The sequence below is a fragment of the Electrona antarctica genome, assembly GCF_951216825.1.
Source record: "Electrona antarctica genome assembly, chromosome: 15".
In the NCBI taxonomy this organism is placed as follows: domain Eukaryota; kingdom Metazoa; phylum Chordata; class Actinopteri; order Myctophiformes; family Myctophidae; genus Electrona; species Electrona antarctica.
The window spans coordinates 24810643-24876421 of NC_136796.1; the positions used below are offsets into that span (position 1 = coordinate 24810643).

A 65779-nucleotide genomic window follows, 5' to 3' on the forward strand; every position below is an offset into this window, starting at 1 on the left:
CAGTCAGCTAGTCTTCCTGGGGTCCACACAAAACATATTACAAAAACTACAAGATGAATTGCATTAATTCACAGTTACATCAATATAAAACACAATTCAATTGCATTAAAATCACAATTATAAAACAGATTAAAACATAAACACTGGTACAGAATAATTTAGCCTAAAGTAGTTCTCTCAACTGTATGAGAATGAGAATGGGACTGGTAGAAACACTAAAACAAGACCCTTTTACACAATCTGTTCAGGAATGTTGTGCTGCTATTCTGCCTTACTGTTCTAAGGCAGTGGTTCCACAATTAGGGGTCAAGACCCCCAAAATGATTTTGGTGGGTGGGTCCCCAGATGATTAACTTTAATGTGCAATGTTGTTTTCTCACTTAACAGTAAACAAACCAACATACAGTATAATTCAGTAAACAGTAAGTGTATAGCGGGTATCTGCGCATTTTAAGACCTTTTTAATACTTAATACTCATAGTAAGAAAGAGGCAAACATTGTGAAAATATAACAAGCTGTAAAATGTATCTGTAGATCTGAGATGTAGTGGAGTAGAAGTAAAAATATTGGAAATTGGAAATACTCAAGTAAAGTACAAATACCTCAAAATTGTACTCAATTACAGTAAATAAATGTACTTAATAACTTTCCACCACTGAAGGTACGGACATGGATTAGGGGCTTTGTTGCAGCAGAGGTAGTCGCAGCTAGGACCAAATCCATCATGTCTGTATACAAAAGGCACAGCTAGCAGGGCGGACTGGGATAGCTGTGTGGCTTCCTTCCACCAAGGTGTGCACACCTTTCTGACTTCAACCACTTCTCTTTAGTTTCTCCTCCAGTATGTTTCTGATCGCATAGACAACATATGTATTTATTTCACATTCTGACTCAAACCCCTTGTCATTAACATTCATTTTATTTATTGTCCGGGTAGCTCAGTCGGTAGAGGTCACGCCTTTGGACCACAAGTTCATGGGTATGAGTAGCACGACATGGGTGTGGCAAGTCGTGCGGGAAGTAATGGGAGCTGATGGTAGGTGTGGCGCTGCACCTCAGCCATCCATCTAGCGCAGTGATTCTAGTGTACCACTGGTGGTACTTGAGCCCCCCTCTGGTGGTACGCAGAGGAGTCGCCCAAAAAAAGAAGAAAAATCACACCTGTGTGAAGTGAGTGGTGCAACTTCGTGTGGGGGTCCCCGGGGGTCCCCGGAAGTTCCAGACCCACAGGACCACGACCAGTGTGCCGGCCCGGTTCCGGCAAGCCACCCCACGTCCGAAACGGTAGAGAAATGAGAGATGAAAGAGTTACCATGTGGGGGTCTCCGGGGGTCCCCGGGGAGTCCTCGGGGGGGTCCCCGGAACATCCAGAGCCCCAGGAACGCACCCAGGGGGCCGGGCCAAATCCGGCGAGCCACCCTACGTCCGAAACGGTTGAGAAATGACAGAGATACCGTGTGGGGGTCCCTCTACCCTGTACTGTACTGTACTGTACTGTACTGTACTGTACTGTACTGTACTGTACTGTACTGTACTGTACTGTACTGTACTGTACTGTACTGGCACACCCGAAATCATCATATATACAGTTAATATGTGTGTGTGTATTTGTGTGCCATGCTGTTTTCGTGCTCAGACCCAGGCACCCACCCAGCCACCCACCTAGCCACCCAGCCACACACATAGCTCCGTAAGGGAGTGGTTGCACCACTCAAAAAGATGAAGTGGAATGAAATATTTATATTACTACAGGTAGTTCTTCTGACCAAGCAATTGGTTGAAATCAGTTGTGCTGATTTAGACTGAGTTTCATCAGAGCAGCAGCATTATTGGCTTAATGGAACAAAAATAATAATCTAAGAATAAATTAAATTTCCCTCCTGTGTTAACTGTGCATAGCTGAATAAGATGGGGCAGGTCTACGCTTCTGTATTTTAACATCAGTTATGGTTGTACTTGGAGAGACAGATATTTTCTGAGGTGGTACTTGGTATAAAAAGGTTGAGAATGAGAACCACTGCTCTAGCTCTAGCGCATTGTAGCGGGGACAGACTCCCGCATGTTACTGGCTGATACCGACAATAAGCCACTCCTGACCTATGCCTTTTATGCCTTTATTGGAAAATGAGAGATGGGCAGTGACATGCAGTAAAGGCAATCGGGATCGGGACTTACCAGTGTGATGCACTGTCATTGGAGCCTAGGTACCCGGAACCCTGGTCCGGGCCGACTTGCTATTAAAGACAATGGACAAATCCAAAGTCTTCCAATCCAAAGACTTTAGCATGCTTATTTGGAAAATAGCCTAGTCGCTTGGTGAGAGAAAATGCATCAATACCTGAGCTTCTGTGACTGCCGTCTCGGCCTGTCTGCTACTGCCATTTTGTATCTATATTTGTGATGTAAATGTGTAGGCAGGTTATAATTGTAAAATTGAAGAATTTGAAGAAATTGAAGAATCTACTTAAGGACATCAGCAGCTGACATCTTAAGCAGCATAACACTAGATGCTGATGAGTTGTGTTATATATATGTAAAGCCAGAATGCCGGCATGCCATGTAAAAGCACACACACAAGGGTGGCTTTATTTGGTTCTGGAGTCTAAAAACCCTGCTAGCAGCCCCTAGAGGCCAAGTTGCTCCTTACACCTATCCAGATCAAAGTGGTTTGAACTTTGAACCGGCTGATATTGACATCCTTAGTCCCCTGTGCTGGCTCACAAGTGGTGCTAAAGATTAAGAATAATAATAATAAATCAAAAAATGATTATTGGAGCAAGAATTGTAAACAACAGCAAAAGCTTTAAAGTGAAATAGAATTAAATAATAAAAAGGCTACAAAGGGTAGTGCTAGAGGCCTTGGGGTCAACTAAAGTCAGTAGGGTTCATCCTGCAATCTAGCACCCTGCCTATTAAATTATGTGTACAAAGTTTACATTTTGGCCTGGGGGTGTTCCTAGGGAAAAGGTCATGGGGTCACTCAAATGGTCACGGTTCATCCTCCTGGGAACGTGGATGCACTCAGCAAGTTTCATGGCAGTGCATCTAGCAGTTTTATAGATATGTTGTTAGGGACTAAAACTAAAGTGTGCTGGATAGATGAAGTGTCACATGGCGAACGTGGAGCTATAGCTATAGAGTCTTAAAAATAAAACAAACTGTGCTTGTTGCTCCTATACTGGATAGGAGCAACAAGCACAGTTTGTGTGACCTACAATCAATGCAACTGCGCATCAAGCTGTATTTAAAATTGCATAAGCTTAATCCAGTAATATATGCACTGAACCAGGGGCCAAGAGAGTGAGAGAGAGGGAGGGGAGGGGAGGGGGTGTAGTGTAGTGTAGTGTAGTGTCTGGGAAGTGTATTTGTGGAAGCAGTGCATGGTGCCAATAGGAAAAGGAAAAGAGAGTTCCTCCAGTGATAGGCAGCAGAGCAGACTGTTAACGCATACACACTGAGCTCTATATAGACTGACACCGTTCCACACATACCTCTCTGACCCCCTCTCTCTCTCTCTCTCTCTCTCCCCCTCTCTCTCTCTCTCTCTCTCTCTTTCACTCTTTCACTCTGTCGCTCTCTGCTCTCACTGGTGTCTTGCTTTCTCCCTGGGTTGCACACTCTGTTAACTTTTTACCCTTACCGTTCCACACATACCTCTCTGACACCCCCCAGCGCACGCTCTCTCTCTCTCTCTCTCTCTCTCTCTCTCTCTCTCTCTCTATCTCTCTCTCACACACACACACACTCTTTCTCACTTGCTGTCCATGTCTTTACTCCCCATTTCCTATAATCTCCTATCCCCCTCTCTCTCTCTCTCCCTCTCCCTCTCTCTTTCTCTGGCTTGCAAACTCACACTTCTCCACTCACTCATTTTCCCCATCGTCTGTGCACTCTGCCTCTCAGGTTTCCCTTACTCATGTTCCTCTTTCTTTTTTTTCTCTATCCCTCTCTCTCACTCTGTCTCTCTCTCCCTCTCTCCCCCCTCTCTCCCTCCCTGTCTCTCGCTCTCTCTTGCTCTCTCTCCATTATAGTCTTGGCGCTGAGCCGGAAATAGGTCAAATATAACTCACATTCCTCTCTGGGCTCTCTTCCTCAAGGATTGAATGTAGCCTCTCTCTCTCTCCCTCTCTCTCTCTCTCTCTCTCTCTCTCTCTCTCTCTACTGTTGTTCTCCATCTACTTGTCTCTCTGCCTCATTCTCATCTCTGTCAACTCTCAAACTCCATACTCTCTCTCTACTAACTCTTTCAACTATAAGTTTCTAGGTCTCTCTCTCTCTCTCTCTCTCTCTCTCTCTCTCTCTCTCTCTCTCTCTCTCACACACACACACACACACACACACACACCACTCCTCTTTCCCCCAGACGAGGAGTTCATTTACACCCAATTAAATGCTCACATGGCCCTTCCTTCAAGTTTCGACTGCTTTCCAGACTGAGGAAGCTTATTGTTCGTCCTCTTTTCATGTGCTTTATTACTTGGAAACAGTCATGAACACACTATAGGGAGTCGGCACGGACCCATATATGTATGGACAAAATAATTTAAAACGTTTATACAGAGTAATCTTTTAATCAATTAAAAACTATTCCAACATTTAAAAAAATACAAGCTTGTAGATCTGCTACTTTCACTAGTTTGGGTCCCGGTCACGTTTTTCTTTTGGGTCTTGACCTAAAAGGTTTGGGAACTACGGTGTTTCGCAACTGGTGGGTCAAGACCCCAACACCTGCTATAGAGGTATAGAATGGATCTTGGACAACAACAACTTTTAATAAAGGAATATTGTGTTATTTAATGTCCTGACATCATAGTCTGTCCAACACTTGGTCCAGTTAAAAAAATGCTGTTTTATATAGGCAGTCACAGGTATATATTACTGATAATAATCATGTTAATAAAGTATTCATTTTAATTAATCAAAAATATATGCATGCAAGTTAATTAAAAATATATTTCTTGTTTCTTGTTTGGTTCCTTGTATTTGGGACTGTAGTAAGCAGATGGGGGTCCGGTTGGATCGTGCTCCCGAAATTCAAATGAGTCTGAAATGTCCTCACTGACCTCCCATAGTCTAATAAGAATAACACACTCATTTAATGAGTTCTCTCACCCCTCTTTCTTTCCTCCATACATTTTTTTGTTTTCGTTTTCAAACGCCGACCCTCCTCTCCTCTCTGCCCCCCCCCCTGCCCATTTCTTCCATAGCCTTAGTTATCCCCTTTCCTCCATTTCTGTCCTCTCTCCTCCCTGGCACAAGAGCGTGTTAATCCCATTAAACATGTGTGAATACCAGCTGGAAGATACAGAGGGAGGGAGGGAGAGGGGCAGAGAAAGAAAGAGAGGAACAGTGAGTACTTGTGTGAGCGTGAATAACTGTATAGTAAGACCATGTTCACTCTAAAGGGCCTCTAATGTAATGTAATGTAAAGCAATGTACTGTAACTGGTGAAGCAAAAGCTTTATACATGGGATATTGTATTATATCGCCCCTGGCCCAGATGGTATAATCAGTTTGAATGTGAAATATTTAAAAGTTGTTTTATTGTCGAACATTTCCTAAACAAATATAGCAACAGAATCCTGAGTGTTGATTATTATTTCTTACACATTCAGAGTGAAATGAACAGTTTTTCTTTACAGTATTATTGAGCATCCGGATTGTCTCCTTGCAGGGACGTGCAGAGAGTGTTAGAGAGGCAGGGGCTGAAATCCCATAAGAGGGCACTTTGGGACAAAAAAAATTGAAAATAGCGCGTTGTGCTGTGTTGCGTTGAGAGCTTGTAGATCAGCTATTTTCGGGGCGCAACCCAGCACTCTTTAGCTAGTGGAGATGCGGTGTACGACATGGATTTCTAAACGAAATTGTTCAACGCAAAATGCTGTGTTCAAGTTCAGGAGACTGAATTCTGCTTCCGGTATGGCATGGAAAGGAGGGGCATGTGCATTTCTTTAACCATAGTAAATGCTGCATTCGTGGTCTGGAAAGGGCAGTTTTTCAGATGAGTAAAAGGGCAGGGGCTTAAGCCCCCTTTGATGTCTATGTGTGCACGTCCCTGTCTCCTTGGAGCTGTGGAGAGAGTTGATATGTTTGTGGAGGCGGCGTCCTCCTCCTCGCCTCCTCCTCGCCTCCTCATCAGGCTAGACCAGGGTTTCCCAAACAGTGGGTCAGGACTGGTTTACGCTGGTGCATTTTAATGGGTCACGAGTAAATAGCTACCCCCTTTTCAATGTTTTTAAGAATCACAAGAAGCAGAAATAAAATTAAATAAAAAGAAAAACATACATTTTTTTCCTAAACGATTAGAAAAATGTGACTGACTAAACAATTATAGAATTACATTTTAAAAAATCCACAACTTTAAGCAGATCTACAAGCTCACAACGCATCACAGCATGCTGTGAGCTGGTAGATCAGCTATTTTCACTATTAAATACGGCTGAAGTAGATTCATTATGTATTTTTGTAACAGTTGGTCTCCCAGGGAGACACACATTTTCTTTCTTTTTTTATCTCAAGCTAAGAAGACAGCAGACAGATCCAATGTGGGTTCTGAAGAGTTCAAGCGCCAAGAAAATAAACAAGCCTTTTGATCACAAAGAGCCCATTCACTCTGTCTCTTCTGTCTTTGCCTCCTCTCCCTCCCCCCTCTTCTCCTCCTCTCCTCTCCCTCCCCCCTCTTCCCCTCCTCTCCTCTCCCTCCCCCCTTCTCCTCCTCTCCTCCCCCCCCCTTCTCTCCCTCTCCCCTCTTCTCCTCCTCCTCCCTCCCCCCTCTTCTCCTCCTCTCCTCTCCTGACCCTTCTTTTTAAATCCTTTTTCTTCCTGAAATCCTCTCTCTCTCTCTCTCTCATATATATCACTCTCTCCCTCCCTCCCTAGCCTCCATTTCCATGCTCTTTTCCTCATCATGTCTGTCTGTCTGTGTCCGTCTGTCCGTCAGTGCTGTTTGAACATCCAACAACGCGCACGTGCGTGTGTGTGTCTTTGAGTCAGTTTTTTATGCATACAGATGTTCTGGTGTGAAGAGGCCTCTCCCACTACAATTCAGAGACTTTGCATGCACGCGCGTGCGTGCGTGCGTGCGTGCGTGCGTATCTGCCGAGTATCTGCTGGGCGAAATACAACAATGCTCAAACACAGCAGCAAGATTTGTGAGCTGCTGTGATAGGAGAAGGATATCAAATGGAACATGGTGCGCGCGTGCGTGCGTGCGTGCGTGCGTGCGTGCGTGCGTGCGTGCGTGCGTGCGTGCGTGCGTGCGTGTGTGTGTGTGCGTTCACCCGGGGTGTGGCTCTGTTTACTATTTTCCATCACAGGCCATTTTAAAATCATTGCAGATTTCCTCAGCAACAACATTCTTGTCTAATTAGAACCAAATAAAACCCACAAATGCTTTATTGTAGCAGGTCCTTTGGGACGATAATCTCCGCAAAATAAAGTCACATTTTCAGGAACTAATCAAAAGAAAATGGTTGATGGTTGACGACCATTCATTTTACATCTCCTTCCACATAAATGGGGATTTTGCTTTTCATTTGGAAACAAGTCAGTCATACTTATTTCTCAAAAATGAGTAATACTACAAATGTAAAACAAACTGGCGGGTAGAAGATGTCCTGATTGTTAAATAACATTTAATCATCTCTATATTTTAGAGCTGATAACAAATCAACAGCTTTAACGATTGAATCGCTATTCACATTCTGACAGCATACATATTCAATATCTACACATTTTTCAGGTATTTAGAAAATTATTTATTTCCAAAAGAATCACCAAGCTTTTTGAGCTTCTACCACTTTAAGGTGATATTGAATGTTGTTGTTGTTTTTTACGTTATGTTTATGAATAGAATACATAGGGCCCCAATGGAAACAGGGCTACAAGGACTTTTTTGGTGTTAACATTTATACCAAGTGTTTGACTGTACTCTGTTGCTGTTTGTATTTCTGTCTAATAAATCAATCAATCAAGAATCAACAACTAACTTTCTCAATTCAGCCAAAGAGAGGGTAATTGCACTCACAATGTCCATATTAATCAGTTGTGGTGTCCTATTGTGTTACAAGCCTTATCAGCAAGTTCTGTTATTCGCCCTCATGTTATTTATGACTTCCACTGATCAAAAGTTATAGTCCTACAAGACCTACATCATTCACCGGTCGATGATGAATCGCTCAAATGATTTACTGCTCCTGTTTACTGAGTGGGGTCATTAGCACCATGGTAATGAACTGCCAGTGAGTCTTGTGATCAATTAGTCTCAATCACCCCGCCATTTCACACCTATGCAGCCAGAGGCTCCCCTGCTAAGCCTTTGTTCATATTCTTTTCACATGCAGCAGGCGACCTCATCTCCCAACATCGCTGACATGGGTTCAGCTCCAGTGTCCTGGACATTGTGGGCTCGGGGCTCCTTTGTCGTTCTCATCAGTAAACTGTTATATTATCCAGTGGAGCTTTTTCATCTGTTGCAGCTGTGTACGGTCACCGGAAAAAGGAAACTATGGAAGAGGATACGGAAATAGTGGAAGCTCCAGAACAGTTGTGAGTGTGATAGAAACATGCCAATGAATGTGAAAGTGCAGGTCTGATGCGGAACGGAACGTGGCAGGGCCTGGCCGAAAGTATAAATAGCATATATCAACTTGGAAATATGTAATGATTTATTCAATTGTTGGGCCCACTTCTACAGACAGACAGACAGACAGACAGACAGACAGACAGACAGACAGACAGACAGACAGACAGACAGACAGACAGTAGCGCAAAATGGTGTGATTTAGATGGTGTGATTTAGTCAATAATGATTCACTCATCTATTGTGGTAGGGATATACTGATATGTTTGTGACACCACAATGTGCTTTATCGGGAGACAACAGGATGAAACTGTTGAAGTACAACTCATCTGACAAAATCTTATAACTATACTTAATCATTGTGCGTGCATATCTTTCTCTTTATCACATGGCTGTACGTACAGTATGGCCAGATCATGCAGAATGGCCACATCTCAGCCTTGCTTGGCCCACCAGAACGGACACTGAAAACATTTAAAAAAAATAGTAGAGTATAGGCTATTTGTATTTGTGGTATTTTTTGTGTGTGCTAGTATAGACAGGAAAAAGTAGTCTAATGTGGTCTAGAAGGGCCTGGGCCGTGGCTCAGCGGTCCAGGCACCTTGGCTGGTAATCCAGTCTGGCAGTGTGCTGCGGGTTCGACTCCCGATCCCGACGGCCCTTACTGCATGTCATCCCCCCATCTCTCTCCCCATTTCCTGTCAGCCTACTGTCTGTCCCTCCATAAAAAATATAAAATAAAGGCGAAAGCCACAAAAAGTGGTCTAGAAGGTTTGGTGGCACTGGTTAACACTGTGTAGCGGCGTAGGATGATGACATTAAAGCAGACAAAAGGAGGTGGGTATGTGTGTGTGTGTGTGTGTGTGTGTGTGTGTGTGTGTGTGTGTGTGTGTGCACGCTTTTGACACTGTTGTGCCACTCAGCCACAGGTGTGCAGTGTGACTGTGACAGTGGCATGAAATACATCATCCTGCTGGCTGGCCTTCACTTCCCACACGCTGCCACTCAACAAAGATGAGGAGGCAACTGGAGATGGAGGAGAGAGCACGATGCTGGAGAGAGAAACAGAGAGAGAGACCACGACAGAAGAGATGAGAAGTGGGTGGCAGAAGAACACGACAGAAGTGACAAGAGTGACCAACGTGACAAGGAAATTGAAGGAATGAATGGTTAGGTAGGTGGGAAGAAATAAAGAAAACAAGAAGAGGAAGAAAGAATGAAAGCAAAACAAATTATTGCAAACAATCAACATGCACGCACGCCACGCACACATGCATTGCACACACACACACACACACACACACACACACACACACACACACACTTTTCAGAGGTAATGCAAGTTCTGAAGTGTGTAAATTATGTTCAAGTGTGTAAGGGCTATAATAATATGCCAATGAATAAACTAAACACTTGTTGGTTCATAATGTCCTCTAGCTCTTGGAAATTATAGGCCACCTAATCCATCCACCACAACCCCTGCACTGTGATTTAAAAATGTAAAAGCACCTGTCTGATGATTGCCTTCACACTACACACACACACACACAGTCGTGAACAGATATAACGTGCAATGCATGGATGGATGCCGGCTTTCTAGTTGTTATTGCAGTTGCACACTGCTGCATTTACCAGTAAACAGGATACCTCGATCGGCAGCAACGAGACGAGTCTCCTCGGCAACGACGGTGACGCGCCAACCGGAGCCGAGCGACAAAGTGGGCGCTCTCCTCTCGCTCCCTGTCCGGGCGGGTTGGTTGGCGTGGGCGGCCCCGTGTGGCAGAGGAGAGAGAGAAACACGACACCCCGACAGAGCGAGCGAGAGAGATGAAGGGGGGGTTGGTTGGTTGAGAATACGAAGTGAGTGGAAAAAGAAAAGTCTGTGCCGGAGAGAGAGAGAGAAGTGGGGGAGAGGAAAGAAGTGTGAATCAGTGTTTTCTCCATTTTGGGTTGATACTTTTTTTATTTATTTCTGTGGTGCGCTTTTGTTGTGACTGTCGGTGAGGGATGAGGTGGTGGAAGAAGAGTTGTTGTAACAAACGTCTCGAAATAGTATAGTAGTAGATCTGTGTGTATGCTGCATGCAGTTGCAGCGGCGGTGCATTCCCCCACTCTCTCTCTCTCCCTCTACTCTGTCTATCGGCACGATTCTTTCTCTCTGCAGACACTTCTCACTCAAAGTTAGAGCTGCGCCATTCAATCAACACATCCTGGCGAGTGGGGTTTTCCCCCCCTGAGTCCAGCAGCGCAACTTTTTCCTTCAGCCTCGTCCGTAACAACAATAATATATGCTATATTTTTTGTTTTTATTTTTCAGGGCAAAAAGTTGTCGCGAGAAAGTTCGCGACGTGTACGTACGCAATTAGCGCAACTCTCCCCCGTGAGAACGTAACCAGCGGGGTGGGTGGTGGTGGGAGGAGGAGGAGGAGGGGGGTTGAAGTGAACAACTTTAGCATAAAGCTCGCGCTGCTACAACCAACGAACGTTACGGCGAGGTTTGGAGGTTTTTTAAAGCCGCTCGGGACGAGCAACACCGGAGCATTGAGCAAAAGGAGTGGGTGTCCAACACTCTGCTAACCAGGCTAGCAGAACACAAGACCTGCGGCCGCAATGAAAACCCCGGGAGATTCGGGTAAGAAACTTTTACACACCGTTTTGTTATGTTTTGTTGTTTTTATGTACACACAACTTGAAACAGTGTATGTGTGTGTAGCTTCCTAAGCTAACACGGTTAGCCTCGCTAACTACCCCCCCCCCCCCCCTCATCTCCGCTGCCCTAGAGAAAGTGTGACAAATTATGGCGCTGGAATGGATTCATCTCTAAACTCTCTTGTCATTGTTTCAGCAAAACGTGCAAAAGTTAGCATCACTTATAGCCCCGTTTGTTTTGTTTCGTCTCCTTTCAACTGTGCGAACAACAACAGGGAGGTTTTTAACGGGCGGTGTATAACTTTATGTTGTACTTGTAGAAAGCAGTTAGCAGGAGGAGATGGGGTTTAGCTCCGTAGATTAACTCGAACGGGGAAACATTCCACACGGCGCAACGTTCTGTGTTTATAAAGTTCCACGGCGAGTTGTTACAATGTAGCACTAAAGACACAAGCGTGGTTTATATTGTTTCACAGTTAAACGATACATTGTTACGCGGTGTCAGTCGACAACTTTAGAGATGTGGGTCAACGTTCAAAACGGTCTTTATCATCTTTTGCCTAGTAGTAGCTCACGCAGAATAGGATTCGGTCTATTTACTGGAACGAAGCAAGCAGCTCCGTGTGTAGCATTCACATCCTATGTTTTATTTGGACCTTTTAAAACGGCATTTAAAATTATCTGCAGCCCACGACTTGATATAGCTAGTTTGTCGTGACTTTAGGGTTTAGATGCTCGTTAAAGCCAGGGCATGCACCATCTAGTTATTCTAGTATGTTGTCTCAATGTTTGAGTGGTCAGCACTGCAGTCAGCTAGGGACTGCAATGTTCCAAGTTCCAACACCTTGGAACCCGACATTTGAGAGGGGAATACCACGCGACAGCACAACTTGGATACAATCTATACAATTTAAGTATAGTAGTATACACTTTATAACCATGGCAATGCTTAAAAAGGTGACCCACTTAGTGATCCTATGGTTATTAAACATTAGTTTTTATTATGGTTTTTGGTCTATCAAATTGATGTGTATCCTCACAGACTAATATTCAGGTAATATGAGTATGTATTAGTTTGGAATATATGTTTACGGTTTTGAAGATTGTGGGGTGTGTAACCCCTTGATATTAGGCCTAAACAGCCTGCTACAGGACCTGGGTGATCCTGTCTTTGGACCTTAAACCACACATTGTATCAGACACAATTGGGTGTACTATACATTCAGACATATTAGATTTGGGGCTATGTTGTATCTTCCAGTTATCTGGTGGGAAAACGTGCTGTTTGGGGTACATTTTCTTAGTGTGTGTGTGTGTGCGTGTGCGTGTACTGGTTTTCCACAATCACTCAATTGTCCAGGTTAGCAAAGTGAACTTAATTTGGTTTTAAAAGTAGGTGGTGTTTTTTATTCTTTGTTTCAGGAAACTGCGGTCCCATTTGTTGGTGTATTTACAATGTTTTGCTTTTGTTTATATAGTCAATTGAGAGCTACCTATGGCCCTTTGTAGGGGTTTCTTATGTTATCAATGATTAACATTAAACACAAAAGGGAGACGTGGTTTTCTGTCCCCAACATTGTGTGGCATTGTGTTGTGACCCTGCTAAACATTAGCATAACATCATACATCATTGATGCCAAATGCCCACAGCATATGGTTAATTTACGCTTATTGAGAAGAACAACAAACTGTATTCCTCAGGTGGGTGGAAAGAAACCAAACTATTTTTAACATTTTTAACTATGTCACAACTCATAGGCAAGCTGTGTGAATGTGGCATTATTTTAGTTTGACATTTTGGGACCACCCATCCCCATCATACTATCAAGAGAATCTACCTGGAATCCCAAGCCCCTAAAGACAACCCACTGTGTAGTGTGTGTGTATATAGCCTAATGTTTTTGTTCGTTTTTTTTCTCCTAGTCGTGTTGAGTAACTCACAGTAAATCTAAGATGTGTAAAACCTGACATGGCTGTAAGCAATGAGCATCCATTTGGGTAATATTTTACACTCAACCTTGGCATATATCTAAAGACACACATGGGTTCCACAGTCCCTCGGTTGACATCTGATGGTATATATATCCTACTTGCATAGCTCCATTCAGTATAGCGCCACACAGGTCTTTTGTCCTTCTGTTTCCCGTGGTCATGCCGTCAGCCTATGGCCCGTTATATATGTGGGTCAGCCTCCACTCTCTTCCTACCAGGAAGTCAGCCGTCTGGCCCCACCAGCTCCAATTTTCCACTTGTGTTACTCCTTGTATCAACAACATGCCACATGTGAGACGTCACAGCTGTACGTGGACCAGCCAGAGGGCCGAGCCATGCTTTGCTGCTACAAAGTGTATTTGTATGTATGTGTATATGGATTAAATGAAGCTGTACATGAGCCATTAGAGATGGTGTCAGGTCTGTAGGGTAGGCCAGGGCAGGCCAGGCTTGCTGTTTTGACCATATGTGCTTTGGCGTGAGTGTATGCGTGCCGCACATGCGTATGTTTCCTCGTGTGTGTGTGTGTGTGTGCGCGTGTGTGTGTGTGTGTGTGTGTGTGTGTGCCCATATGTCCGTCACTGTGCTGCTATACCTGACATTGATGTGGTTGGCCCTGTGTTCACAACAAAGTGACTGTTTGACTTTTACCAGCGTAACCAAATTGCCCTTGAGGAAATCCATTTGGTTGCAGGTTGTTGAGTCAGCCCATTGTAATTACAGGAAGAAAAACAAGACATCTTTCATGCAAATCTGCGTAGATGTAATAATAATGCAGGCAAGACTAAAAAGCTCTACGCCATGCTAGGGAAAATATAACTCATTTCAAGGAACAATAGGCATTGTTTGTCCTTGAGAAAACAAACAGTGTTCCTCAGAGACTGACCAATATGCAGTAGGGTTGCCACCAACATCATAGGGAGGGAGCAGGATTGCACTACAAGTTGAGGCTGAGATGATTGTTTAAAAATTTTGGAAGCCACTTAGGTGACGGATGCACAGGAATGTGTCTTTTTTTTCTTTCTGTTCTGACCTTTTCATTTGGATTTCTGGAACCACACACACAGCTGCTGTTTGAGATTTGCTGTTTGAGATTTGTGTGTGAAACTAAAAAGTCAAATCACATCCGTGAAAAAGTTCAATATGAAAAACAATTGGAACAGGAAGAAACTAAAGACCCAATCATACAAATGCAATGTGGAAGGGGGTCTTTTCGAGTAGAGAAAAGACAAGTGTGATGTTTACTTGAAGTATGTTTTGCTTTGGTATTTTTTATTACTGAGTGGCATTCCATTTGATGATGCATTTGTTTTAATCTGATTTATACCAAGCTTATTATAGTAACTAAAACTAAGTTAACTCAAACTTACTAGTCTTTACAAAAAGGACGATTGTCTCAATATACATTAAACTAGTATTTTGGTTGGACATGACGTCTAGCAGTGCCAGTTTTAACTGAATACATCTTTTAGTTTATTTTTTTTAAATTATACAATACACCTCTGAATCCCTGACAATGCGTATTTATTACCTAATTACAAAACACAAAACTGGCTATTTTCGGCACTTACAATGAATCGGGTTTAAGTGTGAATGAGGTCATTGCCAGAATACTCCATTTGTTCTCTGTAAACTTTCCTTTGACAAATAGTTTTTAATGTAGAGGGGTACAGAAAATGACAAAAGATGAATGTTGACCATTCCCTGGTGTCTGCAAACAACCAAATTGCATAACAGGACAACATGACAGAACAATGAATATAAAAGTGCACAGGTGATTCCTTTCCCTCTCTCATACACGCCTATGCAGCTTATTTACATTGACCCAACCACATTCCTAATAACTGATGGTCCCAGGCTAGGAAAGCAAGGTGTGGAAAAAGTACCACTGGCCGCTATTGCTGTGACGTCAACAGTTCTCTGGTGTGTCGTCTAGCTTTTCTTCTGTCATCAGGACACTGACCCCACCACCTGAACTAAGGCCCCAGCCTCTGTTTTTCATGTGGTCCCTCAATGCTACGGAAGGCCTCTTTTCCTGCATGTGTGTGTGTGTACACACTATGTTATTCGTAATCCATTTAGCGCAGTGATAGAGTAGAGAAAACACAGTCAGAGCAGGGCCATGCTGGGCAAAACATAAACCGTGGGTGTATTAGAAAGCGCTGTAGGAAATGGTATTTTTTTCCCTTCTCTTTGCAAGTCTGGTTCATCCAGTGCATAGTTTGAAAAAGGATAAACCTCCACAAGCTCATAAATTGGGATGTGACCGTTATTACAGGGGCCAAACTTCCCTTTACATCCAGTGTTTTCATCTCTTGCATTGCTTTTTGTGCTTCTAAGGCAAGCTTAAACGTACAGATATACAAATGACATATGTGTTGCTTGCCAAGAATAGAGACTCGTGGTGTGGGGCTGTGTAACGCATGAATCAGGGGCTCCCAATCTTTTTTTACTTTCTCATATGACCCCATGTAGACATTGGGAAATTACTGTAACTGCATAACTTTAAACATAGACGATTGACCGTATTTGATATTGACCGTATCATGAAATGTTTTGAGAAGAAGCTTCTCTTTTACAATCCTAATCAGGTGCACTTTCTTGCTAGCCATGATATCCATTCAAGGATTTTGTCCTTCTGACATGCATATACAGTTAGGGATTTGGAGAACTGTTCTCCTTGTCCATTTTGTACCGTATATCCTGTGTTGCTTGTGAACATATGTGCAGAGAGTAGACCATACATTAGGCAAGCAAACAATACTTAAAGCTTAACATTGTGTAGTTGGTCATTTCACATCACATGCAGGGTATGGAAAAGGTCTGTGGAGCCTGTGTAGAGTAAAGACTAGGTGTTCCACAGGGATCCGCCTGTGTAATTTTAGTTTTGAGGAATTCAGTTTTATAGCTCCCAGAGAGAAGTGTGGGCTAGGTTTCGACAAAATGCAGGCTTCCTCTGGAGCCGTTATTTGTGGCTTTAGAGAACATTGAAAATCCACAATGTCTTTGTTTGAGTGCCTGCCTCTGTTGGCTTGAACCTGTGAGAGCTTATGATTGTGTGCATCCTATTTTCGGGATCAATGGAGTTTCAGGATCACTACTTCTCTGACACGCATGCACCCAAGAGTCAGAGCCAGGCTCTGTGGCAGTGGACCCCCAGTACAGTAGACGGACGGGCCAAGTGGAACCAACTACTCGCCTCACTGAGCTGATAAGGAAGGCTTTTCAGGGGGGTAACTATCTTTGGAATACCTGACAGGATGCTGAGGTTCCGGCATAACCCCTTTTACTTGGCTAGGTTGTCATTTTATAAAGAATATCGACTAACTTTATACTGTTAACGTTTGCTTTACCCACACGGTTAATGTTTTATAGTTGTATGTATGTGTAAGGGAGGAAGTGAAAGAAGAGCTATGCAGCTGTAGTCTCATCAAAGACTTGGCCATGAGGAATTTGAAACTTTTATAGTTCATTGGAAAGAGACGGACTCATTTACCATATGAGCTCTTCAGAAAGAGTCTGTGAGAAAGGATGATGGTTGTCCAGTATATTGCCCTATACTTTAGCGTTTTGGTTGGGGGGAAAAAACCTGGATTTGTGTTGCTGTGCCTGTTTTTTGTGGATTAACCTAAACTAGGAAGGGTGTGGAGTCAGCAGAGCTTCCAAGTCAATGATTGACATAAGTGTGGGCCTCGCATTGAATTGCAGCTGCACAGTGTAGGAAAGTCTGGCAGAGACCTCCTCTGTTTTGGATGTTGGGAGAACTAGTGCCAACTCTAAAAGATTTTAAGTGTCTTTGCTTGTGCCCTTGTGGAGGGCGGAGGTGCTGGAAGAGCCCAGGTTTTGGTTGTTTTAAGTTGACTGGGTGTAGTGATCAGGAGAGGTGCTGACCTCAGCCAAGGCAGCATGTCTGGGGTTGTCAGCTATTTGTAGACAGACTCTAGAGGGGTTGACTGGGGAAGCAGGTAGGGTGTCAATTTTGGCTGTTATAAAATCATCCAGTGAGTGGTGGTGGTGAAATGTACAGTACACTTCCACACTTCTGGCTGTTTGAGAAGCTGAGGCGGTTAACTTCCCCACAGGGCTTTACACGGGATTTACCATTGGCTTTGTAAAAGTCCCATTGACTTTGAACACATTTGAAAATGACATTTCCTTTCCAGTCATTATGAATTAAGTCTCAATCTAGAATTGCATTATTGTTGATAATCCTGCATATTTTGTTGGGAGTATTATTAATATTCATGGAGGTTTTGGGAAAAACAAAACGATTTCCATCGTTTTAGTTAACTACATTCAGAGTGAAATTAATTTGAATTCCAAGTGAAATTAAAATGTATTAAGTTTAGTGCGGAATTGTTCAATCGTGAAAATAACTTCATTGCTGCAGTTTTTCACTAACCTTTGAAGAATCACCCGGTCGTGAAGGTACCTCCATTTCGCGAGCGTCCCCCTTAACCCATTCAGGCCTGACGTCGAAATTTTAAAAAAAAAGTTTTCTAAATCATGACAATTTTCGGAAAGATTTGAGGCACATTTTAACGATTTTTCAAAAATAGCAGACCTACAAGTTCATAGCGCGCCACTCGGTGGCGCGCTATGAGCTTGTAGATCTGCTATTTTTCAATAGCTAAATTATAACATAATGTTTAAAACACCAAAAGGGGTTCCCGCCCAAAATGGGTTAATGGTTAATGTGGTTAAACGCTAACGTGACATGGATGTGTTCCAGGTCTCAATGGATTAAAATAACATGGTCCATGGTCCAACATGGTCTTTTCCTAGTGGCGGGTAATATTCCACAAGTGCCATCGATAACAACAGAGAAACACAGCGACCCGTAGTGCGCCGCCATTGCCGATATGGTTTCATTGAGACTCTTTATTTCCCAGCAGCCCTGAGAAGCGAGCGGCAGTGGTTTTGTTCCGGTCATGTGATCCAAACTTGTGACGTATATCCCATGTGTTCGCGGAAAACGTCTTAAAAGTTATCAAAATTGGCGAATAAAACTAAAGTCCGGTTCGGCAGGGTAAGGGGTCTTTATCAATCAAAGTACGGGAAAGTCAGGTTCAGCAGTCAAACTGTTTTAATCGCAGGACCAGTTGAAACAAGTTAATTGTTTGGCTCAGCACTGCTACGTTCGGTGCAATATATCAGAAAAGGTTTACCTCAAGTGCCCAGAAAACAAACCAGCACAGAGTTAAAGGTGGAGGGAAAGGCCGACCTGCAGGTTGCTGTGGTCGTGCTGTCTGGGGCCAGCATGGAAAGTGAGAGACACAGCACAGCCTGGCTTTGTGGTTGTTTGGACTGGGTCTAACCAAGCCAGGGGTTTCCTGTATGTTTGGACTGGGTCTAACCAAGCCAGGGGTTTCCTGTATGTGTACTCTTGCATGGCCTACCTGTTTTTTATTTTTTTCCCCCTTTTGGTCAGACCACCAAATTGAAAATGTGAAATATCCAAGCCCTAAGAAAGGCCTTACAGATGTTTTCAAACCTACATGGTCTAGTAGCCTTAGGTTTGCTTTGCTTTTCTATATTATATTTATATTTTTAATATTATCCCCATTAAGAACACATTCCGCTTGCAATATTACCAGCTAAGCACCCATTTAAAAACTAGGATAACCCCAATACAAGGCTGCATGATTGTGGCGAAAACATTAATCCTGCTTAATTGAATGACCGTTACTGAAAAATAGTTACTAAAAATAGAAATGTGTAATTGTGAAGTGCCACATAAACTTTATCTTGAGATTGACTTCATCCAACTAGCAGTTTATTAGCCATTTTCCACATATTCATCTGTCAGTCTACCACCACCTGCACATCATCCCATACAACAGTGTTTTTAAAGATAACTAGTGACATTTGTCTATTCTAAATGGTACATTTTATTTTATTCTTATGAATGGCCATCCCAATTCTGGTGGTGTTAATGCATCTCGTGAATCAGTATCGGATTGTATGTAAAAAGACAAAATCCAAGTAGTATTGTCATGAGAATTGGTGAGCCGTCGACTGTCCCGTCCATTAATCATTCACAGGCTTGATCCCTGTGGTAGCCCCACACCCACTAGCAACCCTAAAGTTTACACTACAGCATATTAGCAGTGGAACTGCTACTTGCTCATTCATTCTGTGTGAGTGTTGATTGTTGAGTGTTCAATTGTTGAACAATGAGCCAAAAATGTCATGCGTAATGTTTTCTCTGTGATAAGTTGGCACACCTAATACTCAATATGCCTGTAGCGATTGTCTTGTTTGGATCCCAGAGACAGAAGGAGGTAGACAAAGAATCAGACATGGACGAACGGGACAGAACACAGGAGGAAGACACAACGAGGGAGACGGAATAAGAAATGACATTCAGACAGACAGAGAGAGACATTGGAGTAGACACAGAGTGTGCAGGGTGTCTGGGGTTGGCTTGTTTGGTCTGTAACTCTGTACCAGCCATAGATCCAGTGGGAACCCTGTGGTTAGCTTCCCCCAATCTCCTCTCTCCTCCAATGGTTGTTACAACTCGCCCTAGGTCTCTGTGGCTGTCTGTATGTGTGTGGTGTGTCTGTGACGTGTGTGTACCCGGGCGAGTGTTTATCTGTCTGAGCGGGACTGTGTATTAGAGAAACAACTATTTTGTGTTCGAAAGAGAGGACAAGTGTATAAGAGTGGATTTGTGATCAAGTTTTTGTGTGATTTCACTTAAAAATAAAAATATAATGATCCACATGGCACGGGAACGGTGTGGCTCCAAGTGGAACTGGATTTGTTGTGGCCAGCCTGTGCCATCTGACTATTTGGGCAAGGTTTCAGCCTGATCACAACCCCTGGAAATGTAATTGAATATTTCCAAGTATGAAACGTGAAAAGTATGTACTTCTGTGGCCTACTGGCAGTGTGCACAGGGAATTTGGCACTCATCGGTCCTGCATTTTGCAAGATTGGTGGCAGACGGACAGACCAACCCTCTCATAGACGGCTATTCTCCTGCAGACACTCAGTAAAAATGAATGTTTGTGTTAGCAGTGTGTTGTTGGTGAGATTTCGATCTGACTGTTTGATCTATCTCTCACTCACACACACACACCGACCAAGTCTCCTTTTCTCATAGACTCACCTGGCTGCATCTCTTCCACACAGACAGCAGTTCAGTAGACAGACTCCAAATGGATGCACTCTGTCTCACTCACACACACACACACACACACACGCGCGCATACCGCCTGTCTCTCTTTCACACGGTCAGACAGAATGTGCACCCTTTCTCACACGTTTACACGCACAACTCGCACAACATTGACGGGTCACAGCAGATTTCTCACCTGGACAGATCAAAGCTAGACTGCGGGAAGTGAGCACAGAAGGAGTAGTTGGACAAGGGTGGTTGCCTGTCACGCGTTGGCCGCACTGTTTCACCAAAAATTCACCCGCGTCTGGTAAGTTGGTTCCCTGTGTGGCTCTGCTGCCTGCCAGGGGGCTGTCTAATTCCTAAAGGGGAGGTGCGGACCGGTGCGGTGGAGAAGGCATGGGGACTGTTGCACGGAAAAGTGTGACCCCTACATTAAACTGTCCCTCCCAACATGCATTTCACTTGTGACGTGTTCTGCGGGATGATGGCAGGGCCAGGAGTTGTTTTAGACGAAAATGAAGTAAATTAACATAGTGGCAGCAATTATTTGGCGCTTGTAAGCATTTCAAATTGAAGCGAGAGCACAGGGCTGTCTGACGATAGGTGCGTGTAGACTTGCCGTGCGCCGCGGCGTGTGGAGATGGGCCCCTTGTGTTTTACAGACAGACTTTACATGAATTATTAGATAAGATTATTTGATAAGATACTACCAGTAAGACACCCGAGGGCGTGAAGTGAGAAGCAGGCACGATCCGCCTGGGTGACAGCAGACTGCTGGTCGAGCGCTGGCGCTTTGGCATTGGGTGGTCAGATCAACATATGGAATGAATTCTGGAGTGTGTCTTGAGTGTACAGGGTTTGATGAGGTCAGATCAACATGGAATGTCAGAACAGGTCAGCTCCATATATGGAGATCTAAGGGTGGCAGCTGGGGCAGTGTCTTGAGTGTACAGGGTTTGATGAGGGCCCAGGTAGAGCTGGGCCTTAATTTTCGGCCCTGTTGAGAACTCTAGTTTTAGCCGGCTGCCGGGCGTGGCTGCACTAATAACTTTGGGGCATGCCTATCTAGAGTTGGACAGGTATCAGTCAAAAGGGAGACATCAAAGAGGAAGGATCAACATAATGGAATGTCAGAATAGGTCCGCTCCATATATGGAGATCTAAGGGTTTGAGGTCAGATGTAGAGTTGCTGGCCAATATTGATGACATCAGGGATCTTCATATATGGGCATTCCCATATATGGGCTTAATATTGATGACATCAGGGATCTCCATCCCGCGCCATGCTAAAACAGATGCAGATCCGGTGGCAGCCAAGCACCACCACTTTTGTCCACCAGGGGGCATGTTAACAAACATTTTGTTAATTGGACAGTTTTGTCTCGGTTGCATCACATATGGTCACTGTCACTATATCCGATGAGTACACACACTCGCACCGTCTCATCTCATCTGATGCTCTCTTGACCCAAGCGTAACATGCTTTCTCTCTCATCCCCAGGCTATCTCAACCGGTATTATGCATGCATACAAGAGCTTTTCCAGTGACTCTTACGCCAACATTGTTTTTAGGAAGCAGTTTATGTAAGCACTGTCATGACTCATGACGGTACCAGTAAACGCATGCGTTTTCATTCACACTTGCAAGGCGGGGGAGCATTAAATGTAATCTGACAAAACTATGGAGAGCTGAGAGCTGACATTGATGGTGTACAAAAAACAGCATTCGAAATGGGCGCATATTACCCGCTTTACATGCAAATTATGGTAAAGGAGTTTTATTCTCCCAAACCCATACCCTTTCTTCTATAATTGGTTCCTGTTACTGTCTTCTTTTTCCTTGTTAGTTGTTAGGAGTGTGTTGATTTGTCAGCCCCTGGCCTTAGGAGTGTGTTGATTTGTCAGGCCCTGGCCAAGTCTGATAAATTACTTCACAAGAGAGGCTATAAATTGTTTCACTGATAACAATGGCACCATTTGACCAGGTCAACACCGGAGATGGGTCATAAAGTTAGTCTGGCCTCTCTCACTCCACTCTTTCTCGCCTCCTCCTCCCTCGTTTTTCCAAACTACTCCCCTAGTACCCTACGCGAGCTCCCGAGAGTCTCTGCAGTCTTTACAGCCCGAGACTACATCACAGCTGGGGGGATTTAGCAAACAGTGACCACACACAAGCTCACATACCAGGCATGTGATTTTTACAGTAATTTAAGGACACATTTAAGTAATCCATTTGACCATTTCTAATGGGAGATTGTATTCCTGCGTGCTGCATTTCTGATCACACAATGTTTGAGTTTGGTTTCTGTCGCTCACTCAATCACTCATCTCCTCCATTCTATCCCCTAGACACACACACACGCACACACAATGTGAGAGGCCCTGGAGCCCACACACTCATGTAAATGGCCGATGCCTGCGTTGCATTAACACACACACTCTTGTAATTCCCCCTCTAAAGCTATTGAGGAGCATGCTCATTTTGGGGTTGCCATCTCCCTGCGGTGACGCCAGCGTGCCCCTGTCTTTAATGTTTTTACACAGAGAGAGAGAGAGAGAGCCACTCAGTCTAGAGACTAGAGAATCTTACTTTAATGTAATAGACTGGAGGATTAAGAAGCATGGGGGGGCTGCCAATAAGGAAAGACTGACTAAGACGTGACACATGTAGAAAGTCCCCCGTTTCACAAGTTTTCAGCATTAGTATGCTATGCACAGACCGTGGTGGAAGGCCTGGAACCGTTAATCACTTTGTCATGTTGAAGAAATTACGCTTGTTGGCCATTCTTTGGAGCAAAGTGTAGGAAAATGATCTGAAAGTATCCTATAAAATGTAAACGAAATTACAAATAAATGTTGATCCTATTGGACTTCATTGTAGGAGGTTCTGTCCTGCTTTTTCTCAGAAGGCAGTGATTCGTTTTTTTTTCTACTAACCCTGTATCAGTTGAAATAGAGTCAACTAGGCATGGCTGAAACCAAATCAGGTTTCTTCAATGAATGGAGCTATCAAGAAGGTAAACGTGGGCAGCTCATCTAATCGCCATGGCAGTGTACTGACATTTGTTCACAGAGGAACGTGGTGAAACCAGATCCAGCCAGCCAGCCAGCCAGTAGCTTTTGACATTTCTACAACAACCATCCCAATACAGCGGAGTGGTAGCACTGGTGGAACCAAATCTCTTAACTCCCCCCGGCAAAAGGGGGGGAAAAAACAGCAAATGACGCTGAGAGTTGGCCTCAAGTCTTCCTCGTGTGTCTTGGCCAAGCTGGTTTCTCTGTAAGGGAAGAACAATCCAATTGTTGATCGTTAAGAGGTCTCCAAATCCCTGTCAGACATGAGCATCTCATCCACACAGTGCCGTTGCTCGACTCTGATTGAGAGACCATCTCCTAGCTGGAAACGCAGCAGCTGTAGTGCTAATTTAATGTTTTAAAATTAAATATTTAGAAGATTATTCTCTAGAGATGTGATTTTAGAATAACACACTGCATTCATGTCTCGTAACATATATATATATATATATATATATATATATATATATATAGTGGCAGTGAAATATAGACTTTATGTTTGCCTTGATGCCACGTGGCAGCCACAGTGGGCGCCCCGCACTTCACACAAGTGTGATTTTTCTGGCAGTTTTCTGCAACCAGTGCTAATAGACGTTGGAGACCGTTTGTCTGCGTGGAAAGATGCTGAGAGGAGAGCCGCCTTAGCGCAGGGCGGCGGAGACGAGGCCAGGGGGACCCAGATGAAAAGTGATTGGCAGGAATCACTAGACTGACTCACTCATCTAGGGCCACGGATTTTGAGCCGTGGGCTCCTATTCTGAGCTGTGTGTGTGTGTGTGTGTGTGTGTGTGGGGCACATGGCTTAATCTAACAGTTGAAGTCGACAGGCTGGACCCTGTGTGTGTGGTGTGACTGTGCACTTGTGTGCGCGTGTTATTGGAGGAAAATGAAAGTAGTCTGGCGGCCAGACCACAACACAGAAGCCAGATTTAAAAGAAGAAATTTATCATCTCTCTTTTTTTTCTCTCTCTCTCCCTCTGAACTCCCCTCTCCTCTGCCATTTCCACCGCCACAACTTTGTTTCTCACCCCAGTTCCACAACAGCCTGTCTGTGCCTCTTTATGTCTGACTGGTTGACTCACTATTCAGTATAATCATGTTGTTCATGCATTCTTTATTAGCCTGAAGCCTGTTTCTGGTTAGCTCATTTACTATTCAATACAATTAACACATTGTCTGTGCATTCTTCAGGCTGCACATCATTTCTGATTCTGAATGTTTGGTTTTGTTAACCACTTAAGCCCTATACATGAATACAGCAAAAATAGCCTAAATACAAGCTCTGTTATGGATCAGCTATTTTTTATTTAAAAAATATATATATTTTGGAAATAAATATTTCAAAGCTGTCCGCCTCTAATCACATGCCAAAAATGGGAACGCCTTTGTTGAAAGTGGGAGGGATTTGTAGACATGATGCCATATCTGCGTGTGTGCATAGTATACACACTAATGCTGTTAATTTAATTTCACATTTTCTCTTGCCGCAATGCATCGCTAATGTTCCAGCTATGAGGGGCAGGCCATGGGCTCAGAGAACACAGAGGAAATACTACTAAGGGTGATAAATCTGTATTAGCAAATATATGATCCCACATTCCATGGTGTTAATGAGAGCAGCCTGGCTTATGATTTAACTGCCTTTGCTGCTGATATGGCTCAGTCTGTGGTTGGCTGGCTTCAGTCTGTTGGGCGTCAGCCTCAGTACCTATTACCTGCAGCAGAATGAACAGACAACTTATTCTGAAGACTGCGTGTTGCTGTGCAACAAATATGCTAGGCTTGGCTGGCTGAATCAATACTGCTTCAACACACTTCCGAAATGAAACATCCTGCTCGTGCTTTACCTCACTCTCACTTCTATGCCTTCTCCCTTTTGTCCTCTTTGTTCTCTTTTGCTTTTAAGTTTTTATCTTGTAATCCCCTTTTTTCTGCTTATGACCTCCATGGTGTGTACGCATGTTCTGCCTTTGTCTTTCACTCTCTCACTCACGTATTCATACATGAACCATACTGTCTATAGGAAGTAAGCCTGACTTGTTGAGTCAGTCAGTCAGTCAGGTAGCCAGCAGCTCATTATAGCTGGATGTTTTACAGGCTTGTCATTTTCTGGGGGGGAAGGCATGTTCAGGCCAGTTTCAGAAACACCTCAGTCTGTGTGAGAGCATGTGTGCGCGTGTGCTTGCATAGTTTCTCTCTGGGAAATATAGGTCACAATATGCCTCAAACTGACTGGGTTGCATTTTAGGTGTGTTGATGTTTATGATAATTACTGGTGTCTTTTAAGCCATTTTTGTGTTTTTACACAACGTAGCCACCAATTTTGTTTGTCCTACCTATTTTCTTCGTTTGAACCCGTTATATCCTGTCTGTTCTGTACAATGTCTTGTCCTGGTGCTGAACATATCACAAATCCTGGCAAGGGTGTGTTAAATTTGTCCTGGATTTAGAGGTTATATATTTCAATGTCACCAACATACTGTGTGTGTATATAGGTTTAGAAATGCCATTGTTAAAAAAGGACATGGACACATTCATGACACTGAGGTACTTTTCATCAAATTATCCACCAACAAACGCACCAATTGAGGACTGACTTAATAACAGTGTTTGGTGCCTGCAGCAGGCAGTGAAGCTCGACCAGGACGAGACGGCTTTGAGTCTGGTCAGAGAGGCTGCTGTCGTGTCACTGATTACACTAGCTTAGCTGTCTCCACGCATAGGAAACCTCTCCCTACCTGTAATATACTGAAGAGCGTCACCATTTAAAACCAAGGCTATTATAAGTAAAGGGTTACAACAAGGTGTGAAGTTCCTCACACCTTGGGGTCAGCATCATTATTCCAATGACGTGTTGGTCTGACTCACCCCATTACTAACCCTGTCCCTAAATGCATGCAAAGCCACGTTGTTGGACTAATGCGCCGTTGGAATTCCGAGTTGATCCCCACACCTTGTCTAAACACTGAATCCCTACCAGCTCAATCCCTTCTTACTTTCTGTATTAAATGGTAAGACTCCTAACGCCATATCTAGACAAAATTTGGTTGTATTTGTTCAAAACTGCTCATTGCAAGTCACAAAAGACTACAAACCGTAGCGTCCCTGTTCTGGGAATGTCATAATTTCTGAACATTGGTTCAACAAATTCTCAAAACAAAATCGTATTTCCTGGATCCTGTAAGTATTTTTTTTTAATAAAATATAAAACTTGTAGGACTAAGTGGACTGGAGCTTTGAACCGTGGGTCTCTCAGGTCTGTAAAGTATTTTGGGGTGTGGATGCTTGTTGAGGCTTTTGTTTTGTCCCTACCTTCATTACACTGAAACGCTGGCTGACATGGCCTGTAAAATGATCCATCATGTCCGCTGCCAGACTTCCACAATGAATTGTAAGTTGTCTTGATCGACAAACACACTTTTGTTTTACCTCAGTGCTTCACCGAGGTTAGTTTAGTTCATCTGGGGCTTTAAACTTACAGGAGCTTCCAACAAGTCACACATCATCTCTTTCTCCCTTTTTTTCCCTCCAAATTTTAAATGGTTCTTTTCCTCTCCCCCTTCCTCTCTCTGCTTCTGCTTGCCCTCTCTTCGCTCTCAACCTCTCTCAATTCTTCCCCTCCCTCCTTTCTCTCCCACCATCAGTCTTATGTTGGAGATAGGGATCATGAGGCAGCTGAGGTCAGGGCTTCACATGGTGCACCTGTAGCCATCTCTCGTCTGTTCCTTTGATCTCCACTGGAGTGTTTTTCTTGTTCTTCTCCTTCACTGCTTTATCCTTCTCTCTCCTCTCTTCTGCTGCGGTTTCCCCTCTTCCCTGTGTGTGTGTGTGTGTGTGTGTGTGTGTGTGTGTGTGTGTGTGTGTGTGTGTGTGTGTGTGTGTGTGTGTGTGTGTGTGTGTGTGTGTGTGTGTGTGTGTGTGTGTGTGTGTGTGTGTGTGTGTGTGTGTGTGTGTGTGTGTGTGTGTGTGTGTGTGTGTGTGTGTGTGTGTGTGTGTGTGTGTGTGTGTGTGTGTGTGTGTGTGTGTGTGTGTGTGTGTGTGTGTGTGTGTGTGTGTCTGCTCTCCTCCCTGGCTGTCAGCCATGGTGGCGTCCTCCTCTTTGAACCTGCTGTCTTAACCGTCATTATGAGATCAACGTAGAGGCATTTAAAACAGTAGTTAACAACTCTGCTGTCTGCATTGATTCTGGACTCTATGGGATGAAGTAACAATTGTGTTTGCCTTGATTCCTTCATTAAATTTACAGTAGGTTAAATTGGCTTTAGTTTACTTATTTGGAGACATAGTAGTTTTTGTTTATTGGGCTTCCCATATATATATATATATATATATATATATATATATATATATATATATATATATCTCCAGGATATAATAACATCGTAATAATGTAAGGAAATGGTTAATCTGGAATTCTCCTTAAATCAACACATATCCAGAATTGCTCAATTGCATTTTGGGCTCTTGTATAGTGTGACTGACTGACTGACTGACTGAGCAAGGAGCAGTTGAAGTGCTTCAGGTTGTTGTCTTACTAAACAGTTAGGCAGGATAGATGCATTGTGGCCACGGCACTTGTAACTTTTTCCGACGGTGTCTCTGGTGTCTCTACCAACCATGCAACCTCACCGCCTTTTAGCCTGGCAAGGTACATTTCACACCCTCTCTCTCTCTACCCTCTGCACAGTTAGACCTTTTAGCCTGGCAAGGTACATTTCACACCCTCTCTCTCTCTACCCTCTGCACCGTTAGACCCACCTTTTAGCCTGGCAAGGTACATTTCACACCCTCTCTCTCTCTACCCTCTGCACCGTTAGACCCACAGACAGTCAGACACCGCTCGACCTTTTCCATCCGCTAAATATAGACCAACAAAGAATTGGAGGAAGGGAGGGAAATATAAATGGGGAGGCATGGAGAGAACATGGCGTGAAAAACTCAAATTGGGGAAGAGAAATTATTTTGGGGGGGCTGTAATCAGGGGCGACAGGTTTGTGTTTAGTCTAAGTGACCGTAGGCAGCTGAGACAATGGCCTCCTGTTAACGATAGCTATCGGTTGTTAACGACAGCGTTCTAAAGTAATGTGACGTCAGAATGGGGGGGGCACTAATAAAAGCAAGCCTGTAGAAAGGAGTTGAAAATAGCCTCTGCCATGTCCGGTCACCGCTTTTACTAAAGCCTGTGTTTCTTTTGGAAGGAGAATACAGGTGGCTCGGCCAGGGTTACTCTGTAGGCTAATGGTAAATGAGCTCAGCTAACGTGTCAATCAGAGTGGACTATTCTTCCAGTCTGTGGTAGAAATGGCTAAATGGCCTCCGGGGGTCATTTGTCTTGCTGAGTTTTTCCCCGTGTAAGTCCAAGATCAGGCCACTAGCAGCCATCATCTAGGGGAAAAATTACTTTGGAAAATGAAATACTTCATATACTGTGGGAGTGTATACATATGTGTATGTTTTAGAACTTACTTTTTTAAATACCGGAAGTCAATGGAGGTTGGATTGTAATTGGGGGACAAGCCCAAAGGGGCGAAGGTCCCTATTGGTTTTTCTACCGTCTTTACTTCTTCCATCACTTTTTGCAGTTCTGACAGTTGGCCTGGTTAACCACTCCCCCTTGAAAGCCCCTATGTACAGCTTTGAGGGTTTGTGTAAACACAACATTTTAAGACAATTTTTCGCTTGTATCCGTGTCCCAATGGGACACCATGAAATGAACCATCTGATCTCCTGCTTCCTTTAGTCACAGGAATCATTACAACTGTTGAACATCCATTTCGGCTCCCGCTGCACTTTCCCCGTTCATCTTTTCTAATCTATGCCTTGACTTTCTCAGTTCAAACTGAATGACCCTTGTCCCTCTGTTTGCCAGCGTAAATGAATGCGGTCACGATTATCAAGTTAGCCTGGTATTTTCCTCAAGCCGCTTTCATGTTCTTTTAGTCCGTCATAAGGGGACAGTGAAGGGGTGGCGGTATGATCTTATGATGAAGCCACCATCCAGCCTTTCACACATGGACAGACACTAAGGCCTTGTGTTCTCCGACGAGCCTTTTTCTTTTTTTAGCAGTCGGCACCAAACAGATGGCTGTGGGAAGCACCAGTCATAGCAACTCTTGTTGCTATGAGAACTAACGATAACCTGTATGACGCTCAATGCTAATCTTTTGCCTAAAACATTTTTGGGATATAAACGATGCATAGATCTAGTGAGGGGCAGGAGGGAGGATCTAACGCATTAAAGCCTGTTGGCTGTTCCAGATTTAGTATACAACTAGAACAGTGCCCGTTGGGCACGGCCTACTTGTGAATGATTGGAAATGCATGGCACACCCAGTTATGCAATGATTTTTTTTTTATGGATAATTGTGTGTGTGTCTGTAATCCTTTTCTGGCCATGCAAGGTCTCACTGGAAACTGGCGGTGGCGCACGCATCATTGTGATGTCAGGGTTATGGAGATCTAGGGGTGATCAGGTGTGATCAATTGGCTAATTTGGGCCCTGTCCAGAGCCTGGGCAGAGGCTTTTATGCTGGTTCTGGACAACCGGCTATCCGACGGACTTGACACCAGGCACTGCACTCCCTGTGGTGGAAGTCGGCGGGTCGAACAGTTTGAGTTATGTGCGTTACGTACGTACTTTTTTTGCCACAGTTGATAAGTCTGCTATATAAGTCATTCCAGTCAAAATGTGAATATATTTAGGGAATATGCCACAGCACGTCCTCTCCACTGTAAACAAGGACATGAATCCAGCCTTTAGAGAGGGGGAGAGAGAGCTCTCTAATATGCCACAAACATTCAGGGCCAGGAAATAAAAACCCATTCTCCCAACATTTTGTGACCGATCATATTTGTCGTGACTCAGACATTTATTCTTAGTGCTAAAAGCTTTGGTTGCTAGGAGACGCAGAGTGTCGAGAGTGGGAGCGAGAGAGGGACAGAAAGAAAAGGGAAGAAACGATGGTGGCATTGTGAAGGGGAAGAAGACGGAATCTGAAAGCTGAATGACAAACGGGGTACAAGTCAGCAGGGACATGCAGTGCACACATCACATGCACGTACGCGAGCGTGCACACACACACACACACACACACACACACACACACACACACACACACACACACACACACACGTACACAGTGGGCATGGTTACTATTCCCGTGTTCTTTGTCTGCAGTATGTGCTTTGTGCTGCCCACGCATGAACCCACTTACCTCCTCACAAACCTACGTTGTGTTTTTGTACCTCACATGCGCACGTACATGTACATAGTAACTCACCCACCGTGAAGTATTACACCACTTTTGTGTATTCTCTGTGTTGTCATCCGTAGTCATGACGAGTGTGTGTTCTCCTGTGGATTTGTAAATATCTCACGACTGTCTGTTTTTGTGTGTTAGCACTGAGACCAGAGTCTGGTCTCGAGGCCCAACCATCCCCTGTTATAACGGCCTTATTGTCTTCTGTATGAATCATATGCTAGAGACTTATTAGTAATCTGCCTTCAAATAGCTATTATCAGCTATCCCACACAGCCCTTTGCTGTCTCTTCTCTGGCCCCTTCCCGCACACTCACAATACAAGTAGTTCAGATCGCATGTGGCAGGACTCTATCGAGATATCCACTCATTGAAATACAGATGCCAAAGGCGGAGTGGATGGACCTTAGAAGACCTTAGAATGATGTATGCGTAATATAAACCATTTTTTAAATTGATACAAAGCTCAGATATTGATTCACATAATGTATTTTCACAAAACAAACCCATATGTTGCAATAATATTGTTTTGAAAGTAAAAAAACATGCCCAAATGCAGTCGTGGGCGTTGTGGCTTGTCAACTTCCTGAAGGTTCCTTTTTCCCTGAAGATTCCCTGTAAGTGTATACAGCGCTTAACGGCTTCCCTGTGTAACCCGCTATTCACGCCTTATGTCTTTCCTGCGTAATATGCTAAACCCGCTATTTGTTTTATGTTTAATTCGTCATTTTAGTTTTGTAATGACTTGAATGAAAAACCTAGCCTGACACTCAGCCTGAATTTTCATTTCGTTTCACTCCATTATTCAGTCTGAAAGCCCTCCCTACTACCGCCGTTTCTGAGATGGGCGTTGACAAAGAGGCAGTCTTCGGCGATTGGTTCACCCTTAACCAATCACAATAGTAGCAAAGCAGATGACAAGGCTCCGACCGCAGCAGGCTGAACTTAGCCGTGGTTGAGGGCATGTCAGCGGGGGGGGACAGAGCTAAATGGCCGGGGCATGGGACTCGAGTGCGAAATTGCGATTATGCAACAGTTACCAAAAAAAAAAAACACGTCAACTCAATGTCATTGTAACTAACATTTTCGAGCGAAAAAATAATTTTTTGAAAGACTTTCACCCAGTATGAAGCTAAATGTGACACCAAAAGAGTAGCATAAGTTGCTATGCTACTGGCGCAGCCATGTTTGTTTGTGTCTGGACGGCGCTGTTGTTTTGACGTCATCGAGTTGAAACGACGCTGATTCGTCGGTCAGATTTCCAACCGAGTCTCAGACCTCCTTCGAGAGCGTCACCAGACCCTGAATCGCCTGAATATATTTTTTTAATGGGCGTGGCTAGCGATTCAGGGGCTGGAGCCAGGCTATGAAAAACCTGCTGCAAGGCAGCAAGGGCTTCTGGGGAAATGAGTTCAATGCAAGTGAACAGGGTTTTATGCTTGGATCCATCCACCATTACCGTTTGTTGTTCTTCCGCATCACGACGGTGGATTATTTTCCGGCGAGGTAACAAACCATGGGACTATGTTCAGGGGGATTTTCATGGATCAAAGGCGTAAATACTTCGGCGTATGCTCCAAAGGTAATTAAACAATACCGGCAGTGACCGTGGCATGTTATATTAGGCTATAACGCACGGAATGTGTTAATTAGATTTAGCAAGTTACTCTGGGCCTAATCACCGGGATCAGAGTTAAAACGTGTATCTGTATAAATAACTGAAGCATCAGATAACCTTTTTCCCTCAAAGTGGATTTGTGTTTTGAAATTTAACCTTTTAATTTCTTCTCTGTAGTCGCAATACATGGCGTGGCTGTCACAACTGGTCTTTTGACTTGTTAGGTTTTTCAAATCCCCAGAACAACTGGGAAAATCATGGGGCTACCATCGCTAGGCCCTTGAGCAAGGCACTATGTGCCGCACAGTTGCTCAGTGGTCAGCTATGACCGCATGCCTTTTACAACTGGAATAAGATGTTTAAAAGGGAGAGTTGCAGGTTGACTGGCCAACAGCTGTTTGATTTTAAAGTAATGCATTTGCTGTATAACTCTTTGCTGTGCATCTTGCCCTACACAGCTCAGCTTTTTAGGGAGCTGATTTGGGACTAGTTCACTGTTTTTACTTCAACACAGGACCATGGCTACATAGATCCGTGAGGGGCCGGGATGTTGGTTGAACTTCGGTTTAGAAGGTGGATCACAGCAGAAAAAGTCCCAATTACTTGCTCGCTTGTGGCTGGAATGCTACCGGTTTGGACCCCCAGACAGCCAGAAAATAATCTCTCTGGGGGAGCAACACTTACCCCTCTCTCAATACTGACTGTTTCATTGCCCTTGAGCAAGGCACTTGCCTCCCAACAGCTCCAGTGTAGCTGCTCAGTGGCCAACATTATTAGACTGGTTGTACTGGGCAGCTCACAGGGGTAGCAGGACGTTGCTGAACAATTATTTGTGCTAAGCAAACTTACCCTGGATAAGAGATGTTTTCAGAATGAACTGTCATTTGTATCCATAAACTGATGCATGGCTGCCGCTACACTGAAATCATAGACATATGTTCAGAGGTCATAGCCAATCTCTGGATAGTACTTCTCTGACTGAAAGTGTAAGGTGATGGAAAAACGTGGATGCATCTCAGTCCTCTATACAGTAGTATGCCCAAGTGTGACCTTTTAGTACCTCTCCAAACCCTGCCAGGTCAAAACAGCTACTGTAGTATTAAAGCCTTCAACACATCGCCCTATCGTTGTTAACGGTTCACTGTGGCTTTCATATAGATATGGCCGTACTTTGTTTCACTGTGGGAAACCGATTGTAGCACTGGTATTTAGTCTATATATTGTGCGTCTTTATTATAAATACACACACACACTGTATTGTTGCAGCATGCCCATATGTTTCCCACTCTCAGCATTCTCAGCCTTACTGCCAAAGCACATCTGGTCCTAATGAGAGTGTGTGTGTACACATGCGTGCGTTTTCAGCTTTGTGTTGAAATGGTGTTGAGTCTTTTACTGCAAGCCACAGCTTTACTGTGTGTGTGTGTGTGTGTGTGTGTGTGTGTGTGTGTGTGTGTGTGTGTGTGTGTGTGTGTGTGTGTGTGTGTGTGTGCGTGTGCGTGTGTGTGCCTGTGTGTGTGTGTGTGTGCGCGCCTGTGTGTGCCATTGTGTTTATACATAGGTTGTGTGTACTGTGCAGAAAATCACCTAAATACAGTCAGGTTCTCACACTGGCTGTACATAGGCCATGTTCCTACTGTGTGAATGTTTATATCATTTCTGTGTGTGGACTTGCAGCAGTCATAAAAGCTCAGCTATATTTTGTCTTGAAGAGTTTCAAGGCCTGTTTAGTTGGCCTATTAGCGTTGATTCCCCAGCTTTGATAACGATAGCCCAGCTTTGATTTGACTGCGGAGCTCTGAGAAGACTTTTAGCCCTAATATGCTCACACTATCATCTCCCCGAACCCCCACTCAACAGACTGGCCCTCTCCCACAACCTTCAGTCTCCAGTCTTAGGCATTTAGCAGACGCTCTTAATCCAGAGCCATTTACAAGAACAACACAAGGTAGTGATTCTTCAAATGCATAGAAACCCCCTCTCTGTCATCTATTAACTGTTCCTCCTGTGGTAACATTAGCGTCACCTGAGAATAGTAATACATTTATAAAAGCATTAAAAAATGTCCTGATTATTCCACTTTGGACTGTTCCCTATCCTCAAATTCACCTGACAACCACCCTCGGTCACTGAATCTCTCCCTCCCTCCTGCCCTAGGGTTCGCCTTTCCAGATTGGGCCTATAAACCGGAGTCGAGCCCGGGTTCCAGGCAGATCCAGCTGTGGCACTTCATCCTGGAGTTGTTGCGGAAGGAGGAGTACCACGATGTCATCGCCTGGCAGGGTGACTACGGCGAGTTCGTCATCAAGGACCCGGATGAGGTGGCCCGTCTGTGGGGCGCCAGGAAGTGCAAACCCCAGATGAACTACGACAAGCTCAGCCGTGCGCTAAGGTGAGAGGGTCCCTCTTCACTGTCTAGATCAGTCATTCTTTTCATTTTTCCGAAAAAAATAAGATGGGTTCATTATCATATCTCGGATTAACAGGGTCAAATGTTTGCATGTCATACTTTATAAACATCAGGTTGTATTGTTTGTCAGTGAAATCTGATCTTGTTATCAGACCAGAGTTTCTCTGGTCATTTCTTTTGCATAGTTTCCCGCCATTTGCGTTTTGATTTGTACAATGTCAGCCAGAAGCAGCTGCTGTAGCCTCCAACATGCGTGTTGTACAACAAACACACGTGCGGCCCTGACGTTGACTGACATTATAACTGCACTTAAACCCATGTGTCCTAAAACCTCATGCTGTGCCATCATAGTTAAATTACATCACTCGTGCTTCTAGGTGAGAATGAAGGAGAGAACAGAGTCCAGGTGGAAGAAGGATGGAAGGATTCTTTTTAATACCATTCATTCCATCCTTGTAACTTCACACAATCCACTTGCTATTTGATCTCACATTTCACTCCCCTCTTTTGATCCCTCCATACCGTCGTCTGTTTTGAGCCTTTGTCATGTTCCTTTCTCGACAGTCTCAACTTATACCTGCATGTATTGGACGTGTAACAATTGGATCAATCACAGTGAGCTCAGCTAACTCAACGTGAGGGAGATCTGAGAGACGGAGCATTTGTCAGGAAATGACAATGATGGACTGACAACTGAGGGTTGAACAGGTGCTTTCAATGTAGCATGACAACATGGAAAGGTTCCGTTCAAATACATACAGTAAAATGAGGTCAGACAGGCAGCATGAATGTGGCTGCCAGTAAACTCCAGAAAGTCACCGGGGGGTGGGGGGAGAGGGAGTCGGCACATGTAACTCAGTTCAGTTCAAATATAATACAACATTGTCATCTGTGCGTTTGAGTTGAAGAATTGGACAAGAAAAGTGTGTGTGTGAGAGATTGATTGAGAAGAATAAGCTCTCTTGTAGAAAGTTGGATGTGTGGTTTGTTGCAAGGCATGACATTAACCACAAATCAGTGGGCCATTCAGGTAACGGAGAAGGGGGGGTGTGAGTTTGACAGGGCATCAGGAAGCATACACCACATCAATTGCGATAAGGGTAGCAGGGCAAAAAAGATGAGACAAGATAAGGTGTGTATGTGCGCATGCATTTGTGGTTTGTACTTTGTAGCAAAGGCAAGAACTTTAAACGCAAAGGTGAAGGAGAGGAAACGATGTGTGCGTGCACGCCGTTGACAAGGTGGGACCTGGAAGAGTTGAACTTTGAATGAACTATGATAAACTACAAATTGCCTAGGTAAAGGACAAGGGGTGTATGTGTGAGCGTGCATATGTTATTTGTCGGAACTAGGAAGTTTGAACCTCAGATGAACCGGGATGAGTGTGAGAGAGTGTGTGTGTCCGTAGTAGACAGCAAGATAGAGTGATAGAGAGCCATGGATTGAGTTGAGATAAGTGTGTGGGTATGTGCGCGGTATCAGAAATATCCTTTGATTGTTTTAACCTATTTGGTTCCTGCACGGGTCCAGTACAGGGCATGCACACTTCAGTAACAGAAAAGAGGGAGTGTGCTGTCACGCCACTTTGTCTTATTGAATAGAAGTCTGTTTCATCACTTTTTCCACATCACAGTGCTTTTTTTTTTTTACAGTCCCCAAATGGGAAATTAGATTCACAGCAAAAGCAATACCACGTCGCACTTGCTCTTAACAGACTAAGAACGGCAATCAATAAAACGGACACAACAACACAAGGCATCAAAGAACCGAGTGCAGGGGAATGAACTGAGGAAAGTGGTCATGTAGCGTCTCGCTCTTCTCCCTCTCCACTGTACAGGATCTAATAAAACACATCCTAATTCAACGAAGGGAGATGAAAGGACGAAGAGATGAAGTTTTCCTTTTCTTTTTTCATGACTTGTGTGTCTCACAGAACCTCTGCTAGTGAGACAGCTAAAATAGACACATGCACACGCACACACAGGCACACCACCATGTCCCTCTGTGCAGCACATGTGGGATACTGAGATGTTTTATTTTCACTCCGTCTGTTTTCTTATCATCTTTGTACAAAGAAACACTGACAGACACACACACAGTGACTCCTCGGTGTAAGCCCCCCCCCCCCCCCCCCCCCCCCCCCCACATAGCTCACTATGGTGATGACTTGTTACACTGCCTAATCAACGCGCGTGCACACACACCGAACACTCGCTATATGTCAACCTTCCTCAAATAAATTCTGCATTGTATCTAAAAGTAGAAACGTTTTGAATCGCAATTGATTTAATGGTACCCTAAAGGAACATCATTTCAAACGGACCCCCAGCTGCAGTTAAACATGGCTTCAAACTCCCTATACCAATGAAGCTCTTAATTCATTCTGAAATCACAGAGCAAAAGCCTTACACCCCTTAATTGTTAAGTTGATTCATATTGCACACACTTTGAAGTGTGTGTGTGTGTGTGTGAGAGAGAAATGAGCTGTGGTATAATATATATATACTGTACAGTAGAAGTCCTTTCTACTTTTATTTGAAGTGAGTTCAAATGCTCTTCAAAGGCCCAGAGCAAGCTTGAGCCCGTATGCGAGTCTGGGTCTGTGATACTGATGTAGTTCTGTGTGTGCGCATTTCTTGGCCTCTTGCCCACTATGTGTGTGAATGATGTATGTGTGCAAATGTATGTCTGCATACTGTACGGGTGCCTGTATATTATTTTGTCCACGTTTGTGTGGGCATGTATTATACCTCTAAAAGCCTGTAGGTGTGCTTTTGCACACCTACAGGCAACAGATGCGTAGGAGAGGGACAACTAAGTGCCCGGCGTCATGAAAAAGAAAACACCCGCACACTGTCGTCAAATGCAGTAGTGAAAAACTTTAATAAAGGGAAACTGCAACGTTTTGGCCTATGCGGCCTTCATCACGCTAAGCCTGATGAAGGCCACATAGGCCGAAACGTTGCTGTGGCCACTGAAGGCCTTCAATGCGGCCTTCATCACGCTAAGTCTGATGAAGGCCACATAGGCCGAAACGTTGCTGTGGCCGCTGAAGGCCTTCAATGCGGCCTTCATCACGCTAAGCCTGATGAAGGCCGCATAGGCCGAAACGTTGCTGTGGCCGCTGAAGGCCTTCAATGCGGCCTTCATCACGCTAAGCCTGATGAAGGCCACATAGGCCGAAACGTTGCTGTGGCCGCTGAAGGCCTTCAATGCGGCCTTCATCACGCTAAGCCTGATGAAGGCCGCATAGGCCGAAACGTTGCTGTTTCCCTTTATTAAAGTTTTTCACTGCTTTTTAAGATGGTGTGCGGATGTTTTTTCTTTTTCATGTATTTCGGCCTTGTTGTGCCGAGTGTGTACACTAGCCCAATATGTGACTTCAGTCCCTACGCTCATTCTGTAGCTCCGAGATGAAGTCACACCGTGCGAGCCTTTAGCCGTTTGTTTCCATTAGGAATGTTTTCTGCACATCGTATCCAAAAAGTAAAGGTCCGAGAATGAGCTAAACTCATTTTACTTTAGAAGCGGACAAGAAAATCAAGTTACGTCTGGTCAAATGTTGACTGAACTGGTCAGTTGGAAAATCTAATTCCTCATTCGACCAGGTGAGGCGCTAATGCTCACAACTTCCTTGAAAAACATGGAAGCGGATGACTAAACAAGCGATTTAAACACTCTCAGACAGTAAGCTGTCTGCGAGTGTTTAAAGGCCGTCGGGCTCGGGAGTTGAACCCAGAGTTGAACTGCCAGATTTGGACTACCGGCCAAGGTGCCTGGACCACTGAGCCACGGCACAGGCCACTTCTAAAGTAAACATTTGTTTAGCTCATCGGACCATTACTTTTTGAGAACCATGTGCAGAAAAGGGTAAGCAACGTTCCTTGTGGAAACCATGCACCGGTTCTGAAACGTGGCTGAAGGCTCTCACGGTGTGAATTCATCTCGGAGCTACAGAATGAGCGTAGGGACCGTAGTCACATATGGGGCTGGTGTACATGTGAGTGAGTGAGTGAGTAATCATCTCTCTGACAGCAGCAGGTGGGCTTTGAGGGTAGAGAGGTCCTTCACTTACTGAGTCACACACGGCTAAAAGAACTTCCTGTTCAGCCAGTCAAAACTACTTTACTCTGTTCTGCCGTATACCGCACTCTATTCACACCGACCGAAGCAGTCATGTACGATGAATGAAGAGCACCGCTTTCATCTCCACCAGAGAGAGCCGGGTGCTTCAAGCCTCCATGCAAGCAGTCGTATGACAAACCTAATTAGGGCTCTATCCCATTAAGAACTGAGGCTGATTCTACAAGTGCTTTCAAAATCGGTAGAATCTTCAGTTGGAGATTTTTCCGAAAATCTTCCAAAAAGCAGATGTACAAGCTCGCACCGCGGCACAAAGTGATGCGCTGCGAGCTTGTATAGCTGCTATTTTTGAATGGCCAATGCTAAAATCTGCTCTGCCGGTTTTAATGGGTTATGCTATTAGTCAGAGATGTGCCATTTTGCTGATGGTGAGTGACCTACTCTTCCTGCCTCTGGACCACTTAGTATATTCTATCATTTGAGATGACTAAGTCTGATTCATACTTCCTCGTACCACAGTGCCACCTTGCCAAACATAACAGATTTAGAAGCTCACGGCATGCTGCCTCTGCAACGTGTTGTGAACTCATACATCTGATATTCTTGGCCCATGACACTGTCGTACGGTGGAGTATAGATTAGGCATGAGGCACTTTTCGCAATGGAGGCGGCTATCCATTAACACTAATGATCAGAGAATTATAAAAGAGGTTATGTGACATTACCGCACCGATGAGGTTTGAATTATTCATACCACAGTTTTACTGTCGTTTACTCATCCCATTGCTTTCCTGTTTTCTCCTTGTTTGTTTCCTCTGTCTCGTCCCTTTCTCTTTCTTTCCTCTTCATCTTTGATTCCGTTTTCAGGACCTCTGTTGCTCCTTTGTTTACACTTCAACTGTACCACTTTACTGCATCACTAAATCATCCGCTCCGTCTCTTCATGTCTCTCCTGTCACGCTACTCTAGTTTTTATTATTATCTAATAAAAACAAACGCTAAACAAATAACATCCAAATGACTTACAAGACAATTAAAGACACATGGGCTCTGCTAAGTTTTCTATTTCATCTTGAAAATGTGTCAATGTCTCCATGGCGTTTTGTACTTTCTGATGCTTTACAGTATGTGAACCCAAGGGACTTAAAATGGGTCTTATTGGGGCCTCCTAACCACAACATCATGTATTAATCTTGACTATTAAAAGCTATTCATATTTCAAGATGATGGAGATTAGCATTCAAATTTCCAGGGACCTACAATGTGTTTGTATAGCTTCGCCTCAAGGAATTCTGAATAAAGCCAAGTTAAAACCTATAAACAGCTGTTAACTAGGTTGACCGCTGTCTACTGTATATTATATGTGGTTTATTTTTCTTTTAGATACTACTACAACAAGAGGATCCTGCATAAGACCAAAGGGAAGAGGTTTACATACAAATTCAACTTCAACAAACTGGTCCTGGTCAACTACCCATTCATTGACATGGGAACTGGTATGTAAACATGCACACATGACATAGCTGTACAGTTATCCATGGTTTATACTTGGCTATGTGCACTGAATATTACGCAATCTACAACCTCACACAGCATTATTATAAATCATGTGTCCTCTCCACACACTGAGTCAGTGACTGACCTATACACATCAACAGTCATTGCGAACACAGTGATTGCGAACGCAGTGAGCACTAACTAGGAGACCTAGCAGAACGTGTGTGTGTGTCTGTCTGTGTGTCACGCTGTAACACCACCCGCCCGCCACCAGAGGGCGCAGCTGTATCACACACACAAAACACACACACACACACACACACACACACACACACACACACACAACTTAACTTAAAAAAAAACTTACACTAAAAAGAGAACTTAAAAAAAACCTTAAAGTACGTAATTTATTCTAATTGTTATTGCAATTTACGCGCTGCGTTCGCTTCCCGCATTCGCGCGTCTTACTTGTATACATACATGGATGCATTGCACACTAGAACAGGAGGTAGATGGGCTACTTCTGCTCCCTGCTGAACAGGGGCACTGGCCAGACTGTAGCAGACACTAGGGCAGCTAAAAGGATTGCCTCCCTGCCCTGCTTCCCGCCCACAAATATGTCCAATTGCGCTTCTGTCCATGTCTGAGCATGTGTCCATCCAAGCTGTATGCACAGTAGAGCGATGGAGCCCTGGTCTCCACAGTGGTGGGCAGGAACTTTACGCCACCCGTACGCCCATGTTCTGTAGAGTTTCAATGACGTTGGACAAATGTACGACAACGGCAAGATTTTGGTTGATGTTCCCTCTACAACTGTTGAGACATGCAATTAAAACAAAAGGTATTTTGGATTAACCCATTTTGGGCGGGAACCTCTTTTGGTGTTAGCATTATGTTATGCTTTAGCTATTGAAAAATAGCAGATCTACAAGCTCATAGCGCGCCACCGAGTGGCGCGCTACGAGCTTGTAGGTCTGCTATTTTTGAAAAATCAAAGAACGACTGACATAGAAACATAGCTTTTTCGGAAAACTGTCATTTTCAAACAGTCATTTTTAGAATCTGATCTCGGGTCAAAATGGGTTAATGACGATAATATATATCCATCGTAATGGAGAGTTTGACTAGTGCCACGTCGCTGTTTATTCCCCCCCCACTTCGTATTTTCCCCCCTCAGTATCACGGTCCCAGTCCTGGCCACCCAGTATAAACAGAGGCCATATGGAGCAATGGATACTGGGTGACATAAGTGCAGCATGAAGATTTTATTATAGTCACCCTGTGATGTGGCTCCCAGTCTGACATGTTGTGATATGATGGTTACACACACACACTCGCACGTGCACGCCACCCTGTGCTGAAACACACACAACGCAGCCACAATTTCTTTTTTGGCGTGCACACGCAAGTCTCACACACACAAATATCATGTGTGAGGACGACCCACATTTTTACATGCAGAGCTGCTACGTATGCACACACAGCTACACACTCGCACACGTACATGCTTGGTGTTACTGGAAAATACGGGGCAACCCAACCCATGTTTGTGATGGCAGCCAAAATGACTTTCCAATATTTAATCCTGGCACGTGTTCGGACGCCAAGAATGTATCACAGTGCCACAGTCTCCCTGGCAGGAGGAAGGAGAAGACGCAGACAGAAAGCATGAAGGAGCAAAAAAAAGAGAGGGATGAAGATCTATGGAAGCAGAATAAAGGAAAAACGAGGGAAAGACATGGAGAGAAACTGAGAAGGGAACACGTGGCTTACGGTGACCTGAGAGCGCCACGCTTGTTCGACTCGATGCTTCAGGCCTGTGGGCATGTAGATGCTCTTCATGGGTGTGTCCATCGTGGGTTTGACACATTTTGAGCTTGTCGATCTGCTACTTTTGCCGTTTGTTTTTTTTAAACCTGAAAAGTAACGTTATGGATACATGAGGTTTTCCACTCGATAGCGGCAATATGCAATTTAGTCGTAAAATGAATCAACAATAATCTATTTTATATCTTGTTAGATTAATTATTTGATATCTATATTAGTGAATGCATTCAGCAGTCAGGTTAAACTGTCCACCTCTAAAGTGGTGTCGACTCGACATTGACTCAATGCTCAAATGGTTGCTACATGGTTATTGGCTGTCGCCTGGCTAAGTATGCTTCTCATTTGCATGAAGTTGAGCAGAACCGTAATATTTGGTACACCTCTTCAACGCTTCCCCCGCCAGCTCCGACCCCTTCCCAATCCCAAGATCCGTTGAGATGGTGATGAAGGATGAGTGAATTGTTGGGGAAACAGCCGAAACACATTGAAAAACATGTTTAACAGTCACTTCGGACTACGACAGATGCTATAAAATGTACAATTTTCATTGACAGATTTAGCTGCCGTCTCTGCAAATGATCATAGACGATACAGTATACTGTTGCTCACGGCACGTCTTTCCTCTTTCTTCTACCGTTTGCTGTGTGTTGTAGGGGCTCGCTACTGCCCCTGAATTAGACTCTGTTCCTACATCAAGCTAAGATCTGGAGTTAATGCGAACGGATGCAACAGACAAACCTGCCTTTATCTTGTCTTCCCCGCCACTCGCTGCAGGCCTAGAGAGCGAAGATACGGAAAGCATAAACGAGGCTTTAGTGTGTCCCAGAGTTGTTTTCTGTACGTCACTGACTCTCAGTTTAATGTTGTTTATGTGACACATAGGTGCACACATACACTTGCACCTTCACCTAGCCTTTTCCTCAATTTCAGGGTCTTTATATGTTCTTTATTCATGATTTCACTCTCTACTTTCTTTTATATATGCAATTATCCCCGTCCAAAATCGTGTCCCTAACCCTCCTTCGTCCCCAACTAATTTCTTTCTTTCTCTCTCGCAGGTCGTGGCGTCCCCCAGAGTGCCCCTCCTATACCCAGTGGAGGCAACCACTTCCGCTTCCCGCCCTCCACTCCGTCCGAGGTGCTGTCCCCCAACGAGGACCTGCGCAGCCCGGGCATGTTCAGCAGCGTGGCCCGCCGCATGGCACGCGGTTCTGTCAGCGACTGCAGCGACGGCACCTCCACCAACTCCGAGCTGGAGGAGGCCGTGGGGGCAGATGATCGAGGCGTAGGGGGCCCAGAGAGAGCCTACAGGGGCCTGCAGATCCATCCCCGCCTCACTCATGACTCTCTGTTCAGGGTCTACCCAACCCCACCCAACCTCCCGAGGCCAGCCCCCAGGGTCCACAGCGAGCCCATGTCCCCGTTCCCCGTCTCCCCACTGCCGGGCCCCGGAGGCCCTCTGGCTCCCAATCTGTCCCCGGGCCTCTCCATGACCCCTGGCTCTCACCTGCCCTACACCCCATCCCCGTCTTTCTCCTCCCCCATGCTGGGCTCCCACTTCTCCTTCAACCAGGAGGACATGAAGCGCTACCTGCAGGCGCACCACCAGTCCGTCTACAACTATCACCTCAGTCCTCGTGCCTTCTTCCACTACCCCAACATTATCGTCCCTCAGCCCCACCGCCCCGCCCCAGAGAAGCCGGCTGCCCATCACCTTCACGTTCCGCCCCTGCCACTCTCCCATTCGCTGAGCCAGCACCATGGAGGAGGAGGAGAGGAGGGGCCATCGCAGCAGCACCCGTCACCGTTCAAGTTCAAGCTGCAGCCGCCACCCCTGGGCCGCAAGCAGAGGGATGGAGGAAGTACATTGGCTGCTTCTCTAGGCTCCTCATCTTCCTCCAGCCAGTCCTCTGCCTACTCTGGTTCAGGCCTGATCTCTGCTGTGGGACCTCCTAAGATCAAGGTAAGATCAATGGAAGATGCAGAAGTTGTGACATTTTTCCGGTTAGTGCGTGAATCAATTGCGTGCAGTCTCTATTAAAAATAATGTTAAGCAAATGCTTAAATGGAGCTAATTTTATTTTCTAAATGCTTGTATGACCCCAGGTGGAGCCCACCTCCGACATCGATTCAGATGAGGAGGTGGAGGTGACGGACATCAGCGAGGACGAGGACCTTCGTCACCACGACAACGACGAGGACGATGAAGGCGACGTCTTCACCCATTCCTCTCACTACCTCCACCCCCACCACCGCCGCCTCCACCCCCATCATCATCCTCACCACCACCAGACCAACGGCGCTGCGCCTCTTCCTCCTCCTCACCACCCCCACCCTGCTCTCCCACTGCGGCAACCTCACATCAACTCTGAGGACCTGGAGGAGGACGAAGACGTGTTCAAGACACCCGCCACCCCGCTCCTGGGCGGCGTCCCGGCGTTCCCTCTTGCCAGCCTGAAGAGCGAGCCCAGTCCGGGTCCAGGGTCATCTCCCATCAGCCCCGGCGGCACCCGCTGCATCCCGCTCAAGCTGCGCTTCAAACGCCGCTGGAGTGAAGACCAAAAGATGGAGGCTGACGGAGAGAGGGAAGAGGCAGAGGACAAGAAGGTCCGGGCAGAGAAACAGGGGGAAGAGGGCATTGAGAGGAGGAGAGGAGGAGAGGTGGAGAACGGAGGAAGAGGGGGAGCTGTCACCTTAGGGGTGGTGTTGCCACCTCCACCCACCCAGCGCAGATCAAGCTCCGAGCTACAGAGAGCTACGGCACAACTCTCTCTGGAAAACACAGGGTGCTGAGACAGACACACACACCAGGGTTCTCTACTTGCATACAAACACAGCTCTGGAATTGTTCTCGACACACTCGCTAAACATAGACACACATGCACACGCACACAGGTTTTTTGAGAAAAACAAAGTGCCTATGTAGCCTCACAGGTTGAGAGGTGAGACATATTGCCTTTTTTTTTAACCAAGACACCTTATTCAACTTAAACACAGCAGGCAGAATAGAATGGCTGCAGATTTAAACACTAGTATGAAATAAATTAACCATACCTAGCCTATTTACTGACTTGTATTTTTAATCCCTTCGTTTGTGTCTAAGGCACTTAGACACTGCCTTTCCAATGTCTCTTAGCTGTCAGGGATGCCTTTTGGGCTCTATCATCACTATTATCGGAAATGTTCTCAGTGGACGTACTTTGGTTGCTAGCTTGGTAAATGTGCACCATATTTCATATCTAGCCGGTGTGGATTTGTCAATCGTCCAATCCCAAAGTGCAAGCCTTGTTCATCTCGTCTTTCAATCCAGACGGATGAATTACAAGTGTATTAAGTAATTGAAATTAAATGTAATGAATTGCTGACCCTTTATGATTCAGTTGACCTCCACACACACACACACACATGCAAACAGACCTTAATGATACTTAAAATAAAACGCAGAGGTTTCGTTGTCCCAACCACCACCAGTCGTTTGCAAGTTGAATGATCAAAGTGGAACCTTGGACAAACTGATCTTGTGGACTGAGGAGTGAATCTAAAAAGGAACTCTTCAGTTCTGGCCTTTTTATGAGTGAACAACTATTTTGGGGTTGAGGGGAGTGAGCTCTCTGTCAACTAGGCATTATTGATAATCCTTTCCTCTGCCCATAGCCCACAATGTACAATTCTGACTGACCTATACATCTGCAGATGTGCATGAACTGAACAGATTCAGGAGTCAAGCTGGCGTTGCAAATGAGGGATTTGCAATGGTCCTCACTTTGATGTCCTCCTGTGGCCCATAATGATCTCTCCATTACCCATTGCCACATTGAACACTTGCCATGGAGGCAGCACGAGCATGGCCATGGTGGCAGCACGAGCATGGCCATTGAGTGATCCCAATGTACACTTGAACCAAACCCTTGAAAAGATGTCCGTCAGGCCTTAATATATTTTATGGAACAGTCGAGCCGCCGGAATCTTTCAGACTTCATTGGTCTCTTCTGCCGTGGCACAAAGTCGTCTTTAGGAAATCAAGAACTCGGATCAAGGTGAAGAGCCTGTAGTTAATGGACATCAATTTTAAACTGGACCCAAAGTTTGATGTGAAACATCAGGTCCTTGAGAGGCACGTCTCGGAGTACACCACTCAGATGTGTGTGCGTGTGTGCTCTCGTTATCGGTGACTTGGTACAATCTTTGAAAAAGAGGGAGCAGGCTGAGGCGACTGGCAGTGTGCTCTTGCGTACAATACCTTTATTTTGCTCCCCACTGTTGTACAGACTTGTATTCCTTCCATCTAAGGACACTAGTGCCTCTTAAGGAGCGTGGACAGTATTTTTGGATGCTTGGCCCGCCGCAGTGGGGAGACGGGGAACGGGGACATGGGCTCGCTGTGGACCCTGGGGGCTGGCCTCGGGAGGTTGGGTGGGGTTGGGTTTTAAGGGCATTTGCCGTGATCTGAGGGGTTTTTAATTATTTTCTTTATTTTATCTGTTGTGGTTGAGATGATAGCCGTATCTAACATGTTTATATGATGTTATGAGGACAGGGACTCGACCATTCTGAGATGATTTGTCTGCGGAGAGCGGGAACCATGATATGAATGTGGAGCCTCAAGGCTAACTCAGGCGAACCTTCGAGTAAGATGTTAAACCACAAGACCATTTTATCAGTGAGAGTAAGAAAAAAGGTCAAAATATTGCCCCTTTTTAATGAACAAAGAATTCCATATAAGATTGTGCCTTTTAAGATATATTTTCAGTGACGACCTACTCCCACCAAGCTAAGGTTTTAACAATGCAGACAGACGCACACACTGACTGTACCACCTTGCCTTCTTTTTTATAAAAGAGACATACAAGTAAAAAAAATACATATATATTTTATTGAAATATATATTGGAAAACAAATGTTATATTTCAGTACGGTAATTTGATACAAATCAGGAAAAGCCTACTATTTTTAATGGCTAAGTTATATATTGTTATCAGGCATATATTATCAGTATGATGCAGCCTCTGCCTTCTCCCAGCCACCAAATTCAGATATGTAGTTTTTTGTTGTTGTATAATAATAATAATGCAGGTATTGTGTGTATTCAGGGGAAGGAGGACGGGGCGAGTTCAGGACAAATGATTGACAGTGTACTCTGCAAACATGTAACCAAATGTGGGTTGAGTATTATGTACAAATAACGTTTTCATTTTTTATTTTTTTTTACTACACTGCGGCATACCATGTGGGTTGGGTCTAAACCACATCAGTGCTATTCCCATCGTGGCAGGTAGGCAAGCCGGCCACGGAAAAGCATGTACATTTGCATACTTTACTGTGGTCCCCCCCCCCCCCCCCCCCCCCCCTAACATTCTCAATGCGTCGTCCCTTTTCACTACCCTCCAAACCCACCTGGGCCTCCCAAGTAGTTCAAAAATGCTAAGAAATGTTTGCACAAGCTATTCCCACTAGGCTCTGTATAAAAGACGGAGACTGAGGCTTTGAGCTCATAATGGGGACCTGGTAATGGGCTTGTTGTTCCTGGAACGCCCCAGGCTGTAGATGGACTGCACACAGACATTAAGCAGGTGTCCATCTGTGTGTCACAACCTCTTCCCCTCAATGGGGGGAGAGAAGGAACACAAAGCAGGGTGACTTGGAGGCTCTTAGGACTACTGTTAAGGACATGGGTGGAGTTTACTTTTAAGCTTGGACTGACTGTTCCCTCAAGCAGCTTTGTGAACTTTTGTGTTCATGGGGATCGGTCTGAAGAGGACCTACCCATAATATGTACAGACAAGCACAGAAAACGCACTGACATGCTATATGGTTAGAGAGTGAGGTCTCTCAGTGGCTGGAGTTAAGGAACATGACTTCACACATACGACATCAGACACCCCCCGCTTGTCTCTTGTGTAGACGGCGTAACCATAGAAACCACACGCACACACAGGAAATGACATCACACAACCTCGGAAAGGAGTGGAGAGAGGGGTTTCCCGTGATGTGGGTAGTCAACTCGTTGCGAGTGGTGAAACACCCTTCTTTAACAAACGGAATATACACACAAAGCCACTGAACACAGCTCAGAGAAGCATGGTCAAATAAGGTTTTGGCTGGAGTGGTTTAGTTGTATTCCTGAACAGACTTAGGTATAAGTCCAGAGCATTTGGAAAAAGCTTAAATTTCCATGTGTGCAGTTTCATGTGGTGACATCCAGTGGGCATTAAAGTGCTCTTTAAGATAAAAATATATATAATTTCTTCAGGCTCTCTATCCTGAGTAATTAACTGAAATCTGGTTGAGTTTTATTTTATTTTTATTTTATTTTTTTAACCTTGCGTCCCAGGTGGGTTCGGTTTGCACATACACCAGCAACAGTGATGGAAAGTTTAGACAATCACAAACAAGTATTTTGAGTGTCAATTCAGTAACAACGTGTACTTTTCTGTATCTGAAACCGTTTAAATTGTTCTTTGGCCGCAACCCCGACCCATCTGTGACACAAGGGAGAAAATCACTGTCAAATACAATTTGACTGAGGTCTGATCCCATAACAACTGTCGCGCCTGCACTGCCGTAAGCCTCATTCATACAGTGGCTTGTCAAATATGACAAGACGGATAGAAAATACTTAACCTTTTCTCAACATTACTTCCCTCAGTCTCATTCTCGTTTTATTTTTTATTTTATAATTTTCTTATATATTTTCCAATATGTATTACTGTTGCTATTGTAATTATTCTATTATTAACATTAACTATTTTTTGATTAATTTTGTACCCCCTTGCCTAGGGCCCACCTCTTCTCCAATATCATCTGGTTGTTATGAATTAGTTTTATCTCCCTCCTGTCATACAAGTTAGCTTTGCTACATCACTTCACAAGAAGCCTATTATCGTTTTCCAAAGCTCTCCGGTTAACCCAGTAACCTTGTTACCATGGAGAAAAGAAGAGGGGAGGGGGTCCATATAACCCCATCACGTTGTTGTTAAAAAAAAAAGGAAAAAAAAAACTTCTCATTTGTATTTTATTTTTCTTGGATCTCGTGTATATATATTTTTTTCCATTTTGGAGGGGTGCGGATTTCTGTAAAGAAAAGGAGAAAAATTGTATTGTATTGTTTAACCGTTGTATTATTTGAAAAATGTTCACCGTCTCCTTAGATCTCCTCTCGGTCCTCCTCGCTAGCAAACGGTCACTGGTGAGCAAGGACGGACAGAGAGAGGGAGAGACTGGCGCTCGTCATGTATAGGGGGAAGCATCTGTACTTCTGTTTCTCTCCTTATCTTTTCATCTTTCATTTGTAATTAAAAGTGTAATCAGGGTTCATTAAAGAAACACAAAAAAACTGGTAAAAACGGACCTAGTTCTCCTGGCTTCATTTCACTGTGTTGTCTCCTTGCTCTTTTAGTCATTCACTTATACATGTTAATTCATTAGGAAGTGAAATGAGTATGCTGTATTAGGCCGCATGACTGTCACTTTGACTGGTTATTTTTCACGTCTAGCGAAGCTATTAAATATAAAGCTTTTAATGGTGAGTAATTTACTATTGCTTTATCTATGCTGCCTGACAAAGCCATACCAGCATCAAGTGTGTCAAGAGTTTATCTCCTGGCACTATATTGCTGGTACAGAAGAACATGACGTAGAGTAGACACTTCACATGAATAATTTGTGATATGAGATATAAACCACTAGTCATCTTTCTCAGTTACAACACCAGTTGGCCTTGTTTGGACAGTATGGAAGAATGGCTGGTGGATTCATTGTACTACACAAATTATATGGTCATCAACAGTGGATGCTGCTGGGTTAAGTACAAGGCAATGTTTTACAAGTAGAACCTGCCAGCTAATCCCACATTAGATTCATTTTGTTCAATGCAATCATTTGACCATGGTAGATATTGGGGCGGCTGTGGCTCAGGAAGTAGAGCAGGTCGTCCAATGATCCGTGGGACCCCACATTGCCTCCAATGAGTCGGTCGGTGCCTCGCATGGTAGCTTGCCACCATTGGAGTGGGAAGTGAGGACGCAGGCGTTGACTGTTTGCCGCTTCACCTCCCTGATGTATGAATGAATGCACTATTGTAAGCGCTTTGACTAAGCACTCTGTGCATCAAAATATGCTATAAAAATGCAATCCATTATTATTAGATCTTTGCTAAGTCAACACAAAATAATCAAAATCATTCCAGGAGATGGCAAGAGCAGCTCCTGGTAAATTGCGTTTTGTTCAAAATGTGTCCCCCATGAGACTGAAGGACAACAGCTAAACTGTGACTCTTGGAGGTTCACATGGTGTCAGTGGTGTCATGTGTCTTGTGTTCATCTTCTCTCTCCCCTCTCCTATTCACTTACAGAGCTGTTCTCAGAGCAGAGTCTGTGTTGGATGTATCAGATTCATGACTGTCCTCTTTGGCAACACCTATTCGGTCACAAGTTCACAACTATTCCACTTCCTCCTCTCACAATGGTGAGTGCTGCTATCATACAGACACATGGATATGAATCCATGTTTAGTGTCCTATTACCAGTGTTGGAAAGGTTACTCAAAAACTGTAATATATATTGCCTATTAAAAATTACTTTTATTACATATTACTCCCTGCCAAAAGTAACTTGTTACTTATTACTTTACATTGTTTTTCTCGCCCCAGTTATTGCATCTTTTGTCCCCAAAAGTCACAATACCCAGTTTGTTCCAGACGGTTTAAGGCCAGCTCTTCGGCATTCCACGTACAGACAAGTGCGCATCGTTTCCGTATCCGCTCCCAGTCTAGATCTAGACTGGATCAGCAGCCTGCAAAGCAACTCCATCCCAACCTGGTCTACCATTATAATTAAACACTTGGTACCACCAAGCCTTGTGAAAATAGTAACTAGTTCCTTTTTTTAAATAGTAAATGTAATATTACTCAAAATGTGAAAGTAAGTTATATGGGATTCATCCCATATGCTGCCACCTCTTGCACGACCACCAACAGGCTAGCTGGAGGGAAGAGTTGGATGTGACGGCATCGGCACTTCAACAAAAGCTGGACGCCACCCGTAAAGCTAGATGGACTGAAACCGTCGAGTCAGTCGATTTCACCCACTCCAGCCGCAAAGCGTGGCAGACCATTAACCAGCTGACTGGTAAGAAAAACATCACCTCCCACATGTCCGGTGACAGCAGAAGCCATCTCGTCCCAGCTCCTCAAGAACAGCCGGTTCCCTGGAGCCGACAAGAACTTCGCCCGCCTGACATCGAGAGGTTTCTTCCCTCTCTAGGGCGGCTAGTGTCAATGCCAACCTTTCAGACCTGGCGTCGTGCTTCTGTCATAGCCCTGCTGACAAACCTGCAGAAGACCCCAAGGCCTACAGACCCATCTCACTGCTCTGCGTCCCATTTAAGATCCTGGAGAGGATGATCCACAGCCGCATTGAACCGGTGGTGGACCCACAGCTCCCGAGGGAACAGGCTGGTTTCCGTCGGGGCAGGTCAACTGTGGACGAGGTCACACTGCTCACACAGGACATCGAGGACAGCTTCCAGGCCAACGAGAAAGCTGGGGTTGTGCTACTCGACCTGACAGCCGCGTATGACACCGTCTGGCACCGCAGACTCCATCTCAAGCTTGTGAGGACAGATCACCATATGGTGAACTTCATCATGGAGATGCTGTCAAACCACAGCTTCATCCTGCAGACCAGCGATGGTCAGCAAAGCAGGCTGAGAAGATTGAGGAATGGCGTCCCCCAGGGCTCTGTCCTTTCCCCGATGTTGTTCAATATATACATCTACGACCCTCTAGAGACAACATCAAGGAAGTATGGGTACGCAGATGACCTGGCCATCATGCTACGACGACCGACCTGGAAGGCAATGGAAGATGGTCTCAACCAGGACATGGACACCTTGGCTTCCTACCTCTTTAGGTGGCGCCTGCAGCTCGGCACAGGCAAGACAGTGTCGGCGGCATACCACCTCAACAACAGGGAGGCTAAGAGGGAAATCAATGTGTTTGTTGACAGCAAGCGCCTTGAGTTCCAACAAGCCCTAAAATACCTTGGGGTGCGCTTGGACAGAACTCTGTCATTCAACCAACACCTTGAAGACGTGAGGGCAAAGGTCACATCAATGGTCTCACTTATCCGTCACCTCGCTGGTACGACCTGGGGAGTTTCCGCCAACACATTGCGGATTTCCACTAAAGCCCTGGTCTTCTCTGCAGCTGAATACTGTGCCCCAGTCTGGTGTAGGAGCCCACATGTCAAAAAGGTAGACACAGTAATTAACAACTGAACCATAACTGGCTGCCCACTGCTGTGTCCTACCTGCCAGTCCTTGCAGGAATTGCCCCGGCCAGCCTTCAACGAGAGGCTGCGACCATCAATCTAGCAAGGAAAGCCAAAATGGCGATGATGGCGTTGAAGGAGAGGACCTACCACGCCGACAATGGACCCTACTGAACCGCCTCGCCTGCGCACTGGAGTCGGCTGCTTCAAATCAGCAATGAAGAAGTGGGGCTTGACCGACAGTATGCAGTATGCGAGTGTGGCGAGCCTGAGCAGTCTGCCGAAACCATAATTAACACCTGCCCCCTGTGCAGACCTCCTTCGGAGGCCGGCCTCTTCCACGTAGGACCAGAGACAAGGGCGTGGCTACTCGATACTGAGTTGGACATTTGAGGATGATACACGAAAGAAGAAGTAATTATATCACTAGTTACTGGAAAGTAATAAGTTACTTTAGTTACTTTCCAACAGTGCCTATTACCTATGTTGGCTAGGGTCATCAGCTTAAAGGAGAATTCCGCAGTAGCCATTTTGTTTTACCTTAAGATGTAGACACGTTTCCATTCCTCACTAGAAGAAAGAAAATCCATGCCGAGCGTTCCATACTGATTTAGCGGAATTACCCTCTGTGCGGGTCAAACGCTAGATCTCTTCTTCAATCTCTTCCATTATTATTATTTTATTTTGCAACTGTCCTAGATGATGTGAAAAGTGAAAGTCCAATTTATTTTATACCTACAAGCAGGCAACCAACTGGTCTGAGACAAAGGTCATTCATTATCCCTGTGATTCTAGAATAATCGTGTATTGAAGCAAGTAGTGATTGAAGATGTGCGAAATGGGTACGATTCATCAGGGGAGCGTGAGATGGCTCCTTGACCCACACTAAACTAGAAAGGGCCAGGGAGATCAGTGGAGCGCACTGTCCACTGGGAGGTACAAGTTCGTACAACCCTACCTCCCAACATACAGTATGTGTTTGTGATGATTTGCGATGACATTGATTTGGCATTGTGCACATACAGTACATGTATGAAAAGGTGCATTGGATGGATGGGGAGGCTATGATAAAGGATACTGATTGTTGTGTCAATTCTGTTTGTACAGGACCAGACTAGGAACACAAATCAGGGCGAGGAATGATAGCAGTACTGTACAGTAGTTACAGTATGTACATAGATTGTAAAGGAATTCTGGCCTAAATAACAGACCATATCAGACCAATTCATGTAATACAAATGTTCTAAGATTGAGTTAAAATCTTATCAAATGGGGTTCCATGGAGTAATGCATATCAAATCAAAGGTTGCATCACAAACGGCTCCAAATTGGTGATAGGCCTGGTCACTGATAACAATGAGGTTGAAGACATTTTACTGTGCAAAATGCATGACAAGCACGACCTTGGGTATGTCTTTGTGATGTTTTTTGCTCGCTAAAACCGTTCTGAGCTAAAAGCTGTTGTGCTGACTTTATTTTACTCTATTACTTAACCTTGTCCTGCACCAGTGACAAATGGGTGCGCATAATATTTTTCTTTCAAGGAGAATACCCTATCACAACATTGACAAGACCTCAGGAGCTGATCGCAGACTATGCAGAAAGGAGAGAGGCTGGGCCCCACCTACATCAATGGGTCTGCTGTTTAGAGTCCGTAGTAAGTTCCTCAGCATCCACATCACAGAGGATCGGTGATGCCCGAAGGCTGGCTTTTGCCTCAATCCTGGCATTTATGTTGGGCGAGTGCGTAGTCTACTGTGGACAGTGGAACCTATGTATTTATTATATTTTTATTTCATTTAATAAAAAAATAAAGTTGAACACTTGTGAGAGCAAAGGGCCTTGGTTTGAACAACTCGATATCAGACCTATATGAATATACAGTACATTGGGGCATAATCTGCTAATGTACACATACTATGTAAATTCACACACATCCATATATCTCATCATCACACAATTTAGTAGCTATACTGATGTCTATGTACACCTTCCTTTTAAACAAACAAGTGAAAAATGACACATGAATAAGACACTTATTCCAGTCGAAATATCTAGAGCAAGTGAAGCATGCACCGTAACTACATAGTACATTAGTCAAGTACTCTACTTGAGTAAGATTTTGAGGTATTTTTAACTTTACTGGAGTATAGATTTCTCAGTACTTTTACTCCTCTATATCTGAGAGGCAAATGTTGTACTTTCACTCCACTACAATTATTTGAAAAGTTTAGTTACTTTGTAGATTTTGATTTATTATTACAAAACGTACATTAACCACTTCAAGCCTATATACATTCCGATACATTCCGGCCATTTGAAAATAGCAGATATACAAGCTCACAATAAGTCGCGATGTGATGCATTGCGAGCTTGTAGATCTGCTATTTCCAAAAGATTCGTATACATTTTGTAATGAGTACTTTCTATGGTTGGTACTTTAAGTACAATTTGATACTTTTAGTTAGTTTAATTATTCGTTTTTTCCCATACAAAACCTACTGAATTTATTTGAATATATTTACATTGCAAGTAAAACATTTGAATGCTTTTCCCACCACTACTTTTACCCAGCTTAAAGATATAGTTAATTGATAGGGTGGCCGTCTATGAAGAGGCCTGGAACCCTCCTTTATAATGATTTATCACCACCAATAACAAGATATCTGAAATCAATGATCATTTATACTGTTTTTCACCCCAGAAATCCTAGTAGGAAATTAGTGAACTTTCAGAATGTATCAATCTGTGTTTAGAGAGTTCCTGGCTTTTAAGTAAGACTCTAGCCCCACCTACTGACAATTCGCGGTATTGCAATCTTGAAAATCTAGTCTAGCAGGCTCTGTTCAATACTACTCCTGTGAGCTAACGACGTTGACAGACATGAGCTAACATGTCTGTCCTATAATGCCTTTTTAATTATATGTTTACTTAAAGATTATTTAGATACCTGTGTAAACATAGAATTATGTCTAGACTCTAGACATCCTAGCAACATAACATAAGATGTATTGTAAACACAACTTATTAAGTTATGTAGGTTATACATTGACCCGTATCGTAGCACTGCATAACTGTTGCCTGCAGCTTTTGGCAAACCCATGTTGACAAGGTGAAGGTACAATATGTAACAGTCATATCGTCTATGTCGGTGCATGGAGACCTCCAAAACATACTTTTCAGGATTACAATTCCAAAGTAGCACTAGCAGAGCTACAAGCAAAAATAAAAAAAGTGTTGCTTCCCACTTGTGGATCTGCCCTATCTCCAAATATTTTATACTAGCACAAAAGGTTCAGAAATGTGTGTTTGGTAGCCTAATGGTATATTGTTTAGTCTAGTAGTGCATAATGTGCATTGATTTATTTATTCATTCATTGAATAGGCCTACTTTAATAACAGTTAGCAAAAAAAGGCACAAAAGTAGACTTACAGTTTCATCCAAATGCAATGTTAAAAGTATTGAACCATAGAAACCACTATGGCTTGTTTCCATTTGGGTCCTGTGTATTCAATTCATTGAAACATTGACACACAGAGCCCAGGTGGCCCGAAATAATCATATTTTAACTGGGGACCCCCAACATAATCATATTTGAACTGGGTACCCCCAACATAATCATATTTGAACTGGGGATCCCCCCAAAATAATTTGAACTGGGGACACCCCACCCTGACAAGCACTTTGGAATTGTAGGAGTTGACCCGAGTTCCACGGTTAAATATCTTATCTAACTATAAATGCACCAAGTCTCTACGTACATATACGTCTGTAATCCATGTAACTCGAGAACCGTTCGCCCCACCGACTTCAAATTCGACACACGTGTTCCACACCACCACAGGGAGTGTAGTGCCCGGTGTCGGTCGGACCCACGGTTGTCCAGAACGCCACAAAAGGTCTTTGCCCGGGCTCTGGGCAGGGCCCCTGCCCAGGCTCCATATATGGAGCTGGCCTGTTCTGACATCACCACACTCCATATTTGGGCATGCCTGACACAGAACTCCATTTATACTGTAGGAATAAAGGGACACAGAGAGACAGATAGGATGCCCTATATGGGCATAAAATGGACACAGACTCTTGGTTGTTGTTTTTTTGTCTTTGTCTTTTGTCTGCCCACTCTTTCTTCTTTTTCTCCTTCTTAAATGTACACTCTGAAGCGATTGTCCTTTGCCCCTGTTAAGTGTTGACTTGATGCCATATGTAGTCCTGAAGAAAGAAAAGATGTTACAGAGACACTGGAGATGGAGTCACTTGGAGGGGGGAGGGAGGGAAGAGGGGGGGGGGATCCTGGGAACTGCACTTGTGTCCTATGTATACATGCTGTTATTGTACTGCTTTTTCCAAATAAAATAAATATTATAAAACGGGTATTGCATAGCCGGGTGGGGCATGAATCTCCAACTTCCATCGTTACCAATGTTTGACCAGTGTTATGGTATAGATTGTTGATTACTTACTTACTTTTTCCTCACTTTTCTTTCTTTCTTTTTTTAGGTATTAAAAAGCTATTAGAATTCCTTAAATTGTCACTTCACTGTCATCTTAGGAGAGAGGGCATAGCAGTGGTGGCCATGTTGTGATGCCACAGATAGAAAATAATTTAAAAAAAAATATTTATATAAATTATATAAAGTGTGAAACCAAGCCATCCAGGCTCTTGGTGAATCATGACCATAAAACATTTGATTCTGTGTCAAACACATATTTGAATATTTAATTATATATATTGTGTGCGTGCGTGTGTGTGTGTGTGTGTGTGTGTGTGTGCGTGTGTGTGTGTGTGTGTGCGTGTGCGTGTGTGTGTGCGTGTAATATATTTAGTCTACTGTATAGTGTATATATTTATTTATTTGTATGTATTATTTGACGGGCCGGGCCATGGGCCGTATGTTGCCCATGTGTGTCCTATATATATTCTCCCTCTGAGGTAAACCCTCCATAAGAACAGAGGTACTCAGGCCAGCAGGTGTATAGGAAGATGAAGGCCTGTCCCTTTCCGTTACAGTGGGATCCTATGGGGAGACACGGGCCCCCCCTGTACACCATGTACTACAGTGGGATCCTATGGGAAGACACGGAGCCCCCCGTGTACACCATGTACTACAGTGGGATCCTATGGGGAGACACGGAGCCCCCCGTGTACACCATGTACTCCAAGTACAGTGGGATCCTATGGGGAGACACGGAGCCCCCCGTGTACACCATGTACTACAGTGGGATCCTATGGGGAGACACGGAGCCCCCCGTGTACACCATGTACTACAGTGGGATCCTATGGGGAGACACGGAGCCCCCCGTGTACACCATGTACTCCATGTACAGTGGGATCCTACGGGGAGACACGGAGCCCCCCGTGTACACCATCTACTCCAAGTACAGTGGGATCCTATGGGGAGACACGGAGCCCCCCGTGTACACCATGTACTCCAAGTACAGTGGGATCCTACGGGGAGACACGGAGCCCCCCGTGTACACCATGTACTCCAAGTACAGTGGGATCCTACGGGGAGACACGGAGCCCCCCGTGTACACCATGTACTCCAAGTACAGTGGGATCCTATGGGGAGACACAGAGCCCCCCGTGTACACCATGTACTCCAAGTACAGTGGGATCCTACGGGGAGACACGGAGCCCCCCGTGTACACCATGTACTCCAAGTACAGTGGGATCCTACGGGGAGACACAGAGCCCCCCGTGTACACCATGTACTCCAAGTACCGGGTACATGTAGTACGGGAGACGGGACTTAGCGAGCGGCTACGTCAGTCGCCATTCTTGACCTCGCTCTTGCTGGAGAGTACAGCAGATAATAAGCTGTTTGGCATTGGCAGAGATGTTTCATGGGTGCAACCAGCTGTGCTGCTCATCCCACAAATGCATGTTCCCTACAAATAGGGCACCATTTAAAAGGGAAATAAACAGACTTAACAACAGTATAAACGCTATTGCAAAACATACACACACACACGCACACACACACAGTGCAAAGTGAGCTACTTAGGATTGTTAGTTTGGTTACGCAGTTTACAACAGTGATTACAACTGAATGTGATTTGTCTCTTGAAACACATTCTGAAAGTATATCCTGTGCGTTTGTGCATGAACGTGTGCATGCGTGTGTTTGTAGTATTTCTGGAGGGAGATTGGCTGAGTATAGAACAGTGAGTTGGCACTACGTGTGTGTGTGTGTGTGTGTGTGTGTGTGTGTGTGTGTGTGTGTGTGTGTGTGTGTGTGTGTGTGTGTGTGTGTGTGTGTGTGTGTGTGTGTGTGTGTGTGTGTGTGTGTGTGTGTGTGTGTGTGTGTGTGTGTGTTCGTGCCAGATGACCTCACTAATAGGGATTGATTAAGTATGAGTGTCACGTGAAGGGGACGTTGCTGCCTTGTCATCATGACATACACCGTAAAGTCCTCAGTGAGCATTTAACTCCCAGGAGTGTAAGAGCACTCGCAATTTGAATTCACATTGAGGATTTGACCTCGTATGCTTATCCAGCAGTTCTCAGCATGGGGGTCAGGACCACCCACAGGGGCATTAGTGGATCTTAAAAGGGTCACATTGTGACTTGAGGCAGTGACTTGCATCACATACCATAGAGATACTAATTAGCTTTATCATTATCATCAATTATCATGTTCAACCCTCTCTGGTTGAACATGATTAAAATCAGCTGATGCATTTTTTGGTTGGAACGTTCATCCCTCCTTCTTCCAAGCAATCTGACAATATTTATAAGTCATGTCATTTGTTTGATATCATTACTCATCGTTTTATGTGTAAACTATTTCTGTTTGTGCTTGTTTGTGTTTCAAGCAGGAACTGTGCCTGTTTAAAATAATTGGGTACACTGAGTACCAGAAAATGATTTGTACTCCGAATGTCAGTGGTGACAGTCGATAGAATTGATAGAACAATCGATAGAACATTTATGGATGCATTTCTTGCAGTTGAAACCCACTTGAGTCACAGTTCTGCCTCAGTGCCTGGGCCCCCAGAGCTGTACTGGAGTCACAGTGCTGCCTCAGTGCCTGGGCCCCCAGAGCTGTACTGGAGTCACAGTGCTGCCTCAGTGCCTGGGCCCCCAGAGCTGTACTGGAGTCACAGTGCTGCCTCAGTGCCTGGGCCCCCAGAGCTGTACTGGAGTCACAGTGCTGCCTCAGTGCCTGGGCCCCCAGAGCTGTACTGGAGTCAAGTGGCTGTAATGCATAAGTGGCAGGGATTTGAGCTTAGCCACAGCTCCCTGCCTCATTCTTAGAAAGTGCTCTGAGGTGCTAATGCTGGCAGGATTTATGTGGTTCATTCACAACAACAGTTCAACTTCTATTGCAAAAGCTTTGTCTCTTGCTGTCACCCTCGATACTGTGTGTGTGTGTGTGTGTGTGTGTGTGTGTGTGTGTGTGTGTGTGTGTGTGTGTGTGTGTGTGTGTGTGTGTGTGTGTGTGTGTGTGTGTGTGTGTGTGTGTGTGTGTGTGTGTGTGTGTGCGTGTGCGCGCGCGTGCGTGCCTAAGGTTTATTGCTATTCCACTTTCATCTTTTCCTAATTACTTGTACACAATTGACTGTAGCTCTCTGGTGTGTCGCTATCGCTCTCTCCCTCCCTTTGTCTCTCCGAGTCTTCCTTTTGCTCTCGCGGCATCTCTTTCGCTCCTGCTCTGTTTCTGTCATTCTGGATGTCTGTGTATGTGTGTCTGTCGACTCTCCTCTCCCACAGTTCCATCACAGCTTATTCATCCAAGTCTCTTGCTTGATCTTTCATCTCAAATCTCCCTCTGTTAAGGAAAGGTCTGCAGCAGCTTGTCTGAAGCTTGAGTCTTGAGGCTTTATCTCCCTCCCTCTTAATTTCTACATCTCTGTTTGTTTGTCTGTCTGTCCACCCATCTGTCCTCTCTCTCAACCCCTGTGTCACTCTGAAGGACTTAACAAAACCAACTGTCCCACAATGTTGCGTGTTCTCTCTGTACTTGCCCTACATTTCTGAATAGACGCTGTATAGTGAATGAGCAGACAATCACCCTCGCCATCAGGCAGGGTGACTGCGGTCTCTACGGGCATGGAACCGTTTCACGTACATTGTATTGTGTACGCCTGTTCGTGTACACGCATGCACTGCATGTATTTGAGTTTACATTTGCATGTGTGTGCGTGCGTGCCTGCGTGCCTGCGTGCGTGTGTCTGTGATGAGTTTGTGCAGATTCTTTTGAAGCACTGTGTGTAGTTTAGAAATTCCATGTAACAGGATTTTAAATGGCAGAAATTGCTGTAATGATGGTGTGGCATTGTCGTGGGTTTGTGGTACTGTACTGTGGTTACTATGCACAGTATTTATGTATGTACTCATGTTTATAGGTCACGCTTGAATGAGTGTGCACACAAATGCTATTTATGTGTGTCGACTATAAAACTGTGTGTGTGTGTGTGTGTGTGTGTGTGTGTGTGTGTGTGTGTGTGTGTGTGTGTGTGTGTGTGTGTGTGTGTGTGTGTGTGTGGCCGTGCGTGTGGGCGTGCGCGTGTGGGCGTGTGTGTGTACACTATACGCTATACGCCTGTGATAGTGGATTTCTTACAATAAAGTTCTATTTGTGGTCTGTACAATACTGTACTCTGTGTGCCTGTGTGAGTGTGTGCGCACGTCAAGGGATGAGCAGGGTGTCTGCTAGTCAGTGCACACACGTACAGCTTATGTAACGCCCAAGCGTGTTGTGGAACGCTGCGGTATATAGATGCTCGCTCTTGTGCTCTTCGCCCGGTTCCAGAATATTCGTGTATGTGAGTGCATACATTAGTAGTACCCATTGACCTGGGTGTGTGGGTGGGTGTAGGACGTGTGTGTGGGTGGATGGATTGTGGTGTGTGTGTGTGTGTGTGCGTGTGTGCGTGTGTGTGCGCGTGTGTGTGCGCGAGCATGCGTGTGTGCGTGTGTGCGCGCGTGTGCGTGCGCGCGTGTATGTGCACGCGCGACAGTGGCAGTCTGCAGTGCTGCATCCTCCTGGCTCTGTATTTAAACACTGACCACACTGAACCATCTGTGGCTGTCAGCTGTAGGGCCAGCCTGTCGCACTGCTACAACAACAATACCGATGGACGTCTCACGTGCACACGCATGTGCATACGTGTGTGCGTGCGTGTGTGAGTGTTTGTGTAGAAGTGGTGGGTCACATTGGTACAAATACAACACAGACATGAAAGTGTGCGTGTGTGTGCACGCACTCGTGCACAGTGAGTGAGTAAGTGTGTGGGCTGACTGTGCTCCTCATGTGATGGTATGCAACTATGCATTAGTGCCTGTGTGCCTTTCTCTAAGCATCTCTTTCTCTAAGCATCTCTTTCTCTAAGCATCTCTTTCTCTAAGCATCTCTTCTCGGGGGAAGAAAAAAGGCATGCTGTTTGTGCACAGCACACGTTTGCATGCTTCACCGACATGCACGTGTCCTGCCTATCCCGTTGTGTGTGCGTGTTTTAATGTGTGTTTGCGTGTGGGTCATTCTCGTAGGAAGTGTAATCCCAGGTTTACTTTAGACCAATTTACACTCTGGGTTCCCACTCTTCCTGTTTGAGCAACCTGATGGCAACAAGCTCACAATGACCTCACCACAGCATGCAGTCATTGGCCTACAGACCTGCCATCTGTCGGCCAATCACAGACGGCTCTGGTGACGTACAGCCTCTGAAGTCTGAGGTGATTGGACGGGGAGGCGGGACGTAGGATTCTAATTGGCCGCTCGGCCAGAGAGAGCGTATAAAGCCAAGGCATAGTGAGGAGGATTTGGGAGTTGGTGTTCTTATGGCCACTCTTTAAAACTACACCTCATCTACCTGTAGCTTACACACAGTGTACTGTGGATAAATTGCACTTTAAAGTGAGAAAGCAGGATATAGAATATGTATAGGCTACTGGATGTGGAAAGAGTGACGCTATACGAGTTTCTGTAGTCTGTGACTTGATTAAACAAACAAATGAATGCAATGTGATGAAAAGAAAACAAAGACAAACATCACTGACTGTTCCTGCACTTGTATGTCAGTTGTCTGCATGCCTGCCTGTCTGTCTGTCCCTGTTTGTTTGTAGACTGGGAGAGAGAGAGAGAGAGAGGGGGGGGGGGGGGGAGAGAGAGAGAGAGAGAGAGATGGAGATGGGGGGAGAGAGAGAGACACCGAGGGGGGGGGATAGGGAGGGAGAGAGAAAGAGTTTCTGTGACGCTGGACCATCATTGGCCCTCGCAACCTCGGTCCCTAACAGCTGTTCTGTGTTTTCCCACACGGAGATTGGCCCAAAAGGCGCGTCTGTCAATTTTTCTTTGGCACGCGGCTCCGCCCTGCGAGGCTCCCATTGGCTACTGTATGCGTTCGTGCTTCCCCATTGGCCGAGCGGCCTGGTTGTCAAGGCTTTGCGGCTTCATTCACCATTTTGCGACTGTAGTGTAAGAAGGCACAGGGCAGTCAGCATAGTTTTTCCTCCTTTTAAGTTGCTTTGCTGGAAGAAACACGTAGCGGGCCGTTACATATTCCCAAGCGGCTGGACATTAAGCGCGTGTTCTGCCCCGTCTATCCCGCTGACTCGACAGAGCACCTTGGCTGCAGGAGGACTGTCTTGTTCGGGGTGAGTAATAATAAAAAGCTTGCCCACAAATCTTTCTCCTCCTGCAGCACTGCAGTAACAGCTTGTTGTTGCTTTTGGTCGGAGGTGCTACGTCGGTACATGTTTACTGTCACAAACAGTCTAACAGTATGGTGGATATATCTATGGGTTCATTGTTGTGTCTGCTGTCATTTCAGCAAGGCTGCGGATGAGGAATATCGAGGGCGGATTGGGTGTCTGGGTGAAAAAAAGGGAGCGGTGCGGACGGTTGTAGTGAAGCTAGAAACTTTTCCACTAGAAATATATTCAACGCCATAACTGCCATTGGACTTCCTACAACTGTTCTCCCCTGTACAATTGCGACGAAGCTTCAAAAACTACGCATGTATTTGAGCTCTCCTTTCTCACGAACATGGACATAAATAGGCTTAGTTTCTTCCTCTTTTAATGAATCAATGTGGCTATTTGGTTGTAGCTTTCGCTTTGGGGCGTGCGATGCGGGGCCTTTCTCTGTTTTTCGGCGACTTTTTCTTGTTTGTTTGTTACAATATTATTACGACTTTTCCCCAGAGGTCTGATACAACGTCGTTACAATAGTACACACACCCGGAGGATCGATACAAAGTTGCACCAGGGCTTCGGCGATGTTTCACAATGACTGTCACTTTCGGATTGGCAACAATAATTACTTTACCTGCTGTTCGCAGCCGCGTATGTAGGCTATAAGTGACCGGATTGACAAAGTACGTTGTTTTCCATCGGTGACACTTTGATAACGTCGTGCACAGCGACGCACACAACGCTATTGGATGAGATCACGGCTTAATATAGGTGTTAAAATGCGTTTATTTGCCGTTATTTCCAAGCGGCCTGGTGTGTACCAGTGAGGCCTGCTGCCCTGTGCACGCACCGTCCACGGCCTGTTGTGTAGTAAGCAGATAGTAATCGCAGCACTACGAGGGCTTGACACATATACGGTACTATTGAGCTAAAGCAGAGGTGACGACATTCCTCCGGTTTACTTTGCATTTTGCAGTTAGTGCCTTGGCTTGCACAGATCAAGTTATCTAACTGTGGTTGGAGTGTAGGCTACTTATTACACATGTAACCGTTACCAAATGGACCCTCGGACGGGTTACATTATTTTGTTATCGGAGTTTCAAATGAATAAAAAAAAACACTGAGGATTTGTGTGTGTGTGTGTGTGTGTGTGTGTGTGTGTGTGAGCGTGTGCGTGTGTGTGTGTGTGTGTGTGTGTGTGTGTGTGTGTGTGTGTGTGTGTGTTTATTTCAGCCCAAGTTTGGGCTATACAAATACATGTATGATTGCGCCATTAACTTAATCGACGCTATGAACTGCTATGGTCACGTTGCTCAAAAACTATGCTGTCATAATGTTGTGCTGTAGTATAGTAGCTTTTTACTACCACTATTCCACCACACCTATTAGCTGCGCATGCAATAACATGGTCATTACTATTCGAATAGGACTTGTTGTGGGGTCAGTGGGTGTCATAGATAATACAATACGTTTCCCATATAGGCTTCTATCTATCTATGCTCCATATTTCCACTAAGGCAATATGTGTTGCATCAGTATATCTTGTAAAGCTGTTATCATGACTCTGACACCAGCTGTTGTACACAGTACACTAACCCTACTGAGTAAACACATGGAGCATACTTCTATCGTGACCAAGTAAGGCAGCCTGCCAAATTATTTTATGGCGGCTGTTCTCTACGAGTCCCCTGTCCTAAATAGGAATTTACATATAGCACACATAATGCAGGCAGTGATGATCACTGCTTTCTCTGTGAGTAAGTAGGCCTATATAAACTAGCGCCTATCATTGGATAGGTGTTTGCTATCTCTCTCGCTCCCTCCCTCGGTGTGCGTGTGGCCTTGGAACAGAAGGGCAGCTAGCTACTCATCCTCTCTGGAGAGTGGAGATGGATGTTTCTCCAGCCGACATGACGCATCCCATATTGAAAGGCAGGGGTCATCGCCATGCTGGCTTGTGGTTGTGGTGGACATTTTTGTCAAAATGCATTTTTTTTCCACGGACACAGAAATGAGTGGACAATATTATTACCGAAAAACACATAAAGAGCTAAAAATTGCCTTTACAGGTCTGTAACTCTGAGAGTGCACAAATGGAACCAAATGGACCCTAGTGTCGTAGTAAATCAGTGACATAGGTCTACATGAGGGAAACCTGGAGACTGACATTCAGTAATTGGGTCTCATGATCAAAATAAGAACATTATAATAATATGTTAAAAAAAATGCCACTGACATGGTCTAGTCTTTCCAGGGACACATTTGTCTGTATTGACAGTCGGACACATTGATGACACCTCCTGTTAAAAGTACATCAGCTTGAACAGAAGATGTGTTAAAGTCAGACTGGCTGTCAAGCAGGCAGACACATACAGTACATAGAAAGACAGAAGAATGGTGCGAGTAAACAGAGATTAGCCATATACTTAAAAACCTATATCCTTTCTTGACTGGAGTCCCACAGGGGTTTATACTAGGGACCTTCCTTTTTGACCTTCCTTTTTGCACTGTTACATCAAATATTATTTTTCCCAAATGGTTGCCCCCAGAATAGGGATGCTACAGGGTTCATATGTGGTTACATTACAGTAGACATACAGGCTACAGGACAGACGTGCAGATAGACCGAGACGTATAGGAAGACAGACAGACAGACAGACAGACAGACAGACAGACAAGTTGATAATAATATGATATGATAATAGAGGTAGGCGGACAATGAGACTGGTGGGAGGATAGAGAGGCGG

At 44.7% G+C, this 65779-nt stretch overlaps 2 protein-coding genes across 7 annotated transcripts in view; both read left to right on the forward strand.

Annotated features, from left to right (window-relative positions):
* The first annotated feature begins 11032 nt into the window (after window positions 1–11032).
* erf (Ets2 repressor factor) lies at window positions 11033–49468 on the forward strand. The gene is made up of 5 exons (XM_079522809.1): window positions 11033–11214; window positions 34462–34696; window positions 40181–40293; window positions 43180–44084; window positions 44228–49468. Exons 1-5 carry the CDS (start codon window positions 11193–11195, stop codon window positions 44912–44914), a joined length of 1962 nt encoding a protein of 653 aa, XP_079378935.1. The 5' UTR covers window positions 11033–11192; the 3' UTR covers window positions 44915–49468.
* Window positions 49469–62832: 13364 nt separating this feature from the next.
* The window catches only part of cica (capicua transcriptional repressor a), a 59365-nt gene continuing 56418 nt past the window's right edge, over window positions 62833–65779 (forward strand). For all 6 annotated transcript variants that reach the window (XM_079522798.1, XM_079522801.1, XM_079522800.1 and 3 more), the window contains exon 1: window positions 62833–62993. The gene's annotated coding sequence lies outside the window, so the exon portion shown is untranslated. The remainder of the gene's footprint in view (window positions 62994–65779) is intronic.

Bases quoted from the DNA above. Each gene is read 5' to 3' on its own strand.
- erf (XM_079522809.1), top strand. From the start codon at position 11,193: ATGAAAACCCCGGGAGATTCGG. The intron at 11,215-34,461 runs GTAAGAAACTTT...CTCCTGCCCTAG, and splicing joins GAAAACCCCGGGAGATTCGG to GGTTCGCCTTTCCAGATTGG. The intron at 40,294-43,179 runs GTATGTAAACAT...TCTCTCTCGCAG, and splicing joins ATTCATTGACATGGGAACTG to GTCGTGGCGTCCCCCAGAGT.